Raw genomic sequence first — 72089 nt, 5'->3', positions numbered from 1 at the left:
TCCCATCGAAGGGCATGTCCAGGACTCTGGTCTGAACGTCTTGACGGAAGTCCGTAGCCTTGAGCCATCCACGCCGCCTAAGGCAAACGCCGTTGCCCAAATGGCGGAACCCGGTGTCGGCGATGTCCGTCGCAACGGTAATGGCGTGGTCCGAAGCCACCTCACCTTCCTGCAGGATCTCCAGGGCCTCTGCTCTCTTGTCGTCCGGCAAGAAGTCCAGTAGGGGAGCCAGTTTGTACCAGAGCTCCCTGTCGTAGCGGGCCACGATAGCCAAGGCGTTGGCCGCTTTAATCGTCGTCGCCGCAGACGAGATGACTCTGCGTCCCATAGCGTCCAATTTCTTTCCCTCGCCGTCCGGTGGGGAAGTCGATGTGGAGGCCGCACCTCCCCTCGCTTTTTTCCTGGCCGCCGTGGAGACGACGGAGTCCGGGGTAGGCTGCGCCCGGAGGCACAGGGGGGCCGTGTCCGGGACCCGGTACTTCTTCTCGTACCGGTCCCTTCTAGCTGGCGTCGTGGAAGGGTTCTTGAGGAGGGTGAGGCCCTCATCCCAAATGTCGTCCAATAGAGGCACTGAGAGGACCGTCTTCCTCTTGGCCTCGCGCCGCTGATAAAGGAAACCTTCCTTCTTCTTCTCCTCAGGGCAGAGTTGGAAAAGCTCGGATGCCCTGGTGATCATGGAGTGGAACGATCCAATCTCGTCGGGCAGAGAAGCCCTGGTGGGAGGCGACGACGGTACATCCTCGTCGTATACCTCGTCGTCCGTACCCGTCGCTGCCGTGTCAGTCCCCGTATCATCCCCTCGGGTGGACGGGGAGGAGGGCTGGAAGGGGCGCAACGGCTGAAAAGGAGGCGGAGGGTGGATCCTTCTTTTCTTGGTAGGGGGAACACCAGAAGGTCCCGGTTCTGGGTCCCCCGACGGGAGAGGTTCCGTCGGCAACGGTAGTCTCGTCCTTATCTCTGAGCATAAGGACTGTATAGCCAACAAAATGGCCGCCGAGTTGTCTCGCGGCGCTGGCAGAGGGGAATCCGACGGGCGATCAGGGGCCCCGTCGGTACCCTCGATGATGTCGTCGTCGCCTGCGTCGGGATCCATCCCGACAGGCCGGTCTTCTTCCACGCCGAGGCCGTGGCTTAAGACTTCGACCAGCTCCTCCTCCGAGGTTGAGGCCGAATCTACGACGACGCCCTGCCCCCCCTTTTTCTTCCCCACGGGGGATTTCACGGGGGCCTATCGATGGGCACAAAAGAGGACTCCCTCCGAGGTGGCAGGGAGACTCTGAGCCCCGAGGTCGCCACCACTGGTGTAGCCCCCACAGGCTGAGCCAGGGCCGCCGCGACAGTTTCGATAGAGGGCTTGGCCGGATGGATTAAGGCCTTCACCACCTTAGGTGCGCTCACCGCCTTATCCTTGAGGGGGGGGGACACTGCCTCGCTCCCCCTCCGATGGGGCCTTCGAGCTCGACCGGGGCCTCTCCAGGAGCTTCGCCGAGTGCTCGGCCTTCCTCTTACCCGACCCAGAGCGTTGGCTCGTGGTTGATGGTGCCGGGGAGGGTGCGCCCTGCCTGGCGCCCGTAGCGCCCGACCGTTCGGCGCTCCCGGTGCCAGCGGACTCGCGGTGCTTTGCCTTGTGTTGGACCCCCGTCGCCGGGGCGTCCTCAAAGGTCTTAGAAGACCGCTCGGATTTCTTCTTCTTCTTCTCGCCTGACGGGCTCTTCCCTTCCAGCCAGTTGGCGAGACGTTGATGGCGGTCCTTCATGGTCCGCTCCGACATGTTGCCGCAAAACGCACAGTCCTTCTCCACGTGCGTCTTGTCCTCATGTAAGCAGTAGAGACAAAAGGAGTGTTCGTCCTCCTTAAAGACGTTCTGCAGCTGGCATCCAGGGCAGACCCTGAACAGCTTTCCGGGCGTCGAGCATCCCTTCTCCTGGGCCATGTCCGGGCCTGAGAAACTTCTGGAGTCCTCCAAAAGCGTAGCTCGACGAAATCTTCACCCTTGAGGGGAGCAGACGAATCCGACACGGGTCCCCGTTGATCGGATGGAGAGTCGGTGGAGCTTGAGGCTCTTTTGACCGAAAAAACAAAGTTTTTGAGAAAAAACGTGAAAAAATAGCACTAACGCTCGAGAGCAATAGCACGAGGATCCCAACACATGAACGTGCGGTAAAAATCTGAAGATGGCTGCCAGAGGCGGTGCTTAGGTAGAGGGCAGTCATTGGCTGTGGTCAGTATGACGCAGAGACCAGTGATTGGTTATTACTACGAAAGACAGATCAGAAACGAAACTGATACTGGTTTTTTCTTTACCGAGGATTCCCAGCCTGACGACGGGGAATATTCATGAGCATGTGAATCCATGCCAGACCCCATGCTGGAGAACTACCATTATCTCTGACCATAGTTGCCAAAAAGGTTCCCATTTCCGTACGTTTGGGATCCTGCGCGACCTTGCTTGCGACCTGAAGTAGGTCTGCCAAATGAGACCACTGGGACCTGAGGGCCCATTGTAGAGACCTCATATGCCTACATCCTGTCCCCTTTCCTCCATCCTGTATGGGCATCTTTTGCTAGGGACAGAAACAGAATCTTTTTTCACCAGAAAAAGAACACTTTCCCCTTTAAATTTATACCCGCGCGGGGGCACGGCCCTGGGAGCATGGTCTCCCCTAACCCCGCCCACACACCTCGGTCCTCCTTTTCCATGTCGGCGGGAATGAACCGCTTTCACCAGCACTCCTGGGTGAGGCCTCAAGCCTCGTAATTCCATGAGCTTTCCCATATCTTTTGTTTTCTAATTTTCGGGTATTTGGGAACACCGTCCACCGGTAATCTAGTCCGTCCACGGGGTATGTTGACCGCAGCTGGCTTCAGCAGATGCCCGTCATGCGACGGTTCCTTTCCCACATGGGAGCCGCATGTGCAGTACCTCAGGGAAGACCACGGATGGGGCGCTCTCGCACCTCGATCCCTCAGAAACAGGCTGGCGCAGTGGAGAGAAATGGTCTTCCAGAGTACATATTTCTCAATGCTCCCCAGCGGAGTCCTGAAGAACAAGAAGGTAAGCAAACTCTTCTCAAAAGCGCCTTGCAGGTGCGACTCCTCTCCGGAGAAGCCTACTGATGGAAGGGGTTAGTCAGACCCTTGCACCCGGCAGCAAGGACGCTGAGGCTCTTGTAGCTACCGGCTGAACGGCCAGGGGGTCTAAGGGCCCTACTGTTTCAACCGCTGAGGGACCTACGGGCTCTGGTACCGGGACAAATCGCAAGGGGCTTAGCTCTACTACCGGGCACTCGTCTGAGGGGGTCCCTACATGCAGCACAGACAACACTTCCGGCCTCATGGCCAAGGGCCAATTGTCTACCAGGCCCACACCTGAGGTGCAGGGTGGGGACAACACTGATGCATCCAGGCCGAGCCCAGGACCACGTCGCCCACAGTGGCACGTGCGGAAGGCACAGACAAAATCACTGCATGTGCAGACAAGATGGCGCCCAGGACAGAAGCCCACCAACATGGTGAACCGCAAAGGCAAGAGCCAGGGCAGATTGGGGTCCTCTGACTCTGGTCACATGGACCACATCATAACCGACATGCTCATGTCAGCCGAGGTACCATGAGGGCATGTACTCGGAAGAAGGGAGCAGACAGCAGGCCTTTACTCCACCACAGCCGGTGCAGAATCGCACCCAGTCCGCTTGCGAGGATAGTATTTTTTGACACATTCTTGACCCTCATGCGGTCCCCACAGATGGGGACCATCCTCAAGGGCATAATCTAAGAGATACCGCCACCCCACCGGTGCCTGCACAGCCTTTACCTCCTCCACCACCGTTGCTCATGCCTCCGATAATTCCGGTAGCAGTGCCTACACTCCCAGATCCAGCACCTGGGCCTTCTCCAGTGGCAAGAATTACACCTGCGGACCCAGGGGGCCCTTTTAACACAGGTGACCAACAAGACACTGATGAGGAGGAGCAGGCCACGCCTTCCTCAGCGAGGGCATCCCATGGATGGGATTGCCGGGATAGCCGATTACCTGGTCATTCCTCAGCCACAGAGGGAGCTGCCCGAGTCAGGGATGCTGGCGGACGTGCTCACCATCAAAACAGAATACAGATCTGGCATCGCTTTACAGAAGGATGGCCCTTTGCGAAGAAGGGCTGGCTCAAGCCTCACTACACTCAGCCAACAAATAAAAAGCTGGACGCAAAGTTCAGGCAGGTGGAGGGAGACACTCAGTGCCTTGGGGGTCCACTGACAAGAGCAGTCTTTAGTCATTGGGGCAGCATCTATGAATGCCAAGCACCAGACCTCAACTCACAATACCGCAACTTCAGCTTTGCTGGGCAATGAAGAGAAAATGCTTGAGGCCTACAGCAAGGTGGTTTACTCATACGCAGGAGTTCACCTCAAGCAAGCCAATGCCAACGTCATCCTGGCAGCGACCAACCAACGGTTGTGGAGAAAGATAACAGACTTCTTGCCGAACATCCCGTGTGACAAACAAGCCTCTTTCAAGGCAGGACTCGCAGAAGTAAAACTCGTGGCACAGGACATCATGGAGTCTGCGGTGACGCACAGAGATACTGTGAGTAGGGCTATCTGTGTGGCAACTGACATGAGAAGGATCGCATAGCTCAAGGCAACCAGATTCAATCCTGATGTTCAAGACAGGATCCTAGACCTACCCTTCGAGGGCGGTGACTTGTTCCACTCCTCCACGGACAAGGAACGCGATGGAAAGAAGAGCAACTCACAGACAGCAAAGTCCTTGACCATTCTCATCAGGCCAGCGGCCAAAACCTTCTCACAGGGCCATTCTCAGTCAGACAGAGGCCATTCCTTTCTGATTTTCAGGGTTTCCAGGACCGCCGGTCCGGGCAACCGGACAGGTCACCCAGCCAACATAGGCGAAAACACCAGAAGTGTTCACAGAAGGGCTTTTTTCAGTCCCCCTCTCAGTCATCTGCCTCAGACCCAAAAAAGCAATGACTGTTCTTCTCAGGTCCACAGCACCCCAGTTGGGAGCAGGCTGGCCCTGCACAGTCAAGCTTGGTGCTAACAGTTCACAGACTTGTAAGTGAATTTGGTGGTCTCCTCGGGTTTCCGACTTCCCCTGCCATCTCCCCCCCTGTTTCTCCCCCTCCCACAGATCGGGACGCGCTCACTCTTGGTGGAGATTCGTTCCCTGGTGGAGACCGAGGCAGTGGAGGACGTTCCTCTCCCTCAGGGAAACATACGAAAATGTTGCCTGAACACTGTGAAATGTTAATTACTGCGCTTTTGCACGGTACTAAATGCCGCCCCCCACTACACCAACTAATGGGAGCTGGGGTGTCTCCCGCATACGCTTTAATGGTGTAGTGAATATTGCAGGGGTGTCCCCCGCTCCCCTTTGACGGTGTGGTGGGGTCAGGGGCTGCAGGGGTGTCCCCCGCTTCCATTAGATGGTAGTGGGGGACAATAAAGAAAATAAAAAAAAGGACCCTGCAGCGCAAGTTCAGACAGACCTGCGTTAGTGGGAGAGAACTGACGCAGCAGGGACAGAGGAGAGACAGCAAGTGGATAGGGGGGTGGTAGGCAGTGGGATGTGGTGCACAGTGATCTATGTGATCACTGCGCCACACAATAATGGGAGTCTGCAATTTGAAAGTCGACATTATGGGCGGCGCAGTGATCACATAAATCCTCCCTTTTACTTTACTTTATAAAATTTGTATTGCGCACCACTGACAGGGGGCTTAAAGGCACTGACAGGAAGAACAAATAAACAAGGATTTGGTGATACAACGTCAAGATTAGAATTCAGGAAACGGCTACCACGTAACAATCAGGCTTCAACTAAACACGTTTTTAAATTCTTTCATGAAAATTGATGCAGACGATTCCTCCCTCATGTTAACAGATATGGAGGTCCAGACCTGGGGAGTTTTCACAAAAAAAGTTCCTTTCTTGACTTGAGTAAGTTTGCAGGCTGGAATTCTCAGTAGGGCATTGTTATTTGATCTTAGGTTATGGGGATTATGTTTCAAGGGGATTGGGTCCTCTGACGTATTCCATATCTATGACAGGTAATGTCCACAGCTGTGCTGCTTCGGAAAATCTTCAGCGTCTGCGTCTATGACGTCGATGCGCCGTCCCCGAGGACCTCCTCCGACGGCCGACGTTACCCGATGTGATGAGTAGGACGCATGACGCCCGTAGCCTCAGTTCCGTTTTTTCCGCAAACTTGTGTGCTTCGTGAATCTCTGTTCGCCTCGACTCTTTGGAGTTTGCTGTATTCTTCTCGGTTTGTTGAACCTGTTCGGTTTTTGTGAAAAACCTGTTCGTGACGATGTCTACTTCGTCTTCAACCCCGCGTCCGGGCTTCAAGAAATGCGGGGACTGCGGGTCCAAGATGTCAGTCACGGACTCGCACGACGCCTGCCTCTGGTGCCTCGGGGAGGCCCAGGATACGAACGACTGTGTCGACTGCCAGTCGCTCACGGCCAAGGCCTTGCGGGAGCGCAAGAAGAAGCTGTCGGTAGGTTGGGTGTCTAAGCCCCGGAAGTCGGGGTCTACGGGGCTTTCGACGGATGGCGCGAGAGGCGACTCTCCGCGTCATCGTCAGAAGTCTAGTGGGTCTCCTTCCAGGAGTCGGTCTCGCCACTCCTCCGCCTCTTCGAGGCATTCCCGGAAGTGCCGGCATCGGTCGCCTTCCCCGTCCTCTTCCGAGGACTCCGCCCGTCGGCGGGTCGCTTATCCCACCATGCAAGCGACACCGGAGGAATGGGCTTCCTTCGGGAAGCAGATGTTAGCGATTCTTGAATCGCAGGGCACCGGTCCATCCGCCCCTCCGAGTGGGGTCGGTCGGCACCGGTCGAGAGACACAACGCTCGTACGCCTTCAGGCTCGGGTGGTCGGCACGGCTCGCGGGAAAGGTCCCGCTCGGACAAGGGTAGCCGTTCTTGCCATACCCGTTCCAGGTCCCGGTCCTCGACGCGCTCGAGACCGCGTGATCCTGTGCCGTCTTCGAGGAAGACGTCGACGCCTGTGGTGCCGAGGTCGTCGATGATTTCTCTCGAGGCTCCACCTCCGAGGACGTCGTCGACGCTGTTGGCGCCTAGGTCGTTGAGAGACACGCTCGGAGCTCCGGCTTCGAGGCCTGTGTCGACGCCGTTGATGCTGGCGGCGCTGCAGCTGACATCGACGCCGATTCGCTGGACGTCGATGCCGATTCTCTCGACGCCGGCGCTGACTCGTTCGCCACCCTCGACGCCTTTCGAGGCGGTGGTGTCGGAGGGGCCCCGTGGCACGGGGTTAGCCCCTAGAAAGGCTCTGGCTAAGGTCAGGCATAGCTTTGGTCCATAGGTGCCTTCCTCTCACCGCCTGGAGTACATTTCAAAGGGTGATGAAGGCTCTGATGAAGGCTTGGTTCCGGTTACGGTACCAGATGAGCTTCTATCGGGCCATAGCCAGTTTGATGACCTGAGGCAGTCACTGCATGATGCCAGTGGACTGGACACCTGTCCGGAGGTGGAGTTTTGTAGGCCGGAGCCTGGCACCAATGCCGATTCTTCATACCGGCGCATTATGTCTCGGGTCACCGAGTACTTGGGATGGTCGGCTCCCCTAGGGGAGTTTGTTCAGGATGATCTCACGGACATCCTTGATCTTGGTCCCCCCACTGACCCGGTGCTGCCGTTTCATATGGCTCTGCAGAGAAGGGTGGCGGCGGCTTGGACTGCTCCAGAGAGTCTCCCGGCAGTGGGCAAGTCTTTGTCGCAAAAATACCGTCCAGCCAGTAGAGACCCCTGCTACTTGTCCAGGCACCCCACTCCGGAGAGTTTGGTGGTGCAGGCGGTTACGGCCCCGGCAAAGCAGGCGTCGTATCCTACCATCCCTCCGGATAGGGACGACAAACGTTTTGACGGCTGGGCGAAGAAAGTGTTTTCTTCAGGGGGTATGGCGCTTCAGGCGGCCAACTCCATATGTGCCTTGTCTCGTTTCACACACACTCTGTGGAACTGTGTTGCATTAGCGGCTGAACATATTCCGGAAGGAGACGAACGGGATGGTTTCCTTGCTATGGTTCAGGATGGCAAGGATGCCATGTGTGAGGCCTTTCAGTCGGGTTTGGACATGGCAGATTGTGTCAGCCGGTCCATGGCGGTGAGCACCGTAATACGCAGGTTTGCGTGGTTGAGGAAGTCTGGGTTCGCTCCTGATGTGCAGTCCTGGCTCCTCAACATGCCCTTTGACGGTGAACATCTTTTTGGCAGCAAGGCTGACGAGAGCCTTGAGAGGTTGCAGATCTCCAAAGCTGCAGCGAAGTCGTTGGGCGCTGCAGTTCGACAACCTCCGCCTTTTCGTCCTAGGGGACAACAATGGAGGGGAGGTTCCTTTCGGTATTACTTGTCCTTCAGTAAAGCGAAAGGAGCTGTCAGTCAAAGAGGCCACCGTAAGAGTGCCAGAGATGGAAAACAAGGTACTCGAGATGCCAAGGCCGCTCGGGCAGTTGCCTCTTTGCCCTCAGGCAACGCCGCAGCCGCTACCACTCAGTCATGAGGCCAGGTCCCATGGTTCGCCGGTTGGGGGAAGTCTGGCGCAACATCTTGTAGAGTGGCGTGCCATTACTTCAGATGTGTGGGTTCTGGAGATCATAACCCACGGCTACAGTCTTCCTTTTCGGCAGAGGCCTCATGACAATCCACCTGGGAACCTCTCTTTGAAGAGTCCGGATCCGCGCCTTGCGCAGGAAATTCAAGCCCTGCTGAAGAAAGGCGCCATAGAACTGGTGCCTGTAGCGGAGAGGAACAAGGGAAGGTTTTCCTCTTTTTTTTTTTTATTTCGAAGAAAGACAGGGGATTGAGACCCATCATGGACTTGCGCGGTTTGAACAAACTCCTCAGGAAGGACAAGTTCATGATGGTTACTCGCTCTCAAGTCCTCCAGGCCCTTCAACTTCAGGATTGGTTGGTGTCTCTCGACCTCAAGGACGCCCACTTCCATGTGCCGATCCATCCCAAGCACAAGAAGTACCTGAGGTTCGCGGTTGGCGACTCGCACTTTCAGTTTCGGGTCCTGCCGTTCAGATTGACCTCCGCCCCAAGGGTTTTCACCAAGCTCATTGTGGTGGTGGCAGCGCATCTCAGGAAAGGGGGGATTCACGTCTACCCCTGCCTGGACGATTGGTTGATCAGGGGAAGCTCTCCCGAGCAAGTCCTGGATCATCTGTTCGTCACCTGCCACTCCCTTCACAAGCTGGGCTTCTCCCTCAATTTAAAGAAGTCCCATTTGACGCCAACACAGCGGCTCCAGTACATCGGAGCAGTGCTCGACACAACCCTGGGGCTGTGTTTTCCTCCCCAGGTGAGGGCTCTTCACATTCAGCAGATGGTGCACAAGTTTCAGCTTGCCCAGACTCTCCCAGCGTCCGAGTTCTTGAGACTGCTCGGCCTTATGGCATCCTGCATTCTTCTGGTGACAGAGGCCAGGTTGCGGATGAGATCTTTGCAATGGGCACTCAAGCTCCAGTGGTCTCAGTCCTCCGGCAGGCTGTCGGACCCTGTGCAGGTGCCGCCCTCGGTCACCCAGGACCTTCTGTGGTGGGCCGTCAAAGGCAATCTGATGAAGGGGGCCCCATTTTGGCTGCCCTGGCCGGAGGTGACGATCGTGACGAACGCATCCCTCACGGGATGGGGAGCTCATGCCAACGAGTTGACAGTCAGCGGTCGTTGGTATCCGTCGGAGTCCAGACTCCATATCAATCTGTTGGAGCTGAGGGCCGTCAGGCTAGCCCTGAAGGCTTTTCTGCCGACTGTGTGAGGAAAGAGTGTCCTGATTCTAACGGGCAACACGGTGGCCATGCACTACCTCAACAAAAAGAATGGGGGCGGGGGGGCAGGGTCACTTCCTCTGTGCAGGGAGGCGATGCAGCTCGAGTTCTGGGCCATACAGCAGGAAGTTTCGATCTCAGCTGTTCATCTGGCCGGAGACGAAAACGAGACGGCGGATGCTCTGAGCAGACAGCAAGCGCGATCTCTTACGAGAGGGAGCTGGCTCAGGAGATTCTCCTGGAGATCTTCACCCTTTGGGGGACCCCTCAAGTGGATCTCTTCGCCTCCAGTGTCAACCAGAAGTGCGAAAGGTTCTGCTCGTGGGAATTTCCTCCAAAAGGAGCCTTAGGAGACGCGTTTGTGGTGGAGTGGTCATTCCCACTGCTGTACGTGTTTCCTCCAGTCCCTGTCATCCCCCAAGTACTGCGGAGGTTTGGTTCCCGGATGATCCTCATTGCTCCGGCGTCGGCCCGGAGGACGTGGTACCCGGACCTTCTCGACTTGTCCATCTGCCCTCCACGTCGTCTTCCCTACCGAGACGATCTGCTCTCAAGGGAGGGGGGTCAGGTTCTCCATCCAGAGGTCAGATCCCTCAACCTTTCCACTTGGCTTCTGAAAGGTTGAGGTATAAGGATTGGGACCTCCCTGAACACGTGATGGAGGTGTTGCTCTCGGCCAGGCGGCCGGCAACAAAGTATCTGTACCGTTGCCGTTGGAGAAAATTCTGCGACTGGTGCAGAGTTAAGAATGTGGATCCTTTTGAGTGTTACATTCCCATGGTTCTGTCTTTTTTGCTTTCCTTGGCCCACAGGGGCTTGTAAGTGGGGACCATTAAAGGTTACCTGGAGGCGCTGTCCATATTTAAGCGCTCGTCTGAAGAATGTTCCTATTTTAAGATTCCTTTAATTTCTCAGTTTTTGAAAGGGCTCACTAATGTGTTCCCTCCGTCACCTTTTCTGGTGCCGGTTGGGATTTGAACCTTGTTCTTAAGTTTCTGATGGGTGCTCCGTTTGAGCCTTTGGATTCTTGCCCTTTGAGACTGTTAACTTTGAAAACTGTGTTTTTGGTTGCGGTTACTTCCGCTCGCAGAGTGAGTGAGTTACAGGCACTTTCAGTTAAGCCACCCTTCACTGTGTTTCATAAGGACAGGGTTGTCCTTAGAGTTCGTCCTTCCTTTCTTCCGAAGGTGGTTTCGGATTTTCATTTGAGCCAGAAGGTTGTTCTTCCGGCGTTCTATCCTCCTCCACATCCTGGTAAGGAAGAGGAGATGCTCCATAGGCTTGATCCTAGGAGCGTTGAGCTTTTATATTTCGCGCATGTCCCGGGTCAGAGTGGACGATCAACTTTTCATTGGTTACGCTGGAAAGCGTTTGGGACAAGCTGTGACGAAACAGACTTTGTCTCATTGGATTATTTTAGCTATCTCCGAGTGTTACCGCTTGGCGGGTAAGGACCCTCCGGCTGGCTTGCGGGCCCATTCTTCCAGGGGAGTGGCTGCGTCTACTGCCCTGCAGAGGGGTGTTCCTATTCGTCACATCTGTGATGCAGCCACCTGGGCTTCAGTACATACTTTTGTACGTCACTACTCCCTCGATTCCACCCGAGGGCAGGATCTGGCCTTTTGGCAAGGCAGTCCTTTGTTCCGCAATTTGATTGGGCATGCTAAATTTGTGTTCTAAATTCTTTTCCCACCTCCTTGCTTGGTACTGCTTTGGGAGTCTGTCATAGATATGGAATACGTCGGAGCACCCAATCCCCTCGAAGAACAAGTTACTTTCTTACCTGGTAACGTTCTTTCGATGGGATGGTCCAACGACGTATTCCATATCGCTCCCTCCCTATCTTCCCCGCTGCAGAATTTCTTTTGCGATTGCAGCTTGCGTTCCGCAAGGCCTTGTGTGTTTGAATGGCAGAAAACTGGTGTCACACGTTCTGGGGGAAAAAACTACAACTGAGGCTACGGGCGTTGTGCGTCCTACTTATCACATCGGGTGACGTTGGCCGTCGGAGGAGGTCCTCGGGGACGGCGCATCAACGTCATCGACGCAGGGAGCAGACCCCGAAGATTTTTCGAAGCAACACAGCTGTGGACATTACCTTTCATAGATATGGAATATGTCGTCGGACCATCCCATCGAAAGAACGTTACCAGGTAAGAAAGTAATTTGTTCTTCTCTACCAAAACATCTTTTAAATAGGCTGGTGCTGTGTTCTTAAGACATGTGTGAGTGATTATTAGGAGACGGAAGGTGATTCAGGCCTTCATGGGGAGCCAGTGGAGAGTCATCCTTGCTTCAGTAACATGGTCTCTCTTCCCCAGATCAAAAATGTTCCTGACAGCATTATTGTGTACGACTTGCAGCCGTTTAATCTCCGTCACAGGCAACCCAACTAACAGACTGCTACAGTAGTCGAGTCTGGCTCCCATCAGAGCTCTGGCCAGAGTTTCTCTGTTTTCTCTTGAGATGTACGGGAGCACATGAGCCAGAAGTTTAATACAATATGAGTCTGAAGATACTAGGCTCCCAACTTGTGCCTTCATGTTAAGATCTTGATCGTAATAAACCCCTACGGTCTTTAAAACAAAGCGTAAAGTGATCTCACAGCCATCTATCAGAAGTGGTGCATAATCCTTCTCCATTTTCCGGGTTTTATTTTCTATGCCTACCAACATCAATTCTGTTTTGTTAGTGTTAAGTGCAAGCCTGTTGCAACACATCCATTTTTGAATCAATCCATATATTCTTTTGATTTTACGCTCATTTTCTTCAAAGTTGCCCGTTAGGGGGGTGACCCATTGTGTTTTGTCAGCGTAGTTTGTAAATTCAATCATATTGCTTTCCAAAAAGACAAAGAAAGGAATAGTAAAGATATTATAAAAATCTAGGGAGAGGCAAGCCCCCTGTGGTACACCTTGCAGAAGTTCAGTCGGCTTTGCCTCTGACATTAAGCTGCTTACCCTACATTGGTGCTTACTCAAGAAGGATTTAGCCCGCCCAGCTGCTGATTTCGAAAACCCTGCCACCTCCTCCAACCGGGAGACCAGCAGTGCATGATCTACGGCGGCGGCGGAGATCAAGCAGCATAAGTACTGTCGTCTTTCCTTTATCCATATGGCTAAGCAACCTAGACTTGAGATCCAATAGTGCTGTCTCAGTACCATGGTTCTCTCTGAACCCAGACTGCCATTTATTCAGAATGTCATAAGATCTAAGATGTGTAAGGACTTGAGTATAGGCAACTAGATCAAGAATCCTAAGCAAGAAAGGAGAATTCGATATTGGGCGATAATTTAGGGGGTCCTTGGGACAGAGGCCTGTTTTCTTCAGTATTGGCGTGATGCAGCTATTTTTAATAATATTAGGGACACATCCCTCCTTAAAAGAGGCATTTATAAATGTACAGAGTGTAGGAATTAATATCAGAGAACAGGCTTTAATGGCCAAGGCGGGGCAAATGTCTCCTTTACAATTCGTTGGCTTTCATTTTTTAATTATTATGGAAAGTTCTGATTCACTCACATGCTTAAAGAGAACTGTTTTTCTGGCTTCCATGGTTTTTGTGTGGTAGCCATGGTCTTCATATCTTCCGAGCTGATTGTTTTCTTCGTGATTTCGATCTAATCTTTAATCTTGACTATTTTTATCAAAGATTGCCTCTTGGATTCGGGAACACCACTCTGTATCCTTTATCACTTCTTCTGCATTTTCCTGCTTTGGGTGTTCTAACACTCTTAGAATTTTAAATAATTCCCTCAGCAGGGGCAGGGCTTTTACTCCAGCATCTTTGCCATTCAAAAGAACCACCACGCGGGCCTACGAGTGGTCCTAGATCTTTCCTTCCTCAATCTATACCTATCTCTGCAGAAGTTCAAAATGGTGACACCAGCGCTTATATTATAGCGTACACGCTGTGTGGTGGGGACTGGACGTGCTCTCTGGATCTGAAAGACGCATATTTGCATGTCCCCATACTGCAGCACCATCGATCCTTCCGAAGGTTCCGGGTGATGGGGTTGCACTTTCAATACAAGGTGCTGCCGAACGCAGTGGCGGCCTGCTCAGGTCGGAAGGCCTCCATGTGCATCCTTACCTTGACAACTGGTTGCTCAAAGGGGAGTCCCAGGAGCAGGTCGTGTACTCTACGACCAGACTCATGACTACACTCTACGAGCTGGGGTTCTCAATCAAATTCTGAAATTCTCAGCTCTACCCTACACAAACTCTGGTGTTTCTGGGGCTGCTGTGGGACACTTGGAAGCAGAGGGTGTCCCCCACCGGGGAGAAAGTGCAGTGATCAATAGCTTCTGCTGCTCACTTCCTCAGCAGAACAGTAATTATGGCCTGGTGGTACCAGCACCTGCTAGGAGTACTGGCGGCATGTCTCCTGGCTATCCCTTACACCAGGCTGCGAATGAGGAGGTTGCAGCTTAATTTTATGGCATCCTGGTACCAGGAGTCGGGTCACCAGGGAGCCCTGATCACTGTACCTGTACTCCTACAGTAAGACCTCATGTGGTGGGGGCAGGATGCGAACCTCATGGTGGGCAGACAATTTAGAGTGCCTCCGACAGATCATACTATGACTACGGACTCCTCACTCCAGGGGTGGGGTGCTACACTGGGGACTCATTCAGTACATGGTCTCTGGTCCAGGACCGACCAGCAAAACCACATCAATTGGCTGGAAACGATGGCCATTTGGCTCGCACTCAAGGCATTCCTACCGTTTATCAAGAGCAGTAGGGTTTGCATTTGGATGCCCAACTCTACCTGCATGTATTACATAAACAAGCAGCGGGGCACCAGATCCCCCCTCCTATGCAGACTGGCCCTCAGCATCTGGGAGTGGGTTATCAAGCAGGACATCTGGATCTCAGCAGTGCATCTGCTGGGAAAATCAAACCTTGAGGCGGACAGACTCAGTCGGATGGGGTCTGACAATTACGAGTGGCAGCTGAACACAAGAGTCCTCCAAGAGATTTTCAGCAGGGGGTCACCCGATCACAGACCTGTTCGTGGCGGAGAGCAACCACGCTTGTCAGCAGTTCGCTTCCTTGGGGGTGTGAGAAACCTGAAGGTGTCTCACGTGCTAGTCCCCGGGGAGCTGTCATCCAGGTGGCCAGGACACGGCCATCGCTATTGTATCCAGTTCCTGGGGGTGGACCAGTGCGGGAGGATCACCTGGATGAGGGTCTTTGGGTAGTGGAAATGGGACACCGAAGAGTGAGACGCAGTATCCCCATTCCTGTAACACTTTTCCCTATCCTACCTGGTAGGATACATGGAAGCTCAAATCCCCACCCCCTCTCCCGACACGAAAAAGTACTCCCTTCACACTTAACCACACAGATAAAATGCGGAACATGAAAGCACACTGAGCGAGGAAAAGCACACAAGGAAGCAGCAGTTGCAAGGTGGTGATTTAACACGAGGAGAAAGGCGGCGAGACCAGAGAGGGTCGCAAGGAGGGAAGTACCCCTGACCTCTAGAAACCATTACTTTTAAGAGCCTTGTAAGGTGAGAAGCCTAAACACGGGAACGGAAGCTGAACAAGCCTACTCTGTAAATCAAAAGTATCCAGGGCGCTCCCGTGTTGATAACCCAGGCCGTGAGGAGCGATTGTCGCTGTGGTACTGTCCTTAGCTCCTGCAATAAAGCCGCGCAAGTAGAAGCAGCCCAGCCGTTGAGTCGGAGAAACCTATACGAATTCAGCTTGTGTTTGTATGAAGAAATCCACAAATCACAGTGTTTGAAGCGCACGTGATGAGAGGCGCGAACAAGTGGAAACTAAAGGAGTGAATATACTTTGAAAAAGCTAAACCAGATTGTTAGGGAGAATTCTCATTCAAAGGCTAATTTCCCTTACCTATAGAGTCCCCCAGCAGCTTTGCTGGATTTTAAGGGTTTGTTTTTTTCTCCTGCTAAGAGTGAGACTCTTTTTTCCCACTCTCAAACAGATTGCTGATGTGTGTTTTAGGCTATTTTGTGCTCATGGTCTATGGGGTTTTTCTCACCCTCATAGGTAGCATCTTTTTACATGTGTGTTACGTTTGCATGTCAACTCTTCCTCCAGCACGGCCGTCTGATGTGCGTACCAGTTGGAACCGGCAGAACATACTGTATTTCCAAACTGGTACGCACATCAGACGGCCATGCTGGAGGACGAATTGACATGCAAACGTAGCAACTCAGCGCGCCTTCAAATTGTAGATCAACTTTTCTGCATGACCCGTTATAACAAGAAAAGAAGTGCAACAGGTAACCATGCACACGGCTGAACACTGTCAGCACCTGCAGTGGGACTGAATCTCTACAGTCACACACTAGGACCACCACGACGAGAGAAGACACCAGTGTCTAGGGCAGGTCCTATTGAATAAACAAGCTAAATTCAGCTACTCTCCAACAACAACAGCGCTACTATCAGCTGTCTAAGCCTTGATGAAAGTGGTCCTTACCACTGAAACCAGTCGGCTCATCATAACACTGTACCTGTGCAGTTAAATTGAATGAAAAAATGGCAGACTACAGTTTGATCTCTCCATAAAACAAATAACAGGACTGATCAAGGGCTTTCGCTGTGTATTCATGAAACAGGGACCAAAAACTTTAAAACATTAAGATAAAAATAATATAAGAAGAAAAAAGGAAATTGACACGAGGACTCCTGGTCCATCATGTATTAACTGTACCCACCCCCTAACACCACGGTCACACTAGTAAAGATGTTACAACAAAAACCAGGGAACTGTGGGTCTTTTTAAAGAAAATTTTCCCCCTATGGAAACCGAATAAAGTCAAAAATTGTTTCACTTAGAGGACAGTCTTTTTATGGCATATAAGGAACAAGTTACTTACCTGTAACTGTTGTTCTCCAGCATGGGTCTGGCATGGATTCACATGCTCATGAATATTCCCCGTCGTCAGGCTGGGAATCCTCGGTAAAGAAAAATCAGTATCAGTTTAGTTTCTGATCTGTCTTTCGTAGTAGTAACCAATCACTGATCTCTGCGTCATACTGACCACAGCCAATGACTGCCATCTCCCTAAGCCCCGCCTCTGGCAGCCATCTTCAGATTTGGTAGCACGTGAAGTGGCAGTATGACCAAGTGAAGAGCCGCAGAGGGGTAGGCGGGAGGGTTCGCATGTGAATCCATGCCAGACCCATGCTGGAGTAGGAACAAGTTACTTACCTGTAACTGTTGTTCTCCAGCATGGGTCTGGCATGGATTCACATGCTCATGAATATTCCCCGTCGTCAGGCTGGGAATCCTCGGTAAAGAAAAATCAGTATAAGTTTCGTTTCTGATCTGTCTTTCGTAGTAGTAACCAATCAATGATCTCTGCGTCATACTGACCACAGCCAATGACTGCCATCTCCCTAAGCCCCGCCTCTGGCAGCCATCTTCAGATTTGGTAGCACGTGAAGTGGCAGTATGACCAAGTGAAGAGCCACAGAGGGGTAGGCGGGAGGGTTCGCATGTGAATCCATGCCAGACCCATGCTGGAGAACAACAGTTACAGGTAAGTAACTTGTTCCTTCTCCAGCATGGGGTCTGGCATGGATTCACATGCTCATGAATATAAGAATACATATCAGTACACACATGCACAACCACGGGAGGTGGCAAAAGGCTCAACATTAAGCAATACAAAAAACTCAACATTAAGCATCTCTTACCTCCTCACCAGGCTCACCTTAAGCGAACAGGTTGCGCAGCACTGCTTGGCCAACCCTGGACTCCTCCCTGGAATCCCGATCGACGCAGTAGAATCTCGTGAAGGTGTGCGTCGACCTCCACGTAGCAGCCCTGCAGATGTCCAGCAGGGGAACACCAGATAGCGGTCCACGTAGAACTTCACCGCTCTAGCCACATCCAGCGAGTGCAAAGTCCTCTCGGCCGGCGACGAAGGAGACGGGAAGAAAACAGGTAACACCAGGGGCTCGTTAAGATGGAAGTCCGACGACACCTTGGGCATAAAGGAGGGGTGCGTCCTAAGCACCACCCTCGAGGCATGGAAAGTCAAGTACAGTGCTTTGCAGGATAGGGCCTGGATCTCTCACACTCGTCGTGCAGAGTTAATGGCCACCATGAATGCAGTCTTCCATGACACAAACTTCATCGGTGCGGAGTGCATCGGCTTGAATGGGGGCCCCATGAGCCTGGTCAGCACCACGTTAAGTTCCCACGCCGGGGCCTTCACCGGCGGGAACGACCGGAACAGTCCTTTCATAAACTCTTTTACCAGTCGATGGGACCACAGGGACGTATGTCCTGTGGTTCTGGTATATCTGGAGATCGCCGCCAGATGAATCTTAATGGAGGCATGGGCTAGCCCAGCCTTTGCCAGCGATAGCAGGTACGGCAGCACTTTAGGGGCCGTAATTCCTAGGGGGTTGATCTTATGTGCTCGGCACCAGATAGAGAACATCTTCCACTTGTGACCGTAGCATTTGAGAGTCGAGGACGCCCTGGCCTTTGCAAGAACCTCTCTGCAGTCGGCCGGTATATCGTACCCTCCAAACTCTAGCGCTGCAGGAGCCAAGCCTGCAGGTTCAGCGACGCCGGGTCGTGGTGGAAGATGGCGCCTCCTTCTCTGGAGAGAAGATCCGCGTCACCCGACAGCTTGATGGGAGGGGACTTTGACAAATCCAGAAGGACCGGGAACCAGATCTGCCTCGGCCACGCCGGTGCGACGAGGATCATCCTGCACCGGGACCTCTTGAGTTGGTGGATGAGTCGAAGCAGCAACGGCAACGGAGGGAACGCATACAGGTATAGGCCGTCCCAGGGGAACGAGAACGCATCGCCCATGCTTCTCGGCTGGGGAAACCTGCTGGCGATCCTCTGGCACTTCGAGTTCATCGCTGTTGCGAACAGGTCGATTTGGGGTTTGCCCCATCGTCGGAAGAGTTGATCCACCTGATCCTGGCGCAGCTCCCACTCGTGACACGCGCGCAGCTCCCTGCTGAGCGAGTCGGCGATGGTGTTTCTTTCTCCTGCCAGGTGGAAGGGAACCAGGAACATCCCCTGGGCGACCGCCCAGTGCCACAGATCCTGTGCCTCCTTGGATAGGGCTGGGGATCTGGTGCCTCCCTGCTTCTGTATGTAAAACATTGTCGTGGTGTTGTCCGTGAAGATCCGCACCACCTTGCCCTTGAGCGACGGGAGGAACGATTTGAGAGCCCAGAACACGGCTCGGAGTTCCAGGATGTTGATGTGCAGGAGCTTTCCCTCCGGGAGCCAGAGGCCTCTTGCGTGGAGATCTCCGGTGTGGGCGCCCCAACCTTCCAGGGAGGCGTCCGTCGTCACCGTCTCCTGGTACGCCGGCGTTTGAAAGTCCTTGCCTGCCGTGAGGTGCGCTCGAACGCTCCACCACTGAATCGCCCGCCGGAACACCTCGTTGAGAAGGACCCTGTCTTCGAAGGTGCCCGTCGCCTGCATCCAACGGGCGTCGAGAAATTCTTGAAGCGGGCGCATCCGTAGTCTGCAGAGGCGCACCAGGTAGATGCAAGAGGACATCATCCCCAGGAGGGACTTGATGGACCTCACCCTGGCCACGTCTGTGGCTAGCAGGCGCTGCACTTTGCCCAGAATGGTCTTCGACCGTTCTTCCGACGGTGCCGCCAGGCGCCTCACTGTATCGAGCTTCGCTCCCAGAAACAGGGCCACCTGCGACGGCACCAGGTGGGACTTTGGGTAATTTATGGCGAATCCCAGGTCTGTGAGTAGCTGGACAGTCCTCGCAGTGTGTTCGACGGCGAGTTCCCTCGTCCTTGAGCGGATGAGCCAGTCGTCCAGGTAGGGGTAGACGTGAATCCCCTGCAGGCGCAGCCGTGCCGCCACAGGTGCTAGGCACTTGGTAAAGACCCTGGGGGCCGACTTCAATCCGAACGGCAGTGCTCTGAATTGGTAGTGGCGTCCCTGGACGACGAACCTGAGGAACTTTCGGTGACTTTTGAGGATGGGAACGTGGAAGTATGCATCCTCCAGTTCCAACGACGATAGAGAGTCGCCTTCCTCCAGCTGTCCCAGCACGTGCTGGAGGGTAACCATCCTGAACTTTTGTGACCTGATGTATTTGTTCAAATGACGAAGGTCCAGGATGGGGCGCCAGCCGCCCGTCTTCTTCCTGACGAGGAAGTACCTTGAGTACACCCCGGAGCCTCTTCCGGACGAGCTCGATGGCGCCTTTCCTGAGCATCGCCCGTACTTCCAACAGCAGTTGCGGGACGTGATTTTCCTTCCTGGCCACAGGTGGAAGGTGGGGGCACTTCTTCAGGAATTCGATAGAGTGTCCTCTTGCCAGGGTATCCAGCACCCAACGGTCGGTGGAGATGGACTTCCACACGCTGACGAAATTCGTCAGCCGGCCTCCCAGCGGGGTGCTTCGGTGGGGGCCCGAGACCACGGCCGGTTCAGTCCTGCTTGGAGGTGGTGGCCTTGCCACCCTGGCCACCTTGCCGACGGCGGCGAGGCGCTCCCTGCTTGCCGCGAGCCCTGTAGGCCTCCTGAGACGAGGAGCGTGCCGCCTAGCGGTAGGACGACGAGCCACCGCTGGATCCCTTGGAGGCCCCCTGTCTGCCTCCAGAGCTCCGAAAGGGCCATCGTTGCTGAAGGGCTCCTAGGGCGCGGGCCGTCTCCGTGTCCGTCTTTATGGCTTGGAGGGATTCATCCACCGCCTTCCCGAACAAGTTGCTGCCGTCGAACGGCATGTCCAACACCCTGGTCTGGACGTCCTGACGGAAGTCGATCGCCCGGAGCCAACCCCGTCGTCGTAGTCAAACTCCGTTGCCCAGCTGGCGGAACCCGGTATCGGCAATATCGGTTGCCACCGTTATGGCGTTGTCCGACGCCACCTTGCCTTCCTGGAGTATTTCCAGGGCCTCGGACCTCTTGTCGTCCGGTAGGAAGTCCAATATGGGAGCCAGCTTAAACCAGAGCTCCCTGTCGTAACGGGCCACGATCGCCAGGGCGTTGGCCGCTTTGATCGTCGTCGTCGCCGACGAAATGACCCGTCGCCCCATGGCTTCCAACTTCCTACCCTCGCCGTCCGGAGGGGAATTCGACGTTGAGGCTCCTGACCCCGCCTCTTTCTTCTTCGCCGCCGCCGAGACGACCGAGTCTGGCGTTGGCTGGGCCCTGAGGTACAGGGGAGCGGTCTCGGGGACCCGGTATTTCTTCTCGTAACGGTCCCGTTTGGCTGGTGCCGTGGAGGGGTTTTGAGTACCGACAGGCCCTCCTCCCAGATGTCATTGATTAGAGGCACCGCGATGACAGTCTTCCTCTTGGCCTCCCGGCGCTGATAGAGGAAACCTTCCAGAGCTGGAACAATTTGGACGCCCTGGCGATCATGGCGTGGAGTGAGCCAATCTCGTCGGGCGGAGAGGCCCGTGTGACGGGAGACCCGTTCTGTCGTCGTCGCCCTCAGAACCCGCCGTCGAGCCCACCGCACCGTCATCTCCCGACTCGTGGGAGGATGAGGAGGGAACTGTAGGCCTTACGGGGGCGAGTGGAGGAGAGGGTTGGGTCCTCCGTCGTTTGTTCTGAGGACTTCCCGACGGGCCAGGTTGCAGGTCCTCCAGCCTGGGCCGTGGTAATCTCGTCCTTATCTCAGAGAATAAGCACTGGATCGCAGACAAAATGGCCGCCGAGCTATCCTGAGGCCTAGGTTCCGGCTGCGCCGGAAGGGAGGGCTACTCTTCCTCGCCATCGTCGTCTTCCTCGGTTATCTCCCGAGGATCTTCCATGCAGGATCGAACCTTCTCGAATTGGACTTCGAGATTCCTCACGGCCTCGGTCAGTTCCTCCTCCGAGGCTGACTCCGAGCTCGAGGAGGCTACCGTGCCCCCCCTCGCTTCTTCCATCATGGTGGCCATGACGATGGGCTGAAAAGGGGATTCCCTCCTTGGCGGCAGGGAAACTCTAGTCCCAGAGGCAGTCTCCGCTGGCGGGGTCTCTGCCGGCTTGGCCAGAGTCGCCGCGATCGCCTCGATAGAGGCCTTTGCCTGCTGGGTAGGGGCCTTCACCACCTTAGGTGCGTCCCGGGCCTTCTCCTTCGGGGGAGGGGCGACGCCTCGCTCCCCCTCTCCCGAGATCGGACGGGGCTTCTCCCGAAGCTTACCCGGGGTCTCGGACTTCCTCTTCCCCGAACCGGAGCGCTGGCTCGTGGTTGACGGTGCCGGGGAAGGTGCACCCTGCCTGGCGACCGAAGAGCCCGACCTTTCGGCGCTCCCGGAGCCAGCGGACTTGCGGCGCTTGGCCTGGTGGTGGGCCCCCGTCGCCGGGGCGCCCGCACAGGACTTAGAAGCCCGCTCGGACCCTTTCTTCTTCTTCTCACCCGTTGAGCCCTTCTCCAACCAGCTGGCGAGACGGGATCGACGGTCCCTCATGGTCCGCTCCGACAAGTTCTTGCAGAAAAGGCAGTCCTTCTCTACATGAGTCTTGTCCCCATGAAGACAGTAGAGGCATCGCGAATGCTCGTCCTCCTTAAACACATTCTGCAGCCCGCATCCAGGGCAGCTGCGAAACAGCTTGGGTCCGGGTGACGAACTCGCGTCCTGGGCCATCTCGAAGTAGGCCGCAAATCTTCTGGAATCCTCCAAAAGGTTGATTCGACGAAATCTTCACCCTTGAGGGGTGTAGGAAAATCCCACAACGATTACACGTTAACGGGAGTAGAAACGGTGGAGCTTGAGGCTCGATTAACCGAAAAAATGTGAAAATTCACCTGAAAAAGCGCGAAAACGCAGCAAAAGCTCGAGAGCTAAGCACGAGGACTCCCAACACTTGAACGTGCGGTAAAAATCTGAAGATGGCTGCCAGAGGCAGGGCTTAGGGAGATGGCAGTCATTGGCTGTGGTCAGTATGACGCAGAGATCAGTGATTGGTTACTACTATGAAAGACAGATCAGAAACGAAACTGATACTGATTTTTCTTTACCGAGGATTCCCAGCCTGACGACGGGGAATATTCATGAGCATGTGAATCCATGCCAGACCCCATGCTGGAGAACAAAGTATTCCTGACCAAAAATCCTATGTTGTCTTTTAGCAAATCATCTAAATAAAATTACCTGCATCCTATTGTCGGAATATCATAGCCAAGGGAAGATTTGGGTACTAGACCGCCCTTTAGGTCCAGTACGTGGATACCGTAAACCAGTACAAATCATCTTTCTATGGAAGTACTGGAAAGGGTTAATAATTTTTCCCTTGTGTTCATTTTCGATAGGGTACCGTACAGTCCCTCTCTCAAAAGTTTCTGGCTGGTGTCAGTGGTTACAACCGTAAATATTCGACCGCAAATATTTTCCTATGGGATTTTCCCATTGTTCGAGGCTACCACTTTTACTGACAGCCTCTAACACACCGCCGGTTTATTTTAATATTAACTTTAATCCGCAGTTTTTTTTTTTTGCCAGAACTTTAATAATATTTCTTTCTAGTGTCTTTCTCTGAAATCCTAACCCAAGTCGGGGATCCTTTGTTCGTCCTTTTGGCAGGCTTCTGCCCAGAAGCCCTCCTCTCGGCACCACTGAGTCTAGGGTAGACCCATTGTGTGGGAGGGGGAGTAGGCACCCTGGACAGGGTTGCCTAAGCAACCCAAGTCGCACTCTGCCCTGATAGGCTGGGGGGTCTCCCGCCAGGATGACCACTCCACTGTGTGAGTGACAGCTAGGCTGTATGAATGGAGCCTTTTCTGCATAAAAGCCGGGACCTGAGGACAGGAAGAGCACAACGTCACCACTGGAACTAAGAAACCGAAAAGAAGAGGATCCAAAGACAGCTGCAACGACTGAACCCCAGGTGAATCCCTGCTGCAGCGTGTCACCACTTTTACTCCAATGACGAAGAGAAGAATTTCACCTGTAAGAGCCTTCTTCCCTTGAGCTGGTGGGACCAACCAGTTCGCCAATCACCTTCCAGGACCTGCCTTGGTCGAATCGCCAGTGCCAGACACTCGAAGACCGGATAGCCAGGCACCCGTCCACCATGACCGCGATTTAATGGAGCGTACCGTTTATTCGTTTTGGCAGCACCACGGCTGGCTTCATCCCTGGGCAGTGCAGCAACTCGAACCTTCCTCCACTACTAGAGCATCTCTTCCTCTGCTGGATCTCCCGAACTGCAGGAACTGCCAGGAACTACCGCTACAGCAGGAGCCTCTTCCACTTTAAAGGTACATTGTTCCGACAGGCTTCCCGTTTCGTGGGGTATCGCTAAATGTGTTTCAAATCCTTTACTTACCTCGTGGGTTCCCAGCCCCTATCGTCTAACATTGCCTCTTACCTTCTGCAACCGCCTTTTCAAATTCGTTAAACAAAGACTTGACTGCAGCTACTTGAACTGAATGATCCTGGGCAAATTGCCTTGTACCATTGACTCTGGCACAGGCCTATTGACTCTCGCTAAATCTGTTATAACTGCCTTCTCTAGATTGCTTTTCACCTAGAAATGTGTTGGTGCACCTAACTCTTAAAACACCTTTTTGGTTCCCCTTTTTAATATTGTGAAGTGCCATTTTGCTTGGTTTTCACCTCAGTATTTCCTATGCTAAAGTACTGCCTTGCCTAACTTGTTCACAATCTACTTGGGACGTGTTGCTGGTGTGTTAAGGAGTCTAAACCTGTATAACTTGACCTTTCCCTCCTTTTTGAGAAATTGTTAGAGTGCCATTTCTGCTTGATTTTCACTGTGCCGTTTTGCTCAGTTTTCACTCTTGCTCAAACTTGTCTACAATTTAAACAGGGAGTTGTGTATACTTTTCTTGACTGATTTAACTTGCTTTAATAGTAGTGATTTGTGTGTGAACATCAGAGTGTGTAAAATAAATCTATGTATTCTTTTTGATGCAAAGCTTTGGTCAGTGTTTCCTTGTTCCATAGTATTGTAGTCCTATTGTGTAAACGCTGAATACTGCTCATCTCCCTCTTGAGATACGTCTGACTGCTCAGCCACAGCTACCAACTAAATCTTTGTGGTACAGACTGATACCAAAGGGGATTTTTCTTGCATATAACTGTAGACTTAATCTTCTGTAGTGCTCCCTAAGGGAACTGCACAGGATTCTGCCTAACACAGATACCGTGTACAGAGAGGTCCGGCGCCACGTGGGGGCTTATTCAAAGGTCTCTGTTAGATAACCAACTAAATGGCAACTGCATTGTAAGAAAGGAACTTTATGTCGAAGTAGTCCTGCGACGGGTCAAGCTAAACCCTGTGCACTTCCGAAAGTCTTCGATAAGTATAGAACAAGTTACTTACCTGTAACTGTTGTTCTCCAGCATGGGTCTGGCATGGATTCACATGCTCATGAATATCCCCGTCGCCAGGCTGGGAATCCTCGGTAAAGAAAAAGTTTGTTTCAGTTTCGTTTCTGAACTGTCTTTCTACTAGTAACCAATCACTGGTCTCTCGGTCATACTGCCCCCAGCCAATGACTGCCCTCTACCTAAGCCCCTCCTCTGGCAGCCATCTTCAGATTTGGTAGCACGTAAAGTGGCAGTAGGACCAAGAGAAGAGCCGCAGAGGGGTAGGAGGGAGGGTTCGCAAGTGAATCCATGCCAGACCCATGCTGGAGAACAACAGTTACAGGTAAGTAACTTGTTCCTTCTCCAGCATGGGGTCTGGCATGGATTCACATGCTCATGAATATAAGAATACATATCAGTACACACATGCACAACCACGGGAGGTGGCAAAAGGCTCAACATTAAGCAATACAAAAAACTCAACATTAAGCATCTCTTACCTCCTCACCAGGCTCACCTTAAGCGAACAGGTTGCGCAGCACTGCTTGGCCAACCCTGGACTCCTCCCTGGAATCCCGATCGACGCAGTAGAATCTCGTGAAGGTGTGCGTCGACCTCCACGTAGCAGCCCTGCAGATGTCCAGCAGGGGAACACCAGATAGCGGTCCACGTAGAACTTCAGCGCTCTAGCCACATCCAGCGAGTGCAAAGTCCTCTCGGCCGGCGACGAAGGAGACGGGAAGAAAACAGGTAACACCAGGGGCTCGTTAAGATGGAAGTCCGACGACACCTTGGGCATAAAGGAGGGGTGCGTCCTAAGCACCACCCTCGAGGCATGGAAAGTCAAGTACAGTGCTTTGCAGGATAGGGCCTGGATCTCTCACACTCGTCGTGCAGAGTTAATGGCCACCATGAATGCAGTCTTCCATGACACAAACTTCATCGGTGCGGAGTGCATCGGCTTGAATGGGGGCCCCATGAGCCTGGTCAGCACCACGTTAAGTTCCCACGCCGGGGCCTTCACCGGCGGGAACGACCGGAACAGTCCTTTCATAAACTCTTTTACCAGTCGATGGGACCACAGGGACGTATGTCCTGTGGTTCTGGTATATCTGGAGATCGCCGCCAGATGAATCTTAATGGAGGCATGGGCTAGCCCAGCCTTTGCCAGCGATAGCAGGTACGGCAGCACTTTAGGGGCCGTAATTCCTAGGGGGTTGATCTTATGTGCTCGGCACCAGATAGAGAACATCTTCCACTTGTGACCGTAGCATTTGAGAGTCGAGGACGCCCTGGCCTTTGCAAGAACCTCTCTGCAGTCGGCCGGTATATCGTACCCTCCAAACTCTAGCGCTGCAGGAGCCAAGCCTGCAGGTTCAGCGACGCCGGGTCGTGGTGGAAGATGGCGCCTCCTTCTCTGGAGAGAAGATCCGCGTCACCCGACAGCTTGATGGGAGGGGACTTTGACAAATCCAGAAGGACCGGGAACCAGATCTGCCTCGGCCACGCCGGTGCGACGAGGATCATCCTGCACCGGGACCTCTTGAGTTGGTGGATGAGTCGAAGCAGCAACGGCAACGGAGGGAACGCATACAGGTATAGGCCGTCCCAGGGGAACGAGAACGCATCGCCCATGCTTCTCGGCTGGGGAAACCTGCTGGCGATCCTCTGGCACTTCGAGTTCATCGCTGTTGCGAACAGGTCGATTTGGGGTTTGCCCCATCGTCGGAAGAGTTGATCCACCTGATCCTGGCGCAGCTCCCACTCGTGACACGCGCGCAGCTCCCTGCTGAGCGAGTCGGCGATGGTGTTTCTTTCTCCTGCCAGGTGGAAGGGAACCAGGAACATCCCCTGGGCGACCGCCCAGTGCCACAGATCCTGTGCCTCCTTGGATAGGGCTGGGGATCTGGTGCCTCCCTGCTTCTGTATGTAAAACATTGTCGTGGTGTTGTCCGTGAAGATCCGCACCACCTTGCCCTTGAGCGACGGGAGGAACGATTTGAGAGCCCAGAACACGGCTCGGAGTTCCAGGATGTTGATGTGCAGGAGCTTTCCCTCCGGGAGCCAGAGGCCTCTTGCGTGGAGATCTCCGGTGTGGGCGCCCCAACCTTCCAGGGAGGCGTCCGTCGTCACCGTCTCCTGGTACGCCGGCGTTTGAAAGTCCTTGCCTGCCGTGAGGTGCGCTCGAACGCTCCACCACTGAATCGCCCGCCGGAACACCTCGTTGAGAAGGACCCTGTCTTCGAAGGTGCCCGTCGCCTGCATCCAACGGGCGTCGAGAAATTCTTGAAGCGGGCGCATCCGTAGTCTGCAGAGGCGCACCAGGTAGATGCAAGAGGACATCATCCCCAGGAGGGACTTGATGGACCTCACCCTGGCCACGTCTGTGGCTAGCAGGCGCTGCACTTTGCCCAGAATGGTCTTCGACCGTTCTTCCGACGGTGCCGCCAGGCGCCTCACTGTATCGAGCTTCGCTCCCAGAAACAGGGCCACCTGCGACGGCACCAGGTGGGACTTTGGGTAATTTATGGCGAATCCCAGGTCTGTGAGTAGCTGGACAGTCCTCGCAGTGTGTTCGACGGCGAGTTCCCTCGTCCTTGAGCGGATGAGCCAGTCGTCCAGGTAGGGGTAGACGTGAATCCCCTGCAGGCGCAGCCGTGCCGCCACAGGTGCTAGGCACTTGGTAAAGACCCTGGGGGCCGACTTCAATCCGAACGGCAGTGCTCTGAATTGGTAGTGGCGTCCCTGGACGACGAACCTGAGGAACTTTCGGTGACTTTTGAGGATGGGAACGTGGAAGTATGCATCCTCCAGTTCCAACGACGATAGAGAGTCGCCTTCCTCCAGCTGTCCCAGCACGTGCTGGAGGGTAACCATCCTGAACTTTTGTGACCTGATGTATTTGTTCAAATGACGAAGGTCCAGGATGGGGCGCCAGCCGCCCGTCTTCTTCCTGACGAGGAAGTACCTTGAGTACACCCCGGAGCCTCTTCCGGACGAGCTCGATGGCGCCTTTCCTGAGCATCGCCCGTACTTCCAACAGCAGTTGCGGGACGTGATTTTCCTTCCTGGCCACAGGTGGAAGGTGGGGGCACTTCTTCAGGAATTCGATAGAGTGTCCTCTTGCCAGGGTATCCAGCACCCAACGGTCGGTGGAGATGGACTTCCACACGCTGACGAAATTCGTCAGCCGGCCTCCCAGCGGGGTGCTTCGGTGGGGGCCCGAGACCACGGCCGGTTCAGTCCTGCTTGGAGGTGGTGGCCTTGCCACCCTGGCCACCTTGCCGACGGCGGCGAGGCGCTCCCTGCTTGCCGCGAGCCCTGTAGGCCTCCTGAGACGAGGAGCGTGCCGCCTAGCGGTAGGACGACGAGCCACCGCTGGATCCCTTGGAGGCCCCCTGTCTGCCTCCAGAGCTCCGAAAGGGCCATCGTTGCTGAAGGGCTCCTAGGGCGCGGGCCGTCTCCGTGTCCGTCTTTATGGCTTGGAGGGATTCATCCACCGCCTTCCCGAACAAGTTGCTGCCGTCGAACGGCATGTCCAACACCCTGGTCTGGACGTCCTGACGGAAGTCGATCGCCCGGAGCCAACCCCGTCGTCGTAGTCAAACTCCGTTGCCCAGCTGGCGGAACCCGGTATCGGCAATATCGGTTGCCACCGTTATGGCGTTGTCCGACGCCACCTTGCCTTCCTGGAGTATTTCCAGGGCCTCGGACCTCTTGTCGTCCGGTAGGAAGTCCAATATGGGAGCCAGCTTAAACCAGAGCTCCCTGTCGTAACGGGCCACGATCGCCAGGGCGTTGGCCGCTTTGATCGTCGTCGTCGCCGACGAAATGACCCGTCGCCCCATGGCTTCCAACTTCCTACCCTCGCCGTCCGGAGGGGAATTCGACGTTGAGGCTCCTGACCCCGCCTCTTTCTTCTTCGCCGCCGCCGAGACGACCGAGTCTGGCGTTGGCTGGGCCCTGAGGTACAGGGGAGCGGTCTCGGGGACCCGGTATTTCTTCTCGTAACGGTCCCGTTTGGCTGGTGCCGTGGAGGGGTTTTGAGTACCGACAGGCCCTCCTCCCAGATGTCATTGATTAGAGGCACCGCGATGACAGTCTTCCTCTTGGCCTCCCGGCGCTGATAGAGGAAACCTTCCAGAGCTGGAACAATTTGGACGCCCTGGCGATCATGGCGTGGAGTGAGCCAATCTCGTCGGGCGGAGAGGCCCGTGTGACGGGAGACCCGTTCTGTCGTCGTCGCCCTCAGAACCCGTCGTCGAGCCCACCGCACCGTCATCTCCCGACTCGTGGGAGGATGAGGAGGGAACTGTAGGCCTTACGGGGGCGAGTGGAGGAGAGGGTTGGGTCCTCCGTCGTTTGTTCTGAGGACTTCCCGACGGGCCAGGTTGCAGGTCCTCCAGCCTGGGCCGTGGTAATCTCGTCCTTATCTCAGAGAATAAGCACTGGATCGCAGACAAAATGGCCGCCGAGCTATCCTGAGGCCTAGGTTCCGGCTGCGCCGGAAGGGAGGGCTACTCTTCCTCGCCATCGTCGTCTTCCTCGGTTATCTCCCGAGGATCTTCCATGCAGGATCGAACCTTCTCGAATTGGACTTCGAGATTCCTCACGGCCTCGGTCAGTTCCTCCTCCGAGGCTGACTCCGAGCTCGAGGAGGCTACCGTGCCCCCCCTCGCTTCTTCCATCATGGTGGCCATGACGATGGGCTGAAAAGGGGATTCCCTCCTTGGCGGCAGGGAAACTCTAGTCCCAGAGGCAGTCTCCGCTGGCGGGGTCTCTGCCGGCTTGGCCAGAGTCGCCGCGATCGCCTCGATAGAGGCCTTTGCCTGCTGGGTAGGGGCCTTCACCACCTTAGGTGCGTCCCGGGCCTTCTCCTTCGGGGGAGGGGCGACGCCTCGCTCCCCCTCTCCCGAGATCGGACGGGGCTTCTCCCGAAGCTTACCCGGGGTCTCGGACTTCCTCTTCCCCGAACCGGAGCGCTGGCTCGTGGTTGACGGTGCCGGGGAAGGTGCACCCTGCCTGGCGACCGAAGAGCCCGACCTTTCGGCGCTCCCGGAGCCAGCGGACTTGCGGCGCTTGGCCTGGTGGTGGGCCCCCGTCGCCGGGGCGCCCGCACAGGACTTAGAAGCCCGCTCGGACCCTTTCTTCTTCTTCTCACCCGTTGAGCCCTTCTCCAACCAGCTGGCGAGACGGGATCGACGGTCCCTCATGGTCCGCTCCGACAAGTTCTTGCAGAAAAGGCAGTCCTTCTCTACATGAGTCTTGTCCCCATGAAGACAGTAGAGGCATCGCGAATGCTCGTCCTCCTTAAACACATTCTGCAGCCCGCATCCAGGGCAGCTGCGAAACAGCTTGGGTCCGGGTGACGAACTCGCGTCCTGGGCCATCTCGAAGTAGGCCGCAAATCTTCTGGAATCCTCCAAAAGGTTGATTCGACGAAATCTTCACCCTTGAGGGGTGTAGGAAAATCCCACAACGATTACACGTTAACGGGAGTAGAAACGGTGGAGCTTGAGGCTCGATTAAACGAAAAAATGTGAAAATTCACCTGAAAAAGCGCGAAAACGCAGCAAAAGCTCGAGAGCTAAGCACGAGGACTCCCAACACTTGAACGTGCGGTAAAAATCTGAAGATGGCTGCCAGAGGCAGGGCTTAGGGAGATGGCAGTCATTGGCTGTGGTCAGTATGACGCAGAGATCAGTGATTGGTTACTACTATGAAAGACAGATCAGAAACGAAACTGATACTGATTTTTCTTTACCGAGGATTCCCAGCCTGACGACGGGGAATATTCATGAGCATGTGAATCCATGCCAGACCCCATGCTGGAGAACAAAGTATTCCTGACCAAAAATCCTATGTTGTCTTTTAGCAAATCATCTAAATAAAATTACCTGCATCCTATTGTCGGAATATCATAGCCAAGGGAAGATTTGGGTACTAGACCGCCCTTTAGGTCCAGTACGTGGATACCGTAAACCAGTACAAATCATCTTTCTATGGAAGTACTGGAAAGGGTTAATAATTTTTCCCTTGTGTTCATTTTCGATAGGGTACCGTACAGTCCCTCTCTCAAAAGTTTCTGGCTGGTGTCAGTGGTTACAACCGTAAATATTCGACCGCAAATATTTTCCTATGGGATTTTCCCATTGTTCGAGGCTACCACTTTTACTGACAGCCTCTAACACACCGCCGGTTTATTTTAATATTAACTTTAATCCGCAGTTTTTTTTTTTTGCCAGAACTTTAATAATATTTCTTTCTAGTGTCTTTCTCTGAAATCCTAACCCAAGTCGGGGATCCTTTGTTCGTCCTTTTGGCAGGCTTCTGCCCAGAAGCCCTCCTCTCGGCACCACTGAGTCTAGGGTAGACCCATTGTGTGGGAGGGGGAGTAGGCACCCTGGACAGGGTTGCCTAAGCAACCCAAGTCGCACTCTGCCCTGATAGGCTGGGGGGTCTCCCGCCAGGATGACCACTCCACTGTGTGAGTGACAGCTAGGCTGTATGAATGGAGCCTTTTCTGCATAAAAGCCGGGACCTGAGGACAGGAAGAGCACAACGTCACCACTGGAACTAAGAAACCGAAAAGAAGAGGATCCAAAGACAGCTGCAACGACTGAACCCCAGGTGAATCCCTGCTGCAGCGTGTCACCACTTTTACTCCAATGACGAAGAGAAGAATTTCACCTGTAAGAGCCTTCTTCCCTTGAGCTGGTGGGACCAACCAGTTCGCCAATCACCTTCCAGGACCTGCCTTGGTCGAATCGCCAGTGCCAGACACTCGAAGACCGGATAGCCAGGCACCCGTCCACCATGACCGCGATTTAATGGAGCGTACCGTTTATTCGTTTTGGCAGCACCACGGCTGGCTTCATCCCTGGGCAGTGCAGCAACTCGAACCTTCCTCCACTACTAGAGCATCTCTTCCTCTGCTGGATCTCCCGAACTGCAGGAACTGCCAGGAACTACCGCTACAGCAGGAGCCTCTTCCACTTTAAAGGTACATTGTTCCGACAGGCTTCCCGTTTCGTGGGGTATCGCTAAATGTGTTTCAAATCCTTTACTTACCTCGTGGGTTCCCAGCCCCTATCGTCTAACATTGCCTCTTACCTTCTGCAACCGCCTTTTCAAATTCGTTAAACAAAGACTTGACTGCAGCTACTTGAACTGAATGATCCTGGGCAAATTGCCTTGTACCATTGACTCTGGCACAGGCCTATTGACTCTCGCTAAATCTGTTATAACTGCCTTCTCTAGATTGCTTTTCACCTAGAAATGTGTTGGTGCACCTAACTCTTAAAACACCTTTTTGGTTCCCCTTTTTAATATTGTGAAGTGCCATTTTGCTTGGTTTTCACCTCAGTATTTCCTATGCTAAAGTACTGCCTTGCCTAACTTGTTCACAATCTACTTGGGACGTGTTGCTGGTGTGTTAAGGAGTCTAAACCTGTATAACTTGACCTTTCCCTCCTTTTTGAGAAATTGTTAGAGTGCCATTTCTGCTTGATTTTCACTGTGCCGTTTTGCTCAGTTTTCACTCTTGCTCAAACTTGTCTACAATTTAAACAGGGAGTTGTGTATACTTTTCTTGACTGATTTAACTTGCTTTAATAGTAGTGATTTGTGTGTGAACATCAGAGTGTGTAAAATAAATCTATGTATTCTTTTTGATGCAAAGCTTTGGTCAGTGTTTCCTTGTTCCATAGTATTGTAGTCCTATTGTGTAAACGCTGAATACTGCTCATCTCCCTCTTGAGATACGTCTGACTGCTCAGCCACAGCTACCAACTAAATCTTTGTGGTACAGACTGATACCAAAGGGGATTTTTCTTGCATATAACTGTAGACTTAATCTTCTGTAGTGCTCCCTAAGGGAACTGCACAGGATTCTGCCTAACACAGATACCGTGTACAGAGAGGTCCGGCGCCACGTGGGGGCTTATTCAAAGGTCTCTGTTAGATAACCAACTAAATGGCAACTGCATTGTAAGAAAGGAACTTTATGTCGAAGTAGTCCTGCGACGGGTCAAGCTAAACCCTGTGCACTTCCGAAAGTCTTCGATAAGTATAGAACAAGTTACTTACCTGTAACTGTTGTTCTCCAGCATGGGTCTGGCATGGATTCACATGCTCATGAATATCCCCGTCGCCAGGCTGGGAATCCTCGGTAAAGAAAAAGTTTGTTTCAGTTTCGTTTCTGAACTGTCTTTCTACTAGTAACCAATCACTGGTCTCTCGGTCATACTGCCCCCAGCCAATGACTGCCCTCTACCTAAGCCCCTCCTCTGGCAGCCATCTTCAGATTTGGTAGCACGTAAAGTGGCAGTAGGACCAAGAGAAGAGCCGCAGAGGGGTAGGAGGGAGGGTTCGCAAGTGAATCCATGCCAGACCCATGCTGGAGAACAACAGTTACAGGTAAGTAACTTGTTCCTTCTCCAGCATGGGGTCTGGCATGGATTCACATGCTCATGAATATAAGAATACATATCAGTACACACATGCACAACCACGGGAGGTGGCAAAAGGCTCAACATTAAGCAATACAAAAAACTCAACATTAAGCATCTCTTACCTCCTCACCAGGCTCACCTTAAGCGAACAGGTTGCGCAGCACTGCTTGGCCAACCCTGGACTCCTCCCTGGAATCCCGATCGACGCAGTAGAATCTCGTGAAGGTGTGCGTCGACCTCCACGTAGCAGCCCTGCAGATGTCCAGCAGGGGAACACCAGATAGCGGTCCACGTAGAACTTCAGCGCTCTAGCCACATCCAGCGAGTGCAAAGTCCTCTCGGCCGGCGACGAAGGAGACGGGAAGAAAACAGGTAACACCAGGGGCTCGTTAAGATGGAAGTCCGACGACACCTTGGGCATAAAGGAGGGGTGCGTCCTAAGCACCACCCTCGAGGCATGGAAAGTCAAGTACAGTGCTTTGCAGGATAGGGCCTGGATCTCTCACACTCGTCGTGCAGAGTTAATGGCCACCATGAATGCAGTCTTCCATGACACAAACTTCATCGGTGCGGAGTGCATCGGCTTGAATGGGGGCCCCATGAGCCTGGTCAGCACCACGTTAAGTTCCCACGCCGGGGCCTTCACCGGCGGGAACGACCGGAACAGTCCTTTCATAAACTCTTTTACCAGTCGATGGGACCACAGGGACGTATGTCCTGTGGTTCTGGTATATCTGGAGATCGCCGCCAGATGAATCTTAATGGAGGCATGGGCTAGCCCAGCCTTTGCCAGCGATAGCAGGTACGGCAGCACTTTAGGGGCCGTAATTCCTAGGGGGTTGATCTTATGTGCTCGGCACCAGATAGAGAACATCTTCCACTTGTGACCGTAGCATTTGAGAGTCGAGGACGCCCTGGCCTTTGCAAGAACCTCTCTGCAGTCGGCCGGTATATCGTACCCTCCAAACTCTAGCGCTGCAGGAGCCAAGCCTGCAGGTTCAGCGACGCCGGGTCGTGGTGGAAGATGGCGCCTCCTTCTCTGGAGAGAAGATCCGCGTCACCCGACAGCTTGATGGGAGGGGACTTTGACAAATCCAGAAGGACCGGGAACCAGATCTGCCTCGGCCACGCCGGTGCGACGAGGATCATCCTGCACCGGGACCTCTTGAGTTGGTGGATGAGTCGAAGCAGCAACGGCAACGGAGGGAACGCATACAGGTATAGGCCGTCCCAGGGGAACGAGAACGCATCGCCCATGCTTCTCGGCTGGGGAAACCTGCTGGCGATCCTCTGGCACTTCGAGTTCATCGCTGTTGCGAACAGGTCGATTTGGGGTTTGCCCCATCGTCGGAAGAGTTGATCCACCTGATCCTGGCGCAGCTCCCACTCGTGACACGCGCGCAGCTCCCTGCTGAGCGAGTCGGCGATGGTGTTTCTTTCTCCTGCCAGGTGGAAGGGAACCAGGAACATCCCCTGGGCGACCGCCCAGTGCCACAGATCCTGTGCCTCCTTGGATAGGGCTGGGGATCTGGTGCCTCCCTGCTTCTGTATGTAAAACATTGTCGTGGTGTTGTCCGTGAAGATCCGCACCACCTTGCCCTTGAGCGACGGGAGGAACGATTTGAGAGCCCAGAACACGGCTCGGAGTTCCAGGATGTTGATGTGCAGGAGCTTTCCCTCCGGGAGCCAGAGGCCTCTTGCGTGGAGATCTCCGGTGTGGGCGCCCCAACCTTCCAGGGAGGCGTCCGTCGTCACCGTCTCCTGGTACGCCGGCGTTTGAAAGTCCTTGCCTGCCGTGAGGTGCGCTCGAACGCTCCACCACTGAATCGCCCGCCGGAACACCTCGTTGAGAAGGACCCTGTCTTCGAAGGTGCCCGTCGCCTGCATCCAACGGGCGTCGAGAAATTCTTGAAGCGGGCGCATCCGTAGTCTGCAGAGGCGCACCAGGTAGATGCAAGAGGACATCATCCCCAGGAGGGACTTGATGGACCTCACCCTGGCCACGTCTGTGGCTAGCAGGCGCTGCACTTTGCCCAGAATGGTCTTCGACCGTTCTTCCGACGGTGCCGCCAGGCGCCTCACTGTATCGAGCTTCGCTCCCAGAAACAGGGCCACCTGCGACGGCACCAGGTGGGACTTTGGGTAATTTATGGCGAATCCCAGGTCTGTGAGTAGCTGGACAGTCCTCGCAGTGTGTTCGACGGCGAGTTCCCTCGTCCTTGAGCGGATGAGCCAGTCGTCCAGGTAGGGGTAGACGTGAATCCCCTGCAGGCGCAGCCGTGCCGCCACAGGTGCTAGGCACTTGGTAAAGACCCTGGGGGCCGACTTCAATCCGAACGGCAGTGCTCTGAATTGGTAGTGGCGTCCCTGGACGACGAACCTGAGGAACTTTCGGTGACTTTTGAGGATGGGAACGTGGAAGTATGCATCCTCCAGTTCCAACGACGATAGAGAGTCGCCTTCCTCCAGCTGTCCCAGCACGTGCTGGAGGGTAACCATCCTGAACTTTTGTGACCTGATGTATTTGTTCAAATGACGAAGGTCCAGGATGGGGCGCCAGCCGCCCGTCTTCTTCCTGACGAGGAAGTACCTTGAGTACACCCCGGAGCCTCTTCCGGACGAGCTCGATGGCGCCTTTCCTGAGCATCGCCCGTACTTCCAACAGCAGTTGCGGGACGTGATTTTCCTTCCTGGCCACAGGTGGAAGGTGGGGGCACTTCTTCAGGAATTCGATAGAGTGTCCTCTTGCCAGGGTATCCAGCACCCAACGGTCGGTGGAGATGGACTTCCACACGCTGACGAAATTCGTCAGCCGGCCTCCCAGCGGGGTGCTTCGGTGGGGGCCCGAGACCACGGCCGGTTCAGTCCTGCTTGGAGGTGGTGGCCTTGCCACCCTGGCCACCTTGCCGACGGCGGCGAGGCGCTCCCTGCTTGCCGCGAGCCCTGTAGGCCTCCTGAGACGAGGAGCGTGCCGCCTAGCGGTAGGACGACGAGCCACCGCTGGATCCCTTGGAGGCCCCCTGTCTGCCTCCAGAGCTCCGAAAGGGCCATCGTTGCTGAAGGGCTCCTAGGGCGCGGGCCGTCTCCGTGTCCGTCTTTATGGCTTGGAGGGATTCATCCACCGCCTTCCCGAACAAGTTGCTGCCGTCGAACGGCATGTCCAACACCCTGGTCTGGACGTCCTGACGGAAGTCGATCGCCCGGAGCCAACCCCGTCGTCGTAGTCAAACTCCGTTGCCCAGCTGGCGGAACCCGGTATCGGCAATATCGGTTGCCACCGTTATGGCGTTGTCCGACGCCACCTTGCCTTCCTGGAGTATTTCCAGGGCCTCGGACCTCTTGTCGTCCGGTAGGAAGTCCAATATGGGAGTCAGCTTAAACCAGAGCTCCCTGTCGTAACGGGCCACGATCGCCAGGGCGTTGGCCGCTTTGATCGTCGTCGTCGCCGACGAAATGACCCGTCGCCCCATGGCTTCCAACTTCCTACCCTCGCCGTCCGGAGGGGAATTCGACGTTGAGGCTCCTGACCCCGCCTCTTTCTTCTTCGCCGCCGCCGAGACGACCGAGTCTGGCGTTGGCTGGGCCCTGAGGTACAGGGGAGCGGTCTCGGGGACCCGGTATTTCTTCTCGTAACGGTCCCGTTTGGCTGGTGCCGTGGAGGGGTTTTGAGTACCGACAGGCCCTCCTCCCAGATGTCATTGATTAGAGGCACCGCGATGACAGTCTTCCTCTTGGCCTCCCGGCGCTGATAGAGGAAACCTTCCAGAGCTGGAACAATTTGGACGCCCTGGCGATCATGGCGTGGAGTGAGCCAATCTCGTCGGGCGGAGAGGCCCGTGTGACGGGAGACCCGTTCTGTCGTCGTCGCCCTCAGAACCCGTCGTCGAGCCCACCGCACCGTCATCTCCCGACTCGTGGGAGGATGAGGAGGGAACTGTAGGCCTTACGGGGGCGAGTGGAGGAGAGGGTTGGGTCCTCCGTCGTTTGTTCTGAGGACTTCCCGACGGGCCAGGTTGCAGGTCCTCCAGCCTGGGCCGTGGTAATCTCGTCCTTATCTCAGAGAATAAGCACTGGATCGCAGACAAAATGGCCGCCGAGCTATCCTGAGGCCTAGGTTCCGGCTGCGCCGGAAGGGAGGGCTACTCTTCCTCGCCATCGTCGTCTTCCTCGGTTATCTCCCGAGGATCTTCCATGCAGGATCGAACCTTCTCGAATTGGACTTCGAGATTCCTCACGGCCTCGGTCAGTTCCTCCTCCGAGGCTGACTCCGAGCTCGAGGAGGCTACCGTGCCCCCCCTCGCTTCTTCCATCATGGTGGCCATGACGATGGGCTGAAAAGGGGATTCCCTCCTTGGCGGCAGGGAAACTCTAGTCCCAGAGGCAGTCTCCGCTGGCGGGGTCTCTGCCGGCTTGGCCAGAGTCGCCGCGATCGCCTCGATAGAGGCCTTTGCCTGCTGGGTAGGGGCCTTCACCACCTTAGGTGCGTCCCGGGCCTTCTCCTTCGGGGGAGGGGCGACGCCTCGCTCCCCCTCTCCCGAGATCGGACGGGGCTTCTCCCGAAGCTTACCCGGGGTCTCGGACTTCCTCTTCCCCGAACCGGAGCGCTGGCTCGTGGTTGACGGTGCCGGGGAAGGTGCACCCTGCCTGGCGACCGAAGAGCCCGACCTTTCGGCGCTCCCGGAGCCAGCGGACTTGCGGCGCTTGGCCTGGTGGTGGGCCCCCGTCGCCGGGGCGCCCGCACAGGACTTAGAAGCCCGCTCGGACCCTTTCTTCTTCTTCTCACCCGTTGAGCCCTTCTCCAACCAGCTGGCGAGACGGGATCGACGGTCCCTCATGGTCCGCTCCGACAAGTTCTTGCAGAAAAGGCAGTCCTTCTCTACATGAGTCTTGTCCCCATGAAGACAGTAGAGGCATCGCGAATGCTCGTCCTCCTTAAACACATTCTGCAGCCCGCATCCAGGGCAGCTGCGAAACAGCTTGGGTCCGGGTGACGAACTCGCGTCCTGGGCCATCTCGAAGTAGGCCGCAAATCTTCTGGAATCCTCCAAAAGGTTGATTCGACGAAATCTTCACCCTTGAGGGGTGTAGGAAAATCCCACAACGATTACACGTTAACGGGAGTAGAAACGGTGGAGCTTGAGGCTCGATTAACCGAAAAAATGTGAAAATTCACCTGAAAAAGCGCGAAAACGCAGCAAAAGCTCGAGAGCTAAGCACGAGGACTCCCAACACTTGAACGTGCGGTAAAAATCTGAAGATGGCTGCCAGAGGCAGGGCTTAGGGAGATGGCAGTCATTGGCTGTGGTCAGTATGACGCAGAGATCAGTGATTGGTTACTACTATGAAAGACAGATCAGAAACGAAACTGATACTGATTTTTCTTTACCGAGGATTCCCAGCCTGACGACGGGGAATATTCATGAGCATGTGAATCCATGCCAGACCCCATGCTGGAGAACAAAGTATTCCTGACCAAAAATCCTTTGTTGTCTTTTAGCAAATCATCTAAATAAAATTACCTGCATCCTATTGTCGGAATATCATAGCCAAGGGAAGATTTGGGTACTAGACCGCCCTTTAGGTCCAGTACGTGGATACCGTAAACCAGTACAAATCATCTTTCTATGGAAGTACTGGAAAGGGTTAATAATTTTTCCCTTGTGTTCATTTTCGATAGGGTACCGTACAGTCCCTCTCTCAAAAGTTTCTGGCTGGTGTCAGTGGTTACAACCGTAAATATTCGACCGCAAATATTTTCCTATGGGATTTTCCCATTGTTCGAGGCTACCACTTTTACTGACAGCCTCTAACACACCGCCGGTTTATTTTAATATTAACTTTAATCCGCAGTTTTTTTTTTTTGCCAGAACTTTAATAATATTTCTTTCTAGTGTCTTTCTCTGAAATCCTAACCCAAGTCGGGGATCCTTTGTTCGTCCTTTTGGCAGGCTTCTGCCCAGAAGCCCTCCTCTCGGCACCACTGAGTCTAGGGTAGACCCATTGTGTGGGAGGGGGAGTAGGCACCCTGGACAGGGTTGCCTAAGCAACCCAAGTCGCACTCTGCCCTGATAGGCTGGGGGGTCTCCCGCCAGGATGACCACTCCACTGTGTGAGTGACAGCTAGGCTGTATGAATGGAGCCTTTTCTGCATAAAAGCCGGGACCTGAGGACAGGAAGAGCACAACGTCACCACTGGAACTAAGAAACCGAAAAGAAGAGGATCCAAAGACAGCTGCAACGACTGAACCCCAGGTGAATCCCTGCTGCAGCGTGTCACCACTTTTACTCCAATGACGAAGAGAAGAATTTCACCTGTAAGAGCCTTCTTCCCTTGAGCTGGTGGGACCAACCAGTTCGCCAATCACCTTCCAGGACCTGCCTTGGTCGAATCGCCAGTGCCAGACACTCGAAGACCGGATAGCCAGGCACCCGTCCACCATGACCGCGATTTAATGGAGCGTACCGTTTATTCGTTTTGGCAGCACCACGGCTGGCTTCATCCCTGGGCAGTGCAGCAACTCGAACCTTCCTCCACTACTAGAGCATCTCTTCCTCTGCTGGATCTCCCGAACTGCAGGAACTGCCAGGAACTACCGCTACAGCAGGAGCCTCTTCCACTTTAAAGGTACATTGTTCCGACAGGCTTCCCGTTTCGTGGGGTATCGCTAAATGTGTTTCAAATCCTTTACTTACCTCGTGGGTTCCCAGCCCCTATCGTCTAACATTGCCTCTTACCTTCTGCAACCGCCTTTTCAAATTCATTAAACAAAGACTTGACTGCAGCTACTTGAACTGAATGATCCTGGGCAAATTGCCTTGTACCATTGACTCTGGCACAGGCCTATTGACTCTCGCTAAATCTGTTATAACTGCCTTCTCTAGATTGCTTTTCACCTAGAAATGTGTTGGTGCACCTAACTCTTAAAACACCTTTTTGGTTCCCCTTTTTAATATTGTGAAGTGCCATTTTGCTTGGTTTTCACCTCAGTATTTCCTATGCTAAAGTACTGCCTTGCCTAACTTGTTCACAATCTACTTGGGACGTGTTGCTGGTGTGTTAAGGAGTCTAAACCTGTATAACTTGACCTTTCCCTCCTTTTTGAGAAATTGTTAGAGTGCCATTTCTGCTTGATTTTCACTGTGCCGTTTTGCTCAGTTTTCACTCTTGCTCAAACTTGTCTACAATTTAAACAGGGAGTTGTGTATACTTTTCTTGACTGATTTAACTTGCTTTAATAGTAGTGATTTGTGTGTGAACATCAGAGTGTGTAAAATAAATCTATGTATTCTTTTTGATGCAAAGCTTTGGTCAGTGTTTCCTTGTTCCATAGTATTGTAGTCCTATTGTGTAAACGCTGAATACTGCTCATCTCCCTCTTGAGATACGTCTGACTGCTCAGCCACAGCTACCAACTAAATCTTTGTGGTACAGACTGATACCAAAGGGGATTTTTCTTGCATATAACTGTAGACTTAATCTTCTGTAGTGCTCCCTAAGGGAACTGCACAGGATTCTGCCTAACACAGATACCGTGTACAGAGAGGTCCGGCGCCACGTGGGGGCTTATTCAAAGGTCTCTGTTAGATAACCAACTAAATGGCAACTGCATTGTAAGAAAGGAACTTTATGTCGAAGTAGTCCTGCGACGGGTCAAGCTAAACCCTGTGCACTTCCGAAAGTCTTCGATAAGTATAGAACAAGTTACTTACCTGTAACTGTTGTTCTCCAGCATGGGTCTGGCATGGATTCACATGCTCATGAATATCCCCGTCGCCAGGCTGGGAATCCTCGGTAAAGAAAAAGTTTGTTTCAGTTTCGTTTCTGAACTGTCTTTCTACTAGTAACCAATCACTGGTCTCTCGGTCATACTGCCCCCAGCCAATGACTGCCCTCTACCTAAGCCCCTCCTCTGGCAGCCATCTTCAGATTTGGTAGCACGTAAAGTGGCAGTAGGACCAAGAGAAGAGCCGCAGAGGGGTAGGAGGGAGGGTTCGCAAGTGAATCCATGCCAGACCCATGCTGGAGAACAACAGTTACAGGTAAGTAACTTGTTCCTTCTCCAGCATGGGGTCTGGCATGGATTCACATGCTCATGAATACAAGAATAAATAGCAGTAAACACATGCACAACCACGGGAGGTGGCAAGTCAACATTAAGCATATCAACAACTCAACATTAAGCCTCTCTTGCCTCCTCATCAGGCTCACCTTCAAGCGAACAGGTTGCACAGCACTGCCTGGTCGACTCTGGACTCCTCCCTGGAATCCCGGTCGACGCAGTAGAAAATTGTGAAGGTGTGCGTCGACCTCCACATAGCAGCCCTGCAGATGTCCAGCAAGGGCACACCAGACAAGAACGCTGTGGTAGCAACGATCGCTCTGGTTGAATGGGCTCTCAGACGGCCGGGCAACGGTTGGTTTGCCAACTGGTGACAGTGCATGATGCAGCCGGAGAGCCATCTGGAAATGGAAGCCTTCGAGAGGGCCTTCCCTTGGTTCACAGGTCCAATGGTCACAAACAGCTGTGATGTCTTCCGAAAACTCTTTGTGCGGTCCACGTAGAGCTTCAGCGCTCTAGCCACATCCAGCGAGTGCAAAGTCCTTTCAGCCAGCAACGAGGGCGACGGGAAGAAAACATGTGAGATGGAAGTCCGACGGCACCTTGGGCATGGAGGGGTGTGTCCTCAGCACCACCCTCGTCTCGCGGAATGTCAGGTATGGAGGTATACAGGAGAGGGCCTAGATCTCTCCCACTCGTTGTGCGGAGGTGATGGCCACAAGAAACGCTGTCTTCCACGACAGGAACTTCAACGGTGCCGAATGCAACGGCTCGAATGGCGGCCCCATGAGCCTGGTCAGCACCACGTTGAGTTCCCATGCCGGGGCTGGGGCACTCAACGGCAGGATCAATCGGAACAGTCCTTTCATGAACTCCTTCACCAGGCGATGAGACCACAGAGATGACCGCGCCGGAGTTCTGGTGTAGCGGGAGATAGCCGCCAGATGGATCTTGATGGAGGCGTGTGCCAGCCCCGCCTTGGCCAGCGATAGCAAGTACGGCAGCACTTGAGGGGCCGTAATCCGCAGAGGGTTAATCTTCTATGCACAGCACCAGAGAGAGAACCTCTTCCATTTGTGTCCACAGCATTTCAGGGACGCCCTGGCCTTTGCAAGCACCTCCTTGCAGTCTGCCGGGATATCGTACCCTCCAAACTCGAGTGCTGCAGGAGCCAGGCCTGCAGGTTCAGCGACCTCGGGTCGTGGTGGAGGATGGCGCCACCTCCTCTGGCGAGAAGATCCACGTCCGTCAGCAGTTTGACTGGGAGGGATGCTGACAAGTCCAGAAGGTCCAGGAACCAAATCTGCCTCGGCCACGCCGGTGCAACGAGGATCATCCTGCACTGGGACCGTCTGAGTTGACTGATGAGTCGCAGCAGCAACGGCGGGAACGCATACAGGAACAGGCCATCCCAGGGGAATGAGAAGGCATCGCCCATGCTGCCCGGCTGGGGAAACCTGCTGGCGAACCTCCCGCACTTGGTATTCATCGCCGTCGCGAATAGGTCGATCTGGGGATTGCCCCATTGTTGGAATAGGCGATCCACTAGATCCTGCCGCAGCTCCCACTCGTGGCACGGAGTCGGCGATGGTGTTCCTTATTCCTGCCAGATGGAAAGGTACCAGAAACATCCCTTGGGCAAAGGCCCAGTGCCACAGATCCTGCGCTTCCTTGGATAGGGCCGGGGATCTGGTGCCCCCCTGCTTCTGGATGTAGAACATCGTGGTGGTGTTGTCGGTGAAGACCCTTACCACCTTGCCCTTAAGGGACGGAAGGAACGACCTGAGGGCCCCGAACACGGCTCGGAGCGCCAGGACATTGATGTGTAGTGACCTCTCCTCCGGGAGCCAAAGGCCTCTTGCGTGGAGACCTCCGGTATGAGCTCATCATCCCTCCAGGGAGGCATCCGTCGTCACCGTTTCCTGATGGGCCGGGGTCTGAAAGTCCTTACCCGCTGCTAGATGCGTGCGGGTGCCCCCCACCGGATCCTGTCTTCGAAACTGCCCGCCGCCTGCATCCAACGGGTGTCGAGGAACTCCTGCAGTGGTCGCATCCGCAGCCTGCATAGGCGTACGAGGTAGATGCACAAGGACATCATGCTGAGTAGGGACTTGATGGACCTCACCCTGGCCACGTCCATGGTCACCATCCGTTGCACTTTGCACAGGATGGCCTTCGTCCTTTCCTCCGACGGTGAAGCCAATCGTGCAACTGTGTTGAATCTGGCTCCCAGGAACAGGGCGACTTGCGACGGTACCAAGTGGGATTTCGCGAAGTTGATTGAGAACCCTAGATCTGTGAGCAGTTGGACAGTCTTCGCTGTGTGATCGATGGTGAGATCTCTTGACTTTGCTTGGATGAGCCAGTCGTCCAGGTAGGGGTAGACGTGGATCCTCTGCAGGCGCAGCCGCGCCGCCCCTGGTGCCAGGTATTTGGTGAATATCCTGGGTGCCGACTTCAATCCGAAGGGGAGGGTCTTGAACTGATAGTGCCGCCCCTGGACCATGAATCGTAGGAATTTGCGATGTCCCTTTAGAATGGAGATGTGAAAGTAGACATCCTCCAAGTCCAGCGACGATAGGAAGTCGCCTTCCTCCAGCAGTTCCAGCACGTGCTGGAAGATGACCATCCGGAATTTCTGAGACTTGATGTACTTGTTTAGACGATGAAGGTCCAGGATGGGTTGCCAACCGCTGGTCTTCTTCTGGACTTACCGCGAGTACACTCCAGAGCCCCGGAGCCTTTTTGGGACGAGTTCTATGGCCTCTTTTCTTAGCATCGCTCTTACCTCCAGGAGTAGTTGTGGAACGTGGTTTTCCTTCCTGGCCACAGGTGGTATACGGGGACACCTTCTCTGAAATTCCAGAGTGTGCCCGCGGGTCAGGGCAATGGTCGGTGGAGATGGACTCCCACACGCTGACGAATTTCGCCAGCTGGCCTCCCACCGGGGAGCTCGGGTGGGGGCCCGATGCCACGGTCGGTTCAGTCCTGCTTTGTCACGGCCTTGCCGCCGACCACGGGATCCTCCTGTCTTGCCGCGTCCTCTATAGGCTTCCTGCGACGAGGAGCAGGCCGCTTGGCAGTACGAGGACCCGCCGCCGAATCCTTTGGAGGCACCTTGCTTGCCTTCTGAGCTCCGAAAGGACGGCCGTCGTTGTTGAAGAACTCCCAAGGACCGAGCCGTCTAGGTGTCTGCCTTGAGGGCCTGCAGTGACTCGTCCACTGTCTTGCCGAACAGGTTGTCCCCGTCGAAAGGCATGTCCAGGACCCTGGTCTGCACGTCCTGGCAGAAATCGGTGGCCTTGAGCCAACCGCGCCAGCGAAAGCAAACGCTGTTGGCCATCTGGCGAAAGCCGGTGTCTGCGATGTCCGTAGCCACCGTAATGGCGTGGTCTGACGCCACCTCACCTTCCTGTAGGATTTCCAGGGCCTCAGCCCTCTTGTCATCCGGGAGGAAGTCCAGTAGGGGAGCGATCTTGAACCACAGCTCCCTGTCGTAGAGTGCCACGATCGCGAGGGCGTTGGTCGCTTTAATCGGCGTCGCCGCCGACGAGATGACCCGTCGTCCCATGGCGTCCGGCTTCTTCCCCTCGCCATCTGAGGGGGTGTAGAAGTTGAGGCCGTCGCTCCCACCGATTTCTTCTTGGCAGCCGCGAAGACCACCAAATCGGGGGACGGCTGTGCTCTGAGGCACATAGGGGCAGAGTCCGGGACCCGGTACTTCTTCTCATAACGGTCTCTCCTAGTGGGAGCCGTGGCCGGGTTCTTCAGGAGTGCCAGCCCCTTGTCCCAGAAGTCATCCAGTAACGGGACTGAGAGGACAGTCTTCCTCTTGGCCTCCCGTTGTTGGTAGAGGAAGCCCTCCTTCTTCTGTTCTTCGGGGCAGAGCTGGAAGAGCTCGGATGCCCCGGCAATCATGGTGTGAAAGGAGCCAATTTCATCGTGGGAGGCCCTGGGAGGTCCATCCCGTCATCACCACCGTCGTTGTCCGTCCCCGTCATTGCCGTCTCCGTCCCCTAAGGAGGAGGGGATGGGGGTGAAGGCTGGAAGGGGGAGGAGGATGGACTTGTCTCCGCTTGTTAGGTGTGCTCCCTGACGGTCCAGGAACCGCTGGGTCGTCGGTGGGGGGTAAGGGCATCCTTGTCCTTATCTCCGTACACAGTGCTTTTATAGCCATCAAGATAGCCCCTGAATTGTCCCCTGGTATGGGTACCGGCTGCAAAGGGGCTGAGGGCGTGGGGCCCTCCGCGGCCCTATCCTCCTCATCAGCTCCCCTGTTGCTCTCTTTGTCGGCCTCGTTGGGAATCCTTCCCGTGGGCCCTGGGTTCTTCGGACTTCCTGTCCAGGATCCTTTGGATGTTAGCCAACTCATCCTCAGAGGTGGTATCCGTGTCCGTTATGTCTACCGTGCCCCCCCCTCTTTCTCCTGCTGGGGCTTCACGGGGGTCTTCTCAATAGGTAGAAAAGAAGATTCCCTCCGGGGTGGCAGTGAAACTCTAGCCCCTGGAGCCGTCTCCACTGGGGAAGCCTTCGTAGGTTTCGCCAGGGCCGCCACGACTCCTTCAATCGAGGCCTTAGCCGGGTCAATCAGGGCCTTCACGACCTTGGGCGCACCGGAGGCCCTCAACTTGGGGGAGGGTCACTGCCTCGCTTCCCCTCGGCTGTCTCCATCGGGATCGACCAGGGCTTCTCCTGAAGCTTATCCGGGTTCTCTGACTTCCTCTTCACCGAGCCAGAGCGTTGGCTCGTGGTTGATGGCGTCGGTGATAATGCGCCCTGCCTGGCAGCCGAGGACCACGACCGATCGGTGCTTCCGGTGCCCGCGGAGCTTAGCCTTTTGTTGGGTCGCTGGAGCGCCCTCAAAGGTCTTAGAAGACCGCTTGGTCTTCTAAAACCTTCCTCTTCCTCTTCTCACCTGCCGCTGGGCTCGTGCCCTCCAGCCAGCTGGTGAGCCAAGTACGACGATCTTTCATTGTCCGTTCGGACATGTTCTTACAAAACGCACAGTCCTTCTCCAGGTGCGATTTGTCGTTGTGAAGGCAGTAGAGGCACCGAGAGTGCTCATCCTCCTTAAAGACAGTCTGTAGTCCGCAAACAGGGCAGCTCCTGAACAGCTTGGATCCAACAGGCGTCATGCTTCCCTTGTCCTGGGCCATGTCCACGAGGTTAGCCTTAAGATCTTCCGGAATCCTCCGAGAAGTGGAAACTCGACGAAAAGATGTCCTTGAGGAGCGTTGAAAAATCAGAAAACGAGTCCCCGCTGATCGGAAGTAGAAACGGTGAAGCTTGAGGCTCGATTAACCGAAAATATAAGAGTAAACGGGGAATATTCATGAGCATGTGAATCCATGCCAGACCCCATGCTGGAGAAATAGTGAATTGCAATTGGTCCAAGCCCAGCTGAGGGAGACTAATTGAATGTGAAGAAGGGATTGCAGTGCAGCCGAGGGCGATCCGAGGTGAACCGTGAGTCACCTGAGAAGGAAAGTTTTTGGAATCTTAAAATGAAAGGATCTGAGCCTGGCTGAGGGGGATCCAGGGAGAGACACCCCAAATTGTATAATCCTAAAAAAAGAACTTTCTGTTTGTTTTGTACATCAGGCCCCCTGAATCAAGAGACTTTGATGGAAAAGAGGCTTGAGCACAGAAGGTCCCGATGCTGGAATTGGAACTGTATCCTCGTGTCAAGGAGTGTGTGCTTGACTCGAGTGAACCGCCTTGCCCCTTGCTGAAAACGTGGGGAAGGGAGGCCAACGGCCCAAACATCCTGACTTATCATTTTGTGAACACTTATTTCTTTTTCATGAACATTACCCCACACTAGTTGTAAAGTAGCAGTAAGGATTGGCAATAGTTTTTTTTGTATAGGACCTTTTCTTTTGACAAGACTCCACTAGGACTGCCTTATTATTATTTGATGGTCGTAGCTGGTTCCCATTTGTAGATTTAGGTTTAGATAGGCGTTTTTCACCCCCCCCTTGTGAAAGTTTAATAAACACCCTTGAACTGTGGTTACTTGTTTCTGTCTTTCTTCAATACCATGCCTTCATTACAGGAGGAACGGGCACGGCTCCCTCAGGGACACGCTCCAGATCCCCTCGAATGGGATGTGGGCGTAGGCTTTTCCTCCCTACCCACTCATCCACAAGGTGGTTTCCAAGATCAGACAATCCCAACGGCTGCGTCTCATCCTCATAGCCTAAGGCCAGGCCGGCCACTTCGGTGCTGACAGCTGTCGTAGGTCTGAGAACCAACCAGAAGTCCATGCAAATGGACCAGGTTCTGCTTCTGGTCAAAGGAAAATGGAGTGCACCCGTTATCCTGCACTCAGGACCAGGTGTTGTCTTTCTCAGCGTACTTAGCTGTTATGACTTGATGGTCGTGAAGATTTTGGGGCCTCTATCCACAAGTTCCACTCAGAAAGATACAAATAACTTCCTGAGCGATCCTTGAGGCCACAGGTTTTTTGAGTGCCGAAGAACGCCAGGAACCAGGAACACCGGTGACATCTCGACCGCTGTAAAGCAAGCAATGGGTCAGTACAATGGCAAACAATACACTGAATAGCGAGGTAACAAATATCAAGGGGCTTACCAAGGTTGGGTCTGGGTACGGGAAGAGCACAGATGTAAATGGAGGTGTTCCGTGTGGCTGCAGAATGTAGCAAGGGGCAGCGGGTAGGCGTAGTACTGGAAGATTGCTGTAGAATTTGGCACTGCAAAACCTGTGTGGTGAGGGTAATCCGAAAACAGTCCGTTAAGAGTTCCAAGGTCAAAAGCCAGCCAAGTTCGTCAAAACCAGGGGTAATCCAAAGGAATCCAAAACACAGTTCAAAAGGTCCCGAAACAGCATAGCAAAACAGTATCCGAGAGCTTGACAGAGGAATCCAAGAAGAACAGTCTGTAGTCCAGAATTGAGATGTGGAGACAAGAAGACGCCGAACAGTGCCTGATTGGGTCAGCTGTGAAGCACTGAATGAGCGTTCCCTCTCCGGTTTTGAAGGGGCCTAGGAGTGTCACATGACCCCATCACGTGACTGATGAGGTAGCACGTTTCTGTCGCATGACCATAGTTTTCAAAAACGCTGCCCGGTCTTCCTGGGGGCATGATGAAGCAACGAAAAAGGCCGGCGTCTCCGTCGACTGTCTCCAAGACGCCAAGGCAGCTGCCAACGTTGCAAAAGGTGAGTATGACCATAGCGTGTTGGATACCCTCGTGTGTTCTTGTTGTATAGCTGCTGCCGTGCTACTTGAGGGAGTGAGGACATGAGGTTAGAAGGGTAAGGCAGATCAGGACCTGAGCTGGAGGGCTTAGTGGCTGCACGGGTATTCGTGTGCGTAAGGTGACCAGTGGATGGTGTAACAGAGCCCTCCCCTCAAAGGCCCACGACCCCGTGGGCAAGCAGGAGAATCTCGATGAAACCGGGCCACCAAACGAGGGGCATGCACATCCCAGGCAGGAACCCAAGAGCGCCCCTCAGGACCGTAACCCAACCAATCCACAAGGTACTGGAGCTGACCCCTGAAGAGACGAGAGCCCAGAATACCCCCAACCTCATAAACATCAGGGTCATCCAGTGACACAGGGGCAGGGCGAGAGACCAGACGCGTAGGACCAGGGCACGGTTTCAGGAGGGAAGTATGAAAAACTGGATGGACCTTCCAGGGTAAAGGAAGAGATAGGCGGTAAGCCACCGGACTCAGAACACCAGACACCAGAAAAGGACAAACAAACTTGGGAAGCAATTTGCGACAGCCAGGCAAGTGTAGATAGCGGGACGACAGCCAAACTCAGTCCCCCACACGGTAAACTGGAGCAGCAACCTGTTTCGTATCGGCTGAACCTTTCATGGCCAACTGAGCCTCCTACAGATGGGCAAGAGTCTGGGCATGAACCGTGGCCAAGTCGCGAACACAAGATGAGGCAGCAGGAGCACAAGAGGATGCATAATCGGGAATGGGCAATGTACGGGGGTGTTGGCCATAGAGGTAGTAGAATGGGGAAAAGCCAGTAGAGGAGTGCAAGGAGTTGTTATGGGCGAATTCAGCGAGGTGTAGCAGGTGTACCCATGATTTTTGATGTTGTAGTGAAAGACAGCATAAGTATTGTTCCATGGCCTGATTTACCCTTTCCGTCTGGCCGTCGGTTTCCGGATGGTAAGCAGAGGAAAATCGGGCATCAATACCCAATAATTTAGTGAGCGCACGCCAGAAACGGGACGTGAATTGTGAACCTCTGTCAGAAACCAGGACCGTAGGGAGCCCAAACAAACAAAAAATGGACTTGAAAAACAGGGTTGCCAATGTAGGTGCAGAGGGTATACCAGAACAAGGAATAAAGCGAGCCATCTTAGTATAGGCGTCTACTACAACCCACACTGTATCAAAACCCTGTGAACGAGGGAGATCAGTCACAAAATCCATTGTAAGCGTATGCCAGGGTCTAGGGGGAGTCGGCAAAGGTTGTAAAAGACCCAAGGGGCGCCCCCTACGGGACTTACACTGGGCACACACTGTGCATGTGTTGACGTAGTTCTCAACGTCACGCTGCATCGAAGGCCACCAGCACCAGCGTTTAAGTAGATCCAGAGTACGCCGTTGTCCTGGGTGGCCATGGATGGCAGCATCATGAGACCATTCCATAGCTAGATTTCGAGTGTCACTATTGGGTAAGAACAACCTGTTGTGAACAAAAGGCAGACCATCGTGATGAACGAGATCCCATTCTGCTAACTGTTGTGGATGTTGGGAAACCCATGTGCGTATGGCTGACAACAGAGGAGGCGAAGGAATGCATAAGCATACTACATGCCCGTGGTCAAGCACCGTTTCTGGGAAGACTGGAAGCGACACCCCTCCAGGAGAGCGGGATAGAGCGTCTGCTTTCCCATGAGACAGACCAGAACGGTGTTTCACAACAAAGTCATAGGCTGCGAAGAATAAAGGCCAGCGCACCTGACGACTGTTGACGCATTTGAGGGATGCGAGATCTTGCAAATTCCTATGATCAGTGAAAACGGTGACTTGGTGTTTGGCCCCCATCAAATGGTGCCTCCATACCTGAAATGCGTCTTTAATTGCCAGGAGCTCCTTTTCGGTAACTGTATAATGGGACTCAGTAGATGTAAACTTGCGTGAATAGTATGCTATAGGGTGTAAATGACCAGAGGTTGGGCAGGGTTGTGACAATACCGCTCCCAAAGCAAAGGATGATGCGTCTGCCTCGACAACGAATGGCAACTCCGGTTCCGGGTGTTGTAGGACCGGAGCTGAGGTAAACGCAGATTTCAAGGACTCAAAAGTGGTCTGATGTTCGGGGGTCCAAATAAACGGAGCATGTGGACTGGTCAATTTAGTTAATGGTGCCACTATAGTAGAAAAACCAGGGATAAATCGCCGATAAAAATTGGCAAAGCCCAGGAAAGACTGTAAAGACTTCAAGTTTACCGGGACCGGTCATTCCAAAATGGCTCGTACTTTAGACGGATTCATAGTTAATCCACCCGGTGAAATGTGGAAACCCAGAAATTCTACTTCTTTGGTATGAAACTGGCACTTCTCAGGCTTGGCAAGTAACGCATTCTTGCGCAAACGGGAGAGGAGTTCTCGAACGTGAAGGATGTGTTTGTCTAAAGAGGAGGAAAAGATCAGAATGTCGTCCAAATAGACCACCACATAATTGTCCAGAAGGTCCCCAAAAGCCTCATTCATAAAACGTCTGTAGTCTACACAAGGGCGAAGATCCCCCTCTTTTTTTGGAACGAAGATAGGGCATGCAGCAGCCGATGAGGAGGGCCGAATGTGGCCCAAACGTAATGCCTCCTGCAAGTATTCTTTCAAGGCTTTATCCTCTACTGGTGATAAAGAATGGATTCAGCCCTTGGGGATCTGAGCGTTAGGGACCAGATCTATGGGGCAATCGTAGGGTCTGTGTGGAGGTAAACTCTCTGCGGTGCCCTTGTCGAAGACTGACAAAAACTCGTGATAAACTGGAGGTATGTTGGAAAAGACAGCACCAACCAAGTGCGAAGTGGAAGAGCAGTGTTCCTCAGTCCGAATAGGGTCAGATGTGCTACTGCACCCAACGCTGCAGCAGGTGTATCGATTACCTCCTCTCTCTCGATAAGACAAAAATGTTGGCATACTTCAGATTCAAAACAGACCTGGCCAGTACCCCAATTGATTAGCGGGTTATGTTTTTTTAACCAAGGGATGCCAAGAATGATACTAAACCGAGGGGTGGTTATGAGGTCAAAGGTAAGTATTTCCCTATGTGTTTCCTGGATGACTACTTCCATGGGAGCAGTCTGTTGTTGAATAGGTCCAGAAGGAAGGGAAGTCCCATCCACACCCTGTACAGGCTCGGGAAACTCCTTGGTGACTAGTGGAAGGTTCAAGGCATAAGCCATTTGTATGTCGATAAAGCAGCCAGTGGCCCCGGAATCAATTATAATCTGTACGGGGTGCATTGTGTCAGGAGTAGGCTTTAATAAGGCGTGGACTGTGATTGGTCTAATAGGCCCAAATGCCGGAGGAGAAAAAGAGGGGGACTGTGGAGAACTCGTCCTGGCCCCCATATTCAGGGATGAGCAGTCGGAAAACCCGGATTCTTTTGCTTTGGGCGGCGTGGACAATTCTTGACGTAATGTCCATTAAGTCCATAATAAAAGCAAGCGTTGTCGGTTCTTCGCCTTTCCCGTTCCGTCATAGTTATAGGGCTACGTATTCCACCCACTTGCATGGGCTCACTGGCTACATCAGGAGGAACCGATAACTGTGTACCTGAGAATCTGACTTCTGCCTTGCGCTCGGTGCGTCGAGCGTCTAACTGGAGTGTTAGGTCAACTAGATCAGAGTATTGAGTCGGAAGCAACGGCACCACTGCCAAAGCGTCCTTAATGGAGCCGCTTAGACCTCTGTAAAATACTACAACCTTTTTGTTTTCGGGCCAGGATGTTTCTTCCGCTACCTGGTTGAAGCGTGTTATGTATTCTATAAGGGTGCTTTTCCCCTGAGAGAGATCAAGTAATTCTAAATCTCTGGATTGAGCTTTGTGTCTGGTGTCAAAAACCTTAGACATTTCAGTCACTAGCAGGTCAAAGTCATAAAGGGCTGGATGATCATTTTTAAGTAACCGGTTGGCCCATGTGGCGGGGATGCCAGACAAATAGGAAAGCAAAAACGCAGCCTTTGCAAGTGCATCAGGGAACGCTGAAGGTCTACAAAGGAAATGTAATTTACATTGATTCAGAAATGTACGGAATTTCCTGGGGTCTCCCTGGAATCTCTCAGGGGGTGCTAAAGGAAAAGGAGTGGGAGCAATTACTGGTGTGATGATGGAAGGGGTGGCAGAAGGACCAGGGGTTGGAGGTGTGGGGTCCCCAAATTCGGAATCAGGAGGTAGGGGATGGCGAGCACTCTGAAGGGAGTCAAGGGGGTGGTGTAATACCGTGTTGGCTGCAGCCATATCTGCCCTCAAGGTAGTAACTGCTTGCAGTAGAGCGGCCACGGGGTCCCCATCCGATGCCTCCATAAACTGAACGACCTGTCGGCTTCACAGTCTGTTATGACTTGATGGTCGTGAAGATTATGGGGCCTCTGTCCACAAGTTCCACTCAGAAAGATACAAATAACTTCCTGAGCGATCCTTGAGGCCACAGGTTTTTTGAGGGCCGAAGAATGCCAGGAACCAGGAACACCGGTGACCCCTCGACCGCTGTAAAGCAAGCAATGGGTCAGTACAATGGCAAACAATACACTGAATAGCGAGGTAACAAATATCAAGGGGCTTACCAAGGTGGGGTCTGGGGACGGGTAGAGCACAGATGTAAATGGAGGTGTTTTGTGTGGCTGCAGAATGTAGCAAGCGGCAGCGGGTAGGCATAGTACTGGAAGATTGCTGTAGAAATTGGCACTGCAAAACCTGTATGGTGAGGGTAATCTGAAAACAGTCCGTTAAGAGTTCCAAGGTCAAAAGCCAGCCAAGTTCGTCGAAACCAGGGGTAATCCAAAGGAATCCAAAACACAGTTCAAAAGGTCCTGAAACAGCAGAGCAAAACAGTATCCGAGAGCTTGACAGAGGAATCCAAGAAGAACAGTCTGTAGTCCAGAATTGAGATGTGGAGACAAGAAGACGCCGAACAGTGCCTGATTGGGTCAGCTGTGAAGCACTGAATGAGCGTTCCCTCTCCGGTTTTGAAGGGGCCTAGGAGTGTCACATGACCCCATCACGTGACTGATGAGGTAGCACGTTTCTGTCGCATGACCATAGTTTTCAAAAAAGCTGCCCGGTCTTCCTGGGGGCATGATGAAGCAACGAAAAAGGCCGGCGTCTCCGTCGACTGTCTCCAAGACGCCAAGGCAGCTGCCAACGTTGCAAAAGGTGAGTATGACCATAGCGTGTTGGATACCCTCGTGTGTTCTTGTTGTATAGCTGCTGCCGTGCTACTTGAGGGAGTGAGGACATGAGGTTAGAAGGGTAAGGCAGATCAGGACCTGAGATGGAGGGCTTAGTGGCTGCACGGGTATTCGTGTGCGTAAGGTGACCAGTGGATGGTGTAACAGAGCCCTCCCCTCAAAGGCCCACGACCCCGTGGGCAAGCAGGAAAATCTCGATGAAACCGGGCCACCAAACGAGGGGCATGCACATCCCAGGCAGGAACCCAAGAGCGCCCCTCAGGACCGTAACCCAACCAATCCACAAGGTACTGGAGCTGACCCCTGAAGAGACGAGAGCCCAGAATACCCCCAACCTCATAAACATCAGGGTCATCCAGTGACACAGGGGCAGGGCGAGAGACCAGACGCGTAGGACCAGGGCACGGTTTCAGGAGGGAAGTATGAAAAACTGGATGGACCTTCCAGGGTAAAGGAAGAGATAGGCGGTAAGCCACCGGACTCAGAACACCAGACACCCGAAAAGGACAAACAAACTTGGGAAGCAATTTGCGACAGCCAGGCAAGTGTAGATAGCGGGACGACAGCCAAACTCAGTCCCCCACACGGTAAACTGGAGCAGCAACCTGTTCCGTATCGGCAACCTTTCATGGCCAACTGAGCCTCCTACAGATGGGCAAGAGTCTGGGCATGAACCGTGGCCAAGTCGCGAACACAAGATGAGGCAGCAGGAGCACAAGAGGATGCATAATCGGGAATGGGCAATGTACGGGGGTGTTGGCCATAGAGGTAGTAGAATGGGGAAAAGCCAGTAGAGGAGTGCAAGGAGTTGTTATGGGCGAATTCAGCGAGGTGTAGCAGGTGTACCCATGATTTTTGATGTTGTAGTGAAAGACAGCATAAGTATTGTTCCATGGCCTGATTTACCCTTTCCGTCTGGCCGTCGGTTTCCGGATGGTAAGCAGAGGAAAATCGGGCATCAATACCCAATAATTTAGTGAGCGCACGCCAGAAACGGGACGTGAATTGTGAACCTCTGTCAGAAACCAGGACCGTAGGGAGCCCAAACAAACAAAAAATGGACTTGAAAAACAGGGTTGCCAATGTAGGTGCAGAGGGTATACCAGAACAAGGAATAAAGCGAGCCATCTTAGTATAGGCGTCTACTACAACCCACACTGTATCAAAACCCTGTGAACGAGGGAGATCAGTCACAAAATCCATTGTAAGCGTATGCCAGGGTCTAGGGGGAGTCGGCAAAGGTTGTAAAAGACCCAAGGGGCGCCCCCTACGGGACTTACACTGGGCACACACTGTGCATGTGTTGACGTAGTTCTCAACGTCACGCTGCATCGAAGGCCACCAGCACCAGCGTTTAAGTAGATCCAGAGTACGCCGTTGTCCTGGGTGGCCATGGATGGCAGCATCATGAGACCATTCCATAGCTAGATTTCGAGTGTCACTATTGGGTAAGAACAACCTGTTGTGAACAAAAGGCAGACCATCGTGATGAACGAGATCCCATTCTGCTAACTGTTGTGGATGTTGGGAAACCCATGTGCGTATGGCTGACAACAGAGGAGGCGAAGGAATGCATAAGCATACTACATGCCCGTGGTCAAGCACCGTTTCTGGGAAGACTGGAAGCGACACCCCTCCAGGAGAGCGGGATAGAGCGTCTGCTTTCCCATGAGACAGACCAGAACGGTGTTTCACAACAAAGTCATAGGCTGCGAAGAATAAAGGCCAGCGCACCTGACGACTGTTGACGCATTTGAGGGATGCGAGATCTTGCAAATTCCTATGATCAGTGAAAACGGTGACTTGGTGTTTGGCCCCCATCAAATGGTGCCTCCATACCTGAAATGCGTCTTTAATTGCCAGGAGCTCCTTTTCGGTAACTGTATAATGGGACTCAGTAGATGTAAACTTGCGTGAATAGTATGCTATAGGGTGTAAATGACCAGAGGTTGGGCAGGGTTGTGACAATACCGCTCCCAAAGCAAAGGATGATGCGTCTGCCTCGACAACGAATGGCAACTCCGGTTCCGGGTGTTGTAGGACCGGAGCTGAGGTAAACGCAGATTTCAAGGACTCAAAAGTGGTCTGATGTTCGGGGGTCCAAATAAACGGAGCATGTGGACTGGTCAATTTAGTTAATGGTGCCACTATAGTAGAAAAACCAGGGATAAATCGCCGATAAAAATTGGCAAAGCCCAGGAAAGACTGTAAAGACTTCAAGTTTACCGGGACCGGTCATTCCAAAATGGCTCGTACTTTAGACGGATTCATAGTTAATCCACCCGGTGAAATGTGGAAACCCAGAAATTCTACTTCTTTGGTATGAAACTGGCACTTCTCAGGCTTGGCAAGTAACGCATTCTTGCGCAAACGGGAGAGGAGTTCTCGAACGTGAAGGATGTGTTTGTCTAAAGAGGAGGAAAAGATCAGAATGTCGTCCAAATAGACCACCACATAATTGTCCAGAAGGTCCCCAAAAGCCTCATTCATAAAACGTCTGTAGTCTACACAAGGGCGAAGATCCCCCTCTTTTTTTGGAACGAAGATAGGGCATGCAGCAGCCGATGAGGAGGGCCGAATGTGGCCCAAACGTAATGCCTCCTGCAAGTATTCTTTCAAGGCTTTATCCTCTACTGGTGATAAAGAATGGATTCAGCCCTTGGGGATCTGAGCGTTAGGGACCAGATCTATGGGGCAATCGTAGGGTCTGTGTGGAGGTAAACTCTCTGCGGTGCCCTTGTCGAAGACTGACAAAAACTCGTGATAAACTGGAGGTATGTTGGAAAAGACAGCACCAACCAAGTGCGAAGTGGAAGAGCAGTGTTCCTCAGTCCGAATAGGGTCAGATGTGCTACTGCACCCAACGCTGCAGCAGGTGTATCGATTACCTCCTCTCTCTCGATAAGACAAAAATGTTGGCATACTTCAGATTCAAAACAGACCTGGCCAGTACCCCAATTGATTAGCGGGTTATGTTTTTTTAACCAAGGGATGCCAAGAATGATACTAAACCGAGGGGTGGTTATGAGGTCAAAGGTAAGTATTTCCCTATGTGTTTCCTGGATGACTACTTCCATGGGAGCAGTCTGTTGTTGAATAGGTCCAGAAGGAAGGGAAGTCCCATCCACACCCTGTACAGGCTCGGGAAACTCCTTGGTGACTAGTGGAAGGTTCAAGGCATAAGCCATTTGTATGTCGATAAAGCAGCCAGTGGCCCCGGAATCAATTATAATCTGTACGGGGTGCATTGTGTCAGGAGTAGGCTTTAATAAGGCGTGGACTGTGATTGGTCTAATAGGCCCAAATGCCGGAGGAGAAAAAGAGGGGGACTGTGGAGAACTCGTCCTGGCCCCCATATTCAGGGATGAGCAGTCGGAAAACCCGGATTCTTTTGCTTTGGGCGGCGTGGACAATTCTTGACGTAATGTCCATTAAGTCCATAATAAAAGCAAGCGTTGTCGGTTCTTCGCCTTTCCCGTTCCGTCATAGTTATAGGGCTACGTATTCCACCCACTTGCATGGGCTCACTGGCTACATCAGGAGGAACCGATAACTGTGTACCTGAGAATCTGACTTCTGCCTTGCGCTCGGTGCGTCGAGCGTCTAACTGGAGTGTTAGGTCAACTAGATCAGAGTATTGAGTCGGAAGCAACGGCACCACTGCCAAAGCGTCCTTAATGGAGCCGCTTAGACCTCTGTAAAATACTACAACCTTTTTGTTTTCGGGCCAGGATGTTTCTTCCGCTACCTGGTTGAAGCGTGTTATGTATTCTATAAGGGTGCTTTTCCCCTGAGAGAGATCAAGTAATTCTAAATCTCTGGATTGAGCTTTGTGTCTGGTGTCAAAAACCTTAGACATTTTAGTCACTAGCAGGTCAAAGTCATAAAGGGCTGGATGATCATTTTTAAGTAACCGGTTGGCCCATGTGGCGGGGATGCCAGACAAATAGGAAAGCAAAAACGCAGCCTTTGCAAGTGCATCAGGGAACGCTGAAGGTCTACAAAGGAAATGTAATTTACATTGATTCAGAAATGTACGGAATTTCCTGGGGTCTCCCTGGAATCTCTCAGGGGGTGCTAAAGGAAAAGGAGTGGGAGCAATTACTGGTGTGATGATGGAAGGGGTGGCAGAAGGACCAGGGGTTGGAGGTGTGGGGTCCCCAAATTCGGAATCAGGAGGTAGGGGATGGCGAGCACTCTGAAGGGAGTCAAGGGGGTGGTGTAATACCGTGTTGGCTGCAGCCATATCTGCCCTCAAGGTAGTAACTGCTTGCAGTAGAGCGGCCACGGGGTCCCCATCCGATGCCTCCATAAACTGAACGACCTGTCGGCTTCACAGTCTGTTATGACTTGATGGTCGTGAAGATTATGGGGCCTCTGTCCACAAGTTCCACTCAGAAAGATACAAATAACTTCCTGAGCGATCCTTGAGGCCACAGGTTTTTTGAGGGCCGAAGAATGCCAGGAACCAGGAACACCGGTGACCCCTCGACCGCTGTAAAGCAAGCAATGGGTCAGTACAATGGCAAACAATACACTGAATAGCGAGGTAACAAATATCAAGGGGCTTACCAAGGTGGGGTCTGGGGACGGGTAGAGCACAGATGTAAATGGAGGTGTTTTGTGTGGCTGCAGAATGTAGCAAGCGGCAGCGGGTAGGCATAGTACTGGAAGATTGCTGTAGAAATTGGCACTACAAAACCTGTATGGTGAGGGTAATCTGAAAACAGTCCGTTAAGAGTTCCAAGGTCAAAAGCCAGCCAAGTTCATCGAAACCAGGGGTAATCCAAAGGAATCCAAAACACAGTTCAAAAGGTCCTGAAACAGCAGAGCAAAACAGTATCCGAGAGCTTGACAGAGGAATCCAAGAAGAACAGTCCGTAGTCCAGAATCAAGATGTGGAGACAAGAAGACGCCGAACAGTGCCTGGTTGGGTCAGCTGTGAAGCACTGAATGAGCGTTCCCTCTCCGGTTTTGAAGGGGCCTAGGAGTGTCACATGACCCCATCACGTGACTGATGGGGTAGCACGTTTCTGTGTCACATGACCCAAGTTTTCAAAAACGCTGCTGGGTCTTCCTGGGGGCGTGATGAAGCAACGAAAAAGGCCGGCGTCTCCGTCGACTGTCTCCAAGACGCCAAGGCAGCTGCCAACTTTTCAAAAGGTGAGTATTACCATAGCGCATTGGATACCCTCCTGTGTTCTTGTTGTATAGCCGCTGCCATGCTACTTGAGGGAGTGAGGACATGAGGTTAGAAGGGGAAGGCAGATCAGGACCTGAGATGGAGGGCTTAGTGGCTGCACGGGTATTCGTGTGCGTAAGGTGACCAGTGGATGGTGTAACATTAGCCAGATCAGGGGTCCAGGTCGACACCTGCAGAACATACCTAGCGGCCATTGGCGCTTACAGGAACTCGGGACAGGTTCACCTTCTCCTCAGCTAATCCAGTGGTGAAGAGGCATCTAGCGGGGTTGACCAGGCTTTACCAGCCTCTCAGACGCTAGCACCCGGCCTGGGATCTTAACGTTATTCTCAGCGCCCCTGTGCACAAACCTTTCGAACCCATGGCCCCAGTGGACATCAAATTGGTCACGCTCAAAACAGTGCTACTAGTGGGTCTTACTTCAGCTCGCAGAGTTAGTTTAGGGTTTGGACGCCACCAGAGCCAGAATCTCGCTATGTTTCATCGGGACATGGACATGCTCTGCACGCACCCCTGTTTCCTACCAAAAGTGGTCTCCTCTTTCCACATTAATGAAGAGATTGTGCTCCCCGCTTTCTTTCCAAATCCCAAGTAAGACGCAGAAAAGGTTTAGACGTCAGAAGGACTTAAATAAGGCATTGGTCTTGCGAAAGGCCTTGGTCCTGTCGAGATAGAATTTTTGTCACATTTAGAGGTTCAAGACCTAGACAAGCGTCCAAGGCATCAATACCCAGATGGATGACTGCTCTGAGCCTTGTATGCCTCTTGGATGGCAGCAAAGAGTCACCAAGGGGCATGCAAGCTCACACTGTAAGAGTCAAGGCAGCGGCCGTTGCCTTCCATCGTCACGTACCGTGGCAAGTAATTAGCAGAGCTGCGACATTGGCCACTCCATCGGCCTTCTGCAAGCACTACTGTCTGGATACCAGTGCCAGGGCTGACGCAGCATTTAGCCAGGCTGTCCTCCGTAATCTGTTTGCATACAGTATCAAGCTCTCCTCCCAAGGAGTTTTCATCAGCTGTAGTCACCCAAACAAGAAGGAGGAAAGGGGATGGGACGCAGGAGTAATTAAGGGTTACTCACCGGAGTGACTAACGTACTCTTAGTCCATAGTAGGGGGCAATTTAGCAATATAAAACTATTTCGAATTCCGCATAGGCGACCAACTAGGTTGATGGAAAAAAATAATCTGAGGGACCTCAACGCGTGAGGGATTTTGGGTACCCTACACGTCATGATAGGGATAGTGTTACAGTCACGCCCATGTCAACGTCCCCTTTCGATCTTCAAAAGAAAGATGCAATACTCTGCGATTTCCACTAGATGTCAGACTATATGCACAGCATGTGATTCTAAGCAGATTCACAAACATCAGAAACTTAATTTACACTTGGTCTTAATGAAAGATTGAGAAATTTTAGTAAAGGCAAACTGACTTTTGTCCATATGGAGATAGTTGGTGAAATCAATAGGTTTATATGAAAAAAGCAATAAACCCATAGTCACAGGGAAAAATGCTAGAAAAGTAATATATGCATAGTTAATGGTAAGAAATGTTCAAAGTCTTTAGAGAGCTAGATGAATTCCCATATCAGAATCCATTTGCCTAACTGGCTACAAGGCAAAATATTAAGCCGTATAAGGGCCCGGTTGAGAGAAATGCTTTAGGTCATGACCAGGAAGGAAGCGAAAAGATTTTGGGCTTTGGTTACTAATATGGCTAATGAGCCAAAAGTAGTCAAAAACGCTCCTTATGTCGGAGGGACCCCCACTAAGAATAACAGATGTACTTAAAAACTAAACAAACATAAAACACCTCCAGAGCCCTGCAGTGGGTAGCCCACTTAGTTTTAAAGAAATGTCCTCAATTATGGGCTGAAATCTTAGAAGCCGCTTGGAAAGATAGTTGGTGATACCTATATTTAAAAAGGGCAATCATTTGCCATACGATCATCTTTGCATCTCTCATTCTGAGGGAATTTACCAAACGGATTAACCATCAAGAACATATGTGCTAAATTCCAAACAGGGTTCAGAAAAAATTATAAACCTCCTAAATAAACCACCTAAAAGCCCAAGCCATGACCACATCCAATACTCTGGTCTTTGCAGCATTCTTAGATTACTTGGCTGCTTGACAGAGTAGATTTGGGTACATTGTGGGCTAGGCTTGATGGCTGAGGTAGATGAGGCTAATTTATTTATTTATCATTTATGTAACGTGCTAAATCACCCATAGGCATCAAAGCGCACGTAGTAACATACAAGACATGACACATAAAAGACTAGGTAAAGCAGGAGAAGCTGAACCAATAAATGAATTAATCGGGAGCTAAATTGAAGAGGAGAGTCTTAACACCCCTCTTGAAGGTGGTGATTGAGTTTGCCTGCCTCAGATGAGGGGGTAACTTGTTCTAGGCTAGTGGTGCTTGGACGGTAAATGTTGTGCCACCAAATCTCATAAGCTTAAATCTTGGCTGTGTGAGTTTTGTAGAATCAAATTATCGCAGAGGACGACTCGACATGAGGGGGGTAATCCGATCACATAAATATTGCAGAGTCCTTGTTACAGCACTTGTAGGTCAGTGACAGGATCTTATGCGTGACCCGATGTTTAACCGGGAGCCAATGAAGCTTCCGTCTAGCCTCCGTTACATGGTCTCTTTCAAAGAGACCAAAGAAGGCTCTCACAGCTCGGTTCTGGGCAACTTGTAGCACGTTGAGATTGCCTTTGGAGGTTCCTGCTAGGAGGCTATTGCCATAGTCAATGCGGGATTTAATCAAAGCTGTGGCCAAAAGGGCTCTGCTTTTTAGGGAGATATACAGACAAATGTAGTTCAGCAGTTGGGTGGTGTATCCACAGGCTGCTCGTACTCATGGACAGCTCGGCATCAAAGGTGACACCGAAAGTCTTAACGGACTATGAAAGTTTCACCATTGCTGGCAATATAATCAAAGTATCCTAGTCGGAGCAGAGTTTTTCAATTTTGTTGCCAGATGCTATGATTAAAAGTTCAGTCTTTTCGACGTTTAATGCTAAGGAGGTAGTCACCATCCACTCTTGGAGGCTTGATGGATGGAGTTGACAAGTAGAGAATCTTTAGTATAACAAACGGACAACTCGATTATGACCTGGGTGTCATCGGCATAGTTGGTATACTGGACACCCAGGTCATCGAGGAGTGCAAGAAGGGGCATGATGTAAATGTTGAATAGTGTGGGTGAAATTATGACACCTGAGGCACTTCACGTGTAACCAGTGCAGGATTGGAACTAGCATCATCTACGGCCACTCTGGCATTTCTGGGTCCTAAAAAGGAGGAGACCAAAGTGGATGCAGCAGGAGAGCTATGAACCTGTTGTACCAATCTGGTGACAAGCCAAGAGTGGTCAACGCGTCAGATAAATCAAGCAACAACAGTGGTGCAGGTTTGCCTCGATCAACAGTACTGACGATATTGGATTTCAGGTCCAGAAGAGCAGTCTTCATCCGTGCTTGGACCTGAAGCCAGACTGGTTTGGGTTAAGGAGGTTCTTACTTTCGAGGAAGCTTTGCAATTGGCTATATGCAAAGCGGTCCAAGATCTTCAACAGAATTGGTACATTAATGATTGGCCGATAATGTTTTGCTATATTAGTATCCAGCATGCTCTTTTTTTAGGAGTGGGTAATCCATGCTTCTTTGAGGACCCAAGTGTTTGAACCCGTCAACACCAGAGTTGCTCACGTAGAGTAGCCGACGAGTTCTTCTGACCAATGTACCCCTCTGAGTGATAAAACACGTAGAGGAGTCTATTAGCAGGAAGAAGGGAACACCAGCCCCAGGTCGGAGGATTCTTTCTTGGGTAGACCACCAGATGTCGTTGTGAAATATTACAGTGGTGAAGGTCAGCTGTAGACTACAAGGAAATAATAAGCAATAAATATCCAGTGTACATGAATCAGCAATAACCTTAAAAAAAGGGGGAAAAGGGGGAAATGACTTACTATAATGAGAAAAGATAACTTCGGAAAGAGAGTAAACCCAGGAGGAAAACTGCTACGGTGTATCAGCATTCCTGCGGAAATAAGGCAGGACCCGTCAATACCCAGACATAGAAACAAAAAATATCAGGAGAATAGTGGACCAGCCTTTCCACAGGAGAGGAGTATCCAGAGAGGATCAGGTTTTGGCAGCTCGGAAGAAGAGGCTGTCCCGACGGCACGCGGACGCCTAAAACTAGGGTGACCTAGTGTCTAGTTTCAGTTGGGGTCACCGGACCCACCGGCACGCGAACGCCTAGAAGTATACCACGCACACTACCAGCAGTCTCAAGTCTCTGTATGCAAACACTGATGAGCCACCAACAACCAGAACAGGAAAACAGTATCCAGGTACCAAGATCCAAACATAATCCAAAGCAATCCAGTAAGAGTTCCAAACAGTCAACGAGCAGATCAGCAATTGACAAAACGAAAATCCAGGCAGAGTTCCGTGAAGCAATCCAGTTCAACGCAATGACAGGGCAAACAACACCAAATTCGTAAGGTGGAAGAATTCCAAGGCAGTCCGAGGTTGGTAATATAAAGGGGCTAGGCGAGAGCAATCCGTTGAACAAGAAAAGGGTCAGCAACAAAGATATCAAGAATCAGGAGCAACAGGAACAATTAGGAATTCGGTGGAAACAGCAATCAGAAGCACGGATCAGGAGAATAGTAGCGCTCTTATTCGGTAACATAATCACGTGATCGGAAAGAAACACGTGACGAGTAGCGTGAGCGTACCGAGGAAGCCAATTTCCATGGCAACCTCCAACGCTCAATCAGTCTGGCCCGCCCAGTAAGAAACACCCATGATCGGAAACCATTACACGTAGAAGAAGTGAGTCTTTTAGGATCAAAATGCTGATGCTTGACAGCCGTACCGCCCCTTGATGGTGTACCAGTGTTACACATTTTACGACCATGAGAACGTGCAGTAAGATGAGCAGAGCGTTTCCTGACACGAAGGCACGCTTGCTCCGCAGAAGGATAAGTTAACAAGACATGTTACCCATGCTGCAAGCATATTCATATATTCCTTAATAATACTGGATGCACAGCTATCCCCTACGCAGGACGTTGGTTTCATACCTGCCACTATTTTAAGGATGAGTTCCTCGGAGCATGGTTTGAATTGGAATGAAACTTGCTCATGTTCCTTGTTGGAGACGTGGTCTAGACTGTTAGAACAAATTCATCACTGTTAGTGGAGCATCCTCCCTCTCAGCGAAAAATTTCCTTCCCGGGATTTCAACTACCCTGGCGGTTTCTACCTCTCTTCTTATGGGGTCAAAGTCCCCGCCTTCCATAGGTTACCAGCTGGCCCCGGCCAGAGTGACCGACAGCAAGCATTGGAGGTACGCTTAGAGTGGAAAAATCCAGACGGTGGAAAAAAACAGCTTGTCTCTCATTCCCAGCACCCCTTATCAGCGTACCTGCACATCTCTGCCTCCCTTCTCGGGTCGTCCTTGAACGAGCAATGCAAAACTATGCTACGCAGTGAGCTCATCTACTTCACACTAAAATATTGCAAACGCAGCAAAATACATGACTGCATTCTAAATGAGCTCGCAGTAAATGTCTTTGATTGCAGTTTGGAAGTGAATGTCCAAAATGTCTGCATACCGGCGCCATGTTTTAGCTCATTTTCGCTCACGCACTACAATCCACCCTTTGGACATTTAGCAACTATATCCCAATGAAACAAATGACGGTTTCATAAACCGATGAAACATCCCTAACAAATTGGGAATACAGGAAATAAACCAACAACAAATAACCAAAATCAAAATAATAATAAACATGCAAACAAAAACATAACGCAGCGCATCAGGAATCCATGAAAACACTTTATCCCACCAGCACCCGTTCTGATCCTGAGTAATTTGGGAAATCAGGTCATACAAACTACTAATGTTTCTCAATAGAACGGGAATGGTCACTTAATATGGGTTACATTGCTGTGGAAGGGATGTGCTGTTTTGATTTATGTTTCAAAAGCAAATAATCAACAGCAGCTCTGTTTTGCAAAATAGCCTTCCTGAAATTTCTGCTGTCCAAAAGCAATTCCGTTAAAGCTTCAGGTCTCCTTTAACCACTAAACATGCTAATCAAATTAAGATGTATAACCACCAGCAGCCAAGCCCGATACACCCACCAAAGAAAATGTAAGTGCTAAAACTTTAGGTTCAGTTAACAAATGTACATTAGAATCACAGTCTGGTGAAAGGTCAACATGACCAACAGAATAACGTTTAGCTCGATGAATCACAGGTTGCATCAGAAACATCATCAGTCCGAACCGCGTCAAGGCACAAGGTCCACCAGAAATGTTTGCAGGAATGTAGGTGTAAGTAACGTTCCCACAGGAAAATAACCAACCTGTCGAAGGTTTCACATGTCGAAGATGCCTAGCAGCAATTACAGTAAAATGACACATTATCTTATTCAAAACATCTGTACATGCGACATCAGATCAAGAACATAAGCGCTTTTCAAAGTCAGTTCAACCCACCCCAATAGTCAAATTCAATTTCTGGCACTTGACTATGCACGGAGGAACACAAGTCATCAAATAGCATAGATCAGCCCGCGCAATGTCTTAAGTGACAATTCGAGTCATATTTCTCCATTTGCGATCTGTTTCAAGACAGAATTTACAGTACTCGTAAACAGGAATAGAACTCCGCACATCCGAGTCCTCAACCAAGGAATCATTATGCAGTACTCCAAAAACGTGCCTCAGCACAGGTGCTGGTACGGCCACAAGACATGTGGAAATCAAATTGGAAGCATCATGAACATCAGTCAAGCAAAAGTGCAAAATGTTCAGCACTCAACGGGCAAGAATAGCCCACATTTTCTCAGACTGCGAGACAATAGAAGAATAACCATGGCGCAGAAAAGAAACAGGCGTGATGATTTGCCTTCCTCTTCGACAACTATGTCCACAACATCTCCTCGGAAAATGTCGGTATCCTGCCGCTGCACTGGTCTTGGGCAATGTTGTTGCATCAGAGCTGTTAGCCGTCATCCAGTTCGCCGTAGTCGGTTGCACAATGGAGACACCTGCCACTCTTCTTTGCATGTCCCCGGAAAACCCTCCCCCACACCCCCTGAATGGACTCCACACAGACCCACAAGCGCACCAACCTCACAGAGGGTCTGGAGATTTGTTTTCTCAGTAAAAACAAGATACCAGTGTTGTACATCATTCCCGTAGGTAACATTTGACAGCAGGAATATGACTCCATTTTCGTTTCCCTTGTTCCATGACTAGAACCACCTGATCTACTCCTGCTGCAATCACATCTGCCGGAACCAGCGAGCCACTAGGTTTCTCGACCCAAACATTTGCCCACGGTACCATTTTGTCTGATGAGCCAAAACCTCTGTCCCCACATGTAGTTATCACAGTGGGTAGCTCTCCTTTTTTCCACCATTGACATCTTCAAAGGTACAATGATTAACTGAGCCACTCTGTCGCCTTTTTGATCAATAGGGGAGTCAAGATGTGATTCACAATTACCTTAATCTCACCTTCGTAGTTGGCATCTACAATACCTTCCAACAACGAGATCACTTTCAATGCTAATCCAGATCTAGTGGCAATCAATCCCATATGCTCCAATGGAATTCGTACTCCAATTCCAGTGTCAATAACACTAATCCTTCTAGGTTCCAGTCTGATCTCTTCATTAGCATGCAAATCTACCCCTGCTAATTCTGGTGTTGCTCGATAAGGAGCTAAATCCCAAGGCAGTATCTCCCAATACAGCAAAGTTTCTACTGCAATTTTTGGTTTCATTTGCAAAGCTGGCGTTAACATATGCATCAACGAGTTTCATGATTGGCAATCGGTCTGTTATTAAAAATTTGTACTGCATCAGAAATGCGTTCACGCCACCCTTTCAAATTGCCCTCTCCAGTTTTTCACAACTGTTCTTTTAACAAACCATTGATTCTCTCAATCAACCCCAAAGCCTCAGGATGAGAAGGGACGTGAAATATCCACTCAACGCCTCTTTCTTGATAATACTCCTGAATCAATTTACCTTTAAAAGGCGATTCAATGTCGCTCTGAATCTGTAAAGGTACATCATAGTACACAGCCACTTGATCTAACAATTTAATGTTGTTCAATTGCATAGCTCTTTTGGATGGTAACACCATCAAATATCCTGAATACGTGTCCGCAATAGTACATGCATACTGACAACCTTTGCTAATTGGCATTGGACCAATGTAATCTATCTGCCAAATCTGTCCTGTTAATTTACCTTGCTTCAATGTGCCCTGCACTACATGCAGAATAGATCTATGTTTCTGATGCAGACACATTGGACACCGTAATCTCTAAAGGAACACTAATTCCTCGATCTTCTACCCAGCTGATAGTAGCTTTTTCTCCAGGATGCCCACTGTTCTGGTGTGCCCACTTTGCAAGCCCTTCAAGATCATCTTCCTCAGCCCTCGCGTCCACAAACGAAATCTTGGCATGTTCATCTGCAACAGAATTCAACCAACGTTCCAATGAATCCGTTGCACAATGTGCGTATACATCTCTTTAACATCCGTAAAGTTTGTTCCTCTCTCACCTTCCATGCTACCAAACTTTTAATGTCCTCCCTCATCTTTTCTCGCCTTTTCTATTGTTCTCTATTCTTTGGTCTCCCCGCTTCCCTCCTTGCCCCCCTCAAATCCCTTTATCACTCTGCCATCCGCACCCTCTGTCTTCTCTCTCTTCATGATTCCATTTCCAACTCACTTTCTCAGCTAGCATGGCTTCCTTTCCACTCTCAACTTAAATTGCACTTCCTTTGTCTTGTCTTTAAATCTCTCCACGGCCTTGTTCCTTCTTACCTATCCTCTCTTCTCTCATTCTACACCCCCTCTTGCTCCCTTCGTTCAGCTGATCTCTTCTTACTTTCAGTTCCGCTACCCCCTTGTGCCTCTTCTGGTTTCCGTTCCTTTCAGCTCCTTGCCCCCCTTACACTGGAACTCCCTACCTTTCTCTATCTGTTCCTCACCTACCTATTCCTCCTTCCGCTCCTCACTGAAATCTCTTCTTCATTCCCCTGCATGATCCCCTTTCCCCTCTCACCCTTCTTTCCCTCCTTCTTGTACCCTTCTCTGTGTTCTCTCTTTCCCCTTCTCTTCTAAATCTCCCTTCTTCCTACTGCTCACTTTACTCACTACACTCTCTCCCCCCCACTTTCCTTCTCCACCCCCCTCCTCTTCTTCTCATATGTAAATTTTGCTGATTTTCTGGATTGACTCATGTTTACCGTTATTGCTTCACCTGTTCCATGTTTAATGTATTTTTTGTTGTTCATTGTAAAGCGCCTTGGATTAAGGCGCTACATAAAACAATAACTACAAATACAAATGATACACAGTCACTTTACTGTGCACTAACATTTCTGCAATATCTTACCACAGTTCTTTTACCCCATAATTATTTTGCCTAAATCTCGGGTGGATAGCTCAGCAGCAATGTGCTCGCCTTGGAAGCAAGGTGACACAAAGCAACACAGGTTCGATCTCCGGGTCCACCCTTAGAAACCTCCTGGGTATTAAGCGCGTTATAAATGACCTACCATATCACATCTTCCACCCATTTTTCTGCCATGTTGGCAAACAGCTGGTCCATTGGCCACAGACCATGAGTCGTGTACACATGACATAGAGCAGGCACTTCTTGCTTTAATACCTGATAAACTGCATACAGTTTGGCGAACTAACTCCTCTTTGCCTTTCCTGATGTTGACAGAATTCTCTTTGTTTTAGGATTATATGACACTGCTTTCCAGTATCGCTCAGTCCCTACAGATCTAGCAGAACCATCTGTGAGCCAAGCATGTCCAGCTTGTTCACTTGTCAATTCCCCATATGGTACTCCCCATTTCACGGGAGACTCACAGATCTGTCACTTCCTGTGATACAAAATCTATGGGCGGTTCACCAGCCACTTGCTCATGTAATTTCGCAATTCCACCCTTCCCTGATTTGGCACAATCTTGAATGTACCATTTCCATTTGATGATGCTGGCCTCTTGAGCATGTCCTTTTCGATGTCTCTTAGGAGAGCTCAGTAAGGAACTAGTTACTTACCTTTAACTGTTGTTCTCCAGCATGGGTCTGGCATGGATTCACATGCTCATGAATATTCCCCTTCGTCAGGCTGGGAATCCTCGGTACAGAAAAAAATCAGTATCAGTTTTGTCTCTGATCTGTCTTTCCTAGTAGTAACCAATCACTGATTTCTGGGTCATACTGCCCACAGCCAATGACTGCCCTCTCCCTAAGCCCCTCCTCCAGCAGCCATCCTCAAATTTGGTAGCACGTAAAGTGGCAGTATGACCAAGTGAAGAGCCGCAGAGGGGTAGGCGGGAGGGTTCGCATGTGAATCCATGCCAGACCCATGCTGGAGAACAACAGTTACAGGTAAGTAACTTGTTCCTTCTCCAGCATGGGGTCTGGCATGGATTCACATGCTCATGAATATAACATTACATAGCAGTAAACACATGCACAACCACGGGAGGTGGCAAAAGGCTCAACATTAAGCAAAACATAAACTCAACATTAAGCAACTCTTACCTCCTCACCAGGCCCTTCAGGCGAACAGGTTGCGCAGCACTGCTTGGCCGACCCTGGACTCCTCCCTGGAATCCTGATCGACGCAGTAGAATTTCGTGAAGGTGTGCGTCGACCTCCACGTAGCAGCCCTGCAGATGTCCAGCAGGGGCACACCAGACAAGAACGCCGTGGCAGCAGCGATCGCTCTGGTCGAATGGGCTCTCGGACGGCCGGGCAGCGGTCGGTTTGCCAACCGGTGACAGTGCATGATACAGCCGGAGAGCCATCTGAAAATGGAAGCCTTCGAGAGAGCCTTCCCTTGGTTCACAGGTCCAAAGTTCACAAAAAGCTGTGACGTCTTCCGAAAACTCTTTGTGCAGTCCACGTAGAACTTCTAGCTACATTCAGCGAGTGCAAAGTCCTCTCGGCCGGCGACGAAGGCGACGGGAAGAAAACTGGTAACACCAAGGGCTCGTTGAGGTCGAAGTCCGACGGCACCTTCGGCATGAAGGAGGAATGCGTCCTGAGCACCACCCTCGTGTCGTGAAAAGTCCAGTATGGAGGCTTGCAAGATAGGGCCTGAATCTCTCCCACGCGCCGTGCGGAAATGATGGCCACAAGAAAAGCTGTTTTCCACGATAGGAACTTCAACAGTGCCGTATGCATAGGCTCGAAAGGGGGCCCCATGAGCCTAGTCAGCACCATGTTGAGCTCCCACGCCGGGGCTGGGGCCTTCACCGGCGGAAACGAGCGGAATAGTCCCTTCATAAATTCCTTCACCAGGCGATGAGACCACAAGGACACCCGTCCTGTTGTATCTGGAAATGGCAGCCAGATGTATCTTGATGGAGGCGTGAGCTAGTCCAGCCTTGGCCAACGACAGTAGGTAAGTACTTGAGGGGCTGTAATCCGTAGAGGGTTAATCTTCTGTGCCCGGCACCAGACAGAGAACCTCTTCCATTTGTGTCTGTAACACTTGAGAGTTGAGGACGCCCTGGCCTTTGCAAGAACCTCTCTGCAGTCGGCCGGTATATCGTATCCTCCAAACTCTAGTGCTGCAGGAGCCAGGCCTGCAAGTTCAGCAACTTCGGGCCGTGATGAAGAATGGCGCCTCCTTCTCTGGAGAGAAGATCTGCGTCCACGGGCAGTTTGACTGGTGGGGACGCCGATAAGTCCAGAAGGTCCGGGAACCAGATCTGTCTAGGCCACGCTGGTGCGACGAGGATCATCCTGCACCGGGACCTCTTGAGCTGGTTGACGAGCCGGAGTAGCAGTGGCAACGGCGGGAAAGCATAGAGGAACAGGTTGTCCCAGGGGAACGAGAAAGCATCGCCCATGCTCCTCAGTTGGGGGAACCTGCTGGCGAACCACTGGCACTTGGAGTTTGTCGCCGTCGCGAAGAGATCGGCCTGGGGTCTGCCCCACAGCCTGAAGAGTCGATCCACTTGATCCTGGCGTAGCTCCCACTCGAGGCTCGAGCGCAGCACCCTGCTGAGTGAGTCGGCTATGTTATTCTTTATCCCTGCCAGATGAAAATGTACCAGAAACATCCCCTGGTCGACGGCCCAGTGCCACAGATCCTGGGCTTCCTTGGACAGGGCTGGGGATCTGGTTCCACCCTGCTTCCTGATGTAGAACATCGTGGTGGTGTTGTCGGTGAAGATCCTCACCACCTTGCCCTTGAGGGACGGAAGAAAGGACCTGAGGGCCCAAAACACTGCGCGGAGCTCCAGAATGTTGATATGAAGCTGTTTTTCCTCCGGCAGCCAAAGGACTCTCGCGTGGAGATCTCCGGTATGCACTCTGCACCCTTCCAGGGAGGCATCTGTCGTCACCGTTACCAGGTGAGCTGGGGTCTGAAAGTCTGCGCCCGCCGTCAGATGAGTGCGGGTGCCCCACCACCAGATCGCTCGTCGGAAGGTCTCGTTGAGCGGTATCCTGTCCTCGAAGGCTGCCCGTCGCCTGGATCCAGCGTGCGTAGAGGAACTCTTGCAGTGGACGCATTCGAAGTCTGCACATGCACCTTGCCCAGGATAGCTTTCATCCTTTCGTCAGACGGCGAGGCCAGCCGTGCCACTGTGTCGAGCTTGGCTCCCAGAAACAGGACGACCTGCGAAGGGACCAGGTGGGATTTGGGGAAGTTGATGGAGAACCCCAGGTCCGTGAGTAGCTGGACGGTCTTCGCTGTGTGTTCTACGGCAAGCTCCTTTGTCCTTGCTCGGATGAGCCAGTCGTCCAGGTAGGGATAGACGTGGATCCCTTGTAGGCGTAACAACGCCGC

The sequence above is a fragment of the Ambystoma mexicanum genome, chromosome 3p, assembly GCF_040938575.1.
Source record: "Ambystoma mexicanum isolate Mex_15411 chromosome 3p, UKY_AmexF1_1, whole genome shotgun sequence".
Taxonomy (NCBI): domain Eukaryota; kingdom Metazoa; phylum Chordata; class Amphibia; order Caudata; family Ambystomatidae; genus Ambystoma; species Ambystoma mexicanum.
Note: the sequence above shows the minus strand (reverse complement) of the source record.